Source organism: Peromyscus eremicus, unplaced genomic scaffold (assembly GCF_949786415.1).
Source record: "Peromyscus eremicus unplaced genomic scaffold, PerEre_H2_v1 PerEre#2#unplaced_582, whole genome shotgun sequence".
In the NCBI taxonomy this organism is placed as follows: domain Eukaryota; kingdom Metazoa; phylum Chordata; class Mammalia; order Rodentia; family Cricetidae; genus Peromyscus; species Peromyscus eremicus.
The window spans coordinates 6,134-78,222 of record NW_026734818.1 but is presented as its reverse complement, the minus strand read 5'-3'; the positions used below and the strand labels follow the sequence as shown (position 1 = coordinate 78,222).

Sequence of the window (72,089 nt, the reverse complement as noted above, 5' to 3'; positions counted from 1 at the left end):
ATTCAACTTTCTTGTTTATTTTTGATTCATTGAAAGTTCCACACAGCTATACACATTTTGATCAAATGCATTCACCACTACCTCCCTCAAATTCCTTCTAGTTCCCCATACTCTGTTTCCTCTCCAACTTCATAACGTCTTTTTTATTGTTATTAATAACTCCCTGAGCATGATTAGTGCCACTCATATGTTCATGGTTACGTGCCCATCCACAGGAATATGAGAAAACTATCAAAAGCACTTTTCCCAAGATGAGTGACATGCACTCAGCAGCCACCAACCACCAATTGCTCTGCTGCCATGGGGGAAGCCTTCCGGAGTCCCCCTGTCTATGATAGAATTTTGTCTGGAATGAACTTGTACAGATAATCACAGCTGCCTGGGATTCTGTGTGCAATAGCCATCATGTCCAGAAGTCAGCATTTCATCAATGTCTCTTCCCTACACACTGCCCCTTAGATTCCTTCTTTCCCCTCTTCTATGACGCTCCTTGGACCTTCTATGATGGGAGATTGATACAGGTGATCTATCTACAATAGAACCCTCATTGTTACTTATATTTGGCACTTTGACAAATGTGAGTCTCTGCATTGATACACTGCAAAAAAGAAGCTTCTCAGACACAAGTTGAGAGCAGCAAAAATCTGTGAGTATACACATAAATATACAGACTGTAGTTTGACAGCATGGTTATTTAACAAAACAGCAGTAGGTTTCCCTCTTGGGCACATTATCTTCACTGTGCTGGGTTTTACACCAGGGTTATACAGCAGGCATGAAATCACCCCTATGGAGCAGGCCTCATATTCAATCAGAAAGTGGTTGATTATGTCCATAAATATCATGCCACGATTGTACCACTAGGCCCATTTTGCCATCAAGTTAGTATTATATCATTCAGAGTCCATTGCTGAGTATCAACATCAGTGTTTTTCTTCCTCCAGCAGAATGTATAGCATCTTTTGGTACCATGGAAACTAGCAAGCAGGGAGAGAGTTTCCTGGCCAGTTTAAGGTTGGTTTCTCTGTCTTGCAATCAAAATGAGTGATATCTTCAGCAATAGGATGTTACTGTTGGATGATACTTTGTGTGTGTTCTGACAAATAAAGCTTGCCTGGAGATCAGAGGGTGGAGCTAGCCACTAGTTAACCATAGAGGCCAGACAGTGGTGGCACAAACCTTTAATCTCAGCACTTGGGAAGAGGAAGCAGGGAGATCAGGAGTTCAAGGCTACCCTGGGCTGCTTGAGATTGAACCAGTCTAAAAGAGAAACAAAGCCAGGTATGATAGTGTACTCCTTTAATCCCACCACTTGGGAGGCTTATGTCTTTAATCCCAGCACAATCGGGAGGTGGAAACAGGAATATAAACAGGAATATAAGGCTGGTGGAGACAGGCTCTTGAAGCCCGTTCAGTCTGAGGATTTGTAGAGACAGAATCTCCCCCATTCAGTCTGAGGATTTGTAGAGACAGGATCTGCCCATTCGTTCTGAGATTTTTGTGCAGGTAAGAAGTCTCTAGTGGCTGGCTGCTCTGCTCCTCTGATCGTTCAGCTTTCACCCTCAATATCTGAATCGGGTTTTTATTGTTAAGACTGATTAGGATCACGCTTCATATTACCATTTAGTCATAATAGCCAACCAAGGGCAATGGCAACAGCCTGTTTTGTTTTAGATGTTTCATAGCCAATAACTCATTTGGAGGTATCTCATGCTTGCCACTGAGATCTTCATCAAAATATTCATTATCTTCTCAGATATATATATATGTGTGTGTGTGTGTGTGTGTGTGTGTGTGTGTGTGTGTGTGTGTATTTACCCTACAAACTGATGGATTTTATAAACGATTCTTCATATATCCTAAGTTTTGGCCAATGCACAATCTAACTTCTTCTTCTCCTCCTAGTCCCCATATTCCACTTAAAGCTTTAAGTCCAGAAATATTTGCCAGATATACATCTAACATAGGATTAATGTCTATCATTTAGAACGAACTAAAAGGTACATAAAGAACCCAGTTAAAAATCAGTTATGAAACTAACAAAATAACAAGAAAAAACAGATTTCAAAGCATGAAACACAAAGGCTGGCAAACACTTTAAAAAGTATGCAACATCTTTAGCCACCAGAAAATGCAGAATTAACCTTCGATGAGATTCCATCTCACCCCAGGAAGCATGACCAAGTTTGGAACTACAAATGACTTCAAATGATGCTGTGGAGGTAAGGAAAACAGACCCCTCATGCCAGTTAGTTGGATAATAAACTAGATAAACTAAGGCAACCACTGTGGGTGTCTCTAAACTGAATAAATAAATGAATGAATGAATGAATGAATGAATGAATGAATAAATAAATAAATAAAATAGAATTACCACATTACCTAGCTGTATCACTCCTGGGCATATCACCAAAGTATTGTATATCCTACTGCAAGGATACCTGCACATTCATGCTCGTAGAAGTTCAATTCAAAATAGTTAAGAGCTGGAATGAACCAAGATGTCCATCAACAGACGAATGGATAAAGAAAACATGATACATGTACATAATGGAATACTACTCTCTGTAAAGAAAAATGAAATAACAAAATTTACATGTAAATGGATGGAATTCCAAAAAAAAAAAATGATACTGAGTGAAGTCACCCTGACACAGAAACTCAGATGCTCCCTTCTCTCTTTCATAGGTAGATCCCAGCTTAAAATCCTTTGTTTCCTATGCTTAACCTGGAGTAAATGTGGAAGCCAGAGAACTTGAAATGGGCCACTGGGAGTAGAGATACCTTAAGGGAGAAGAGATAATAAAATATAGACAAAATGAAAGAGAGAGAAAAAAAACCCAGCAGGAGTATAAATGTTAGAGCATGAAGAGGAGTAGGAGATAGGAAATGGGATATTGGCAGAAAGAATGAAGGAAAAAAACTAAATAGAAATCTATATTCTTCCAACTCAAGAAAAATTCAATTATAGAGAATAATAGAGCAACTCCATTGAGAACAATCTGCTGATTTCATTAGCCAATTTGTTGATTGGTAGCACTTTCATTAAGGTTTTTTTTTTTAATATTATGTGTTTGGCAGGGGGTGGGTGTTTTGCTTATCTGTATGTCTGTGGTGGTGAAAATGGATATCCTTATCTCAGTCTATATTTTAGAGGAAATGTTCTCAGTTTTTCTCATGCTAAGATTTATTGTTTGCCTCTATGGGCTTTGCTCTTACTTGGGAGCCTTTTCATACCCTTTCTTTTTGGCTGTGTCTCATTCTTAAGAGTGTAAATGTTTATCCTACACTTGGAAGTACTTAATCTGTTTGCCTTTACAGGATTACAGCTAGAGTAAGTTTGCCCCATGATGGCTCACACCTTGGTTTTCACCCACATCTGAATTAGTTGACGCTGAGGACACATATTTTCTAAGTTAATGCTGGTTGGAATTATTGCGATAGGGTGAATGCAGTTTATATGTGAATCGTAGGTTCAAGGGCAGAACTGAATTGTTTGAATCCTGGTGCCTTCCTGCATTCATGCATTGTAATGGAGGGTGATGGTATTAGGAGGCAGAATGTTTAGGAGATGGGTCAGTCATGGGTCCATTGATGGCCTTATACATGAGGCCTGGAGATCTTCACCGTCTTTTCACTTTGGGAATATACTACAGGATGTCAGTTCACACAGGTTGAAGCTTTTGTCTTCACTTCCCTCTGCCATGTGAGGATACATCATTCCCCTCCTCTTCAGAGGATGAAGAAACAAGGCATCATCTTTGTGCAGACTCTTCCAGTATCTGTCCTAAATTTTTTCTTAGATAACTGAAGCACAAGAACTGTGGGAAGCAAATTTTAATTATTTATAAATAATCAACTCCATTTTTTGTAACTTCCAGAGCTGACTAGGACAATTATCATCTTCTAGATAATTTTTCACTTGCACAGGACATTTTCTCTCTCTCTACTGACTTTTAAGTAGAAGCTAATCAAATATTTTGTGATTTGGGTTAATTTTTTTAATTATACTTATTGTTTCTGAATTATCTTTATTCATAAGGTTTATTCTATTATGTCAATTATTCAAATATGTTAGGAATCACAAGGTAAAACCAAAACATATGGTAATGAAATAGGAAAGAAACAAGCTGGGCATGATGTCATGCACTATAGTCCTAGATGTTGAGATACCTGAAGCAAAAAGATCTCTTAAGAGCATGAATTCAAAGTTAACCTGATAGCATAGCAAGAGCTTGTCAAACATACAAGCAAGCAAGCAAATAAACAAACAAAAAATACTACTGGCTGTATATCTGTGTATTATCTTGTCTTGGTATGAAAAATGAACATGGGGTTTCCACAAACAAATTAATTTGTGGAGACAAATTAATTAGATAATGAAGAAGAAAATTATTCCTTGAAAAATGAATACATTTTTAAATGCTGATTTTAAAGTCTTAATAACCAAGGATCCGAATAAATAAGTCTTCAAATAGAAAATTATATGAAAATATAATCATTGGTCTCAATAGTTAATTTACTTCTAAATTTTCAATATAAAAATTATTCATAGAAAACATGACTGGGATAATCTTATTTTGATTAAAACAAACAAACAAGAAACTCCACCAAGAAAACACAGTCTTGAGGAAACTATAACATGGATAAAAATGTCTACTAAGATTAAATTGAGGCTGTAGAATTACTAAGAAAGTATTTTACTTTTGCTTTTTCACTTCATCATCATACACAATTCATGCTTTCACAACCAAAGTTGCCCCTATTACAACCATTCATGGTCCTGGGGAATCATGCACACTTACTCACACAGACTGAGAACCAGTCCTTTGCGTTTCGTGCTCAAACAAAATATTATGCTTGTATTTTCAATTAAAGAGGTGTTGTTAAAAGCTTATTTTTTTCCACTCTGCCTCTTAGCCTAACAGTTAAACAGTCTTTGCTTATTAAATGAATCTCACTCTTGATTTATGAGACAGGCCTTGTGTATCTATTTCTACTACCTCATGTGCTCTATAACTTGATTATAGTATAATTACAGCACAAAGCAAAGGAAGGAACATTTTTTATTCTGTTTGTGAGACTTGAGCCTATTGACATATGGCTTATAGAATAGTGAGCTATTTAATATGACTTTTTCAATAACCCCCAAACCATATGAGCATACCTGTAATACTCATCTGATTAGATCAAAGGGTTAGCCCAGTTTGGAAAGCCCTAATTATGCATAGCTCCTAAGTACATAATACCTGGTAAGCTACTTGGTTAATGAATTGAAATTATTGATTAACGTTGTGAATGTCCAGAGTGAATCTTAAGCTTTCAAGAAAAGTACTTTATATTTGCCTTTGATCTGTTAGAACCCTGGACTACATGATTAGAATAGTCAATCACAGTGTTTTGAATACATTGCCACGAGGTAATGATTACTCTTTGAGGAGGTGAGAATGTTCCAGAAGAGAAAGGATGATATGCTCTATGCTATTCTCTTCTTACTTCTGTATGGTGGCCACTACTACTTGAACTGACTACATGTTTTGCTCTGTGCCATGCCAGGATGTCTTATATCACTCTTTCAACAGTGTATGCAGGCACTAATTTTAAGGGATGAAATGTTTTTACCAGCTTAGGGTTGAGTATATCCAGTATGGTACAGCATGAATAGTAGATTAACCTGAGTAGACAAATGAAGATAAAACGCTTCCCAGGACTCTTTGCTAGTGAAGAATCTGACTCCATATCTTGAGAATTGACACTGAAGTGGACATTTGACAAACACTAAGCAAGTTGCTTTAATGATCAACTCTTGGTAACTTCTGAAATACTCTCATTGTTCACAAATTTATTTAGTAACTGAAAGTAAAATTTTCTGCTAAGAGAAGATGCCATATACTTTTTAAAAAAACCCTTTGAATGGTCACATTTTTCACATTTACCTCTATTGTCTAACATCTATAGTAAAATCTTAGGGAAAACATTTGCCTCATGAATTTATGAATGACTTTATTCACTTTTATGACATCTGTAGGACTTTCTCTTTTCCTGTAGGTTGGTTTTTCTTCAGAAAGGAAATCAGATAAAAAGTAGACTTTGCCTTTTGTAATACCTGCTTCAAAATACTTTGATGTGTTGGGTGATAAATCATATAGTAGTAGGAGCAAGAGTGGTTAAGATGAAAGTGCCTTTGTTTTGAAAATACAGATTCAGTAGGTACCATTTTAGATGTCTCCATCACCAGCAGGTCAGATGAAGAGTTCAGAAATGCAGGTCAGCTGTAAAAGAGGGTCTCTGTCCACACTGACAGGAACAGCAGGTTAATGTGAGCACAAGGCTTCTCATTTCCCAGAAGTATCTCCTCATCTGTCTTTGTAGCACCCACTCTAAATTGCAGGTGTCTAGTCTAAGACTTTGATCTGAGAGGAAATGGACATAATAATCTATTTAAGTATAGATTAAAATTAAAATTTCTAAATTCATGTACATATTTAGGTACAATTGAAAGCAGATGAGTAAATGACAAGAATGAATGAAACCCTCATTCCATGTCAGATGTTGTACTAGTATCTTATATTTATTACCTAATTAAATACTTAGTGGAAACAAACAATGCAAGTATTGTTTCTATTTTTAAAAGCAGGAAGTAGATTATAATCATTAGATTGAGTTAACACTGGTGAGAGGTTAGAAACAACATCTAAAACTTTAAGAGAGGTTTTTTTTCTAAAGACAACACATGAAAAATGGAAGAAGAATTAAAGTAAAAACACCCCACAAGAAGAAACCTTAATCGTCAATATATTTTTAAAGAGATAGACAAACACTTTAGTAGTCACAGAAATGTTCATTAAAGGTATTTAGAGATGTCTATAAAGCGATAATGCTCATAAAAATTAAAATTCTGATAACATCTGGAGCAAGAAAGAAAGTGGGAAGCTCTTTATTCACTTTGGTTCAGAAAAGCCATCAGTTTGAAATTTAGGGATTTTAAACTTTATTGAAATAAAGTAGGGACATACCGTATGACTAAGCAGTTTCTAGCAGGTACCTGGTGATTCTTGTCCCTTCTGGTCTCTTTCTGTTTCATACCCTCAGGAAGGTGCTGCTGTAGTTCTGCACTATGATGTTCTACCATGAATGGAACCTACCATACCCCAGTCAAAATCAATTCTTCTCTTACCCTGTTCTCTTGGGACTTTTACTGTTCCTAATAAAGGATAAAGGTGACCACATAATAGACCTACCATATTCCACACATTGACTCTAGAGCTCAAAAGAGTGTTTCTTCAAATGGTGAGAATAAAATTTACTCCCACTGCCTACAGAGGACCCCTGCTGCTTATGGTCACTGACAGATGAGGAACCTGATCTACTTGTTAGCTTTATTGCAACAGAGTATCAGCTTTCAGTTACTATCTGAGATATCTGGGATAAACACACGTATAAAGAGAAAGATTTACTTTCTCTGACTTTTTTTTTTTTGAAGTTTTAGATGCCTGGCCCATTGACCTTTTACTCATATGGGGAGTCAATACTTCACACCGAGGGAGCATGGGAGAACGCAATGCTCACCAAGTGATGGTCACTAACAAAGAGGAAGGAGAAGAAACTGGAGATCCTTTGAAGGCAAGCCTCCAATGTTTTAACCCATTCTTAGTAGGTCCCACCTCTTCAATGATCTCTCATATCCCAGTAGTGTCATAGAATGAGGAACCAGCCTTGGCACATAGGCTTTTAGGGTGTGAAAATGTTTAGGAGTCAAGACATAGGTCTAGAGAAATGTTTTAGTGGCTAAGATTGCTTATTGCTCCTGCAGAGGACATAGATTCAGTTTTTTAAAACTTCTTTATTGAATCTTTGGGGGTTTCACATCATGCACCCCAATTTTGTTTACCTCCCGGTAAACAACCCAGTTTACCCAACACTCCAATATCCCTGTTGCAATCCCACCACCATGAAAGAAAGCAAAACAAAGTAAGCAAGCAAGCAAGCAAAGAAAAGCAAGAACAAAAACAAAACAAAACAAACAAAAAACAATAAACTGTAACAGAACAAAAACCACACCAGAAACAGAAAAAACTCTGCTTCTTCTTCTCTCCTGACTTTCCATCACCTCTTCATCCCTCCTGATGGCATTGGAGGCTTTGGTGTGTCATATAGTCTACCCTTTTGTCCCATCAGCTCGACTGGCAACTGTTCATTGCAGTGAGTCATTGATCTGGTTCAAGGCCTCTGGTTTTTGGTACACCATCCTCACTGGATCCTCACCAAAGCTCTTCTGGGGTATCCTATGTCTTAGAGATCATGCAGGTATTGTTCCAGAGGCTCAGTACTTTCATGAGCTCCAGCAGGACCTAGATGGGGTAGATGCTAGGGTGGGTCCACCCAAGACCCAGTTGTTGATCTGGGTGTTAGCCATGCAGGTCAGATCAAGCCACTGGGGCCGCCTGCCTCGGGTGTGGTTGGTAGGATCAGCTGCCCTATATGCATGCCCTCAGGGTAGGACCCTGGACCCCAATAAGGTCCTTAACAAGAGCTTGGTCTGGATGTCGCCACTGTCCCCAGTGGCAGCATGGTCTCGAGGCACTAATAACTTGGCCCGTGATCTTGGGTCTCTGCATGGCCTTCGATAGCAACAGGAGCATCAGACATCAGCACAGTAGGGCCATGGACCCTAGCATGGCTCTCAACCACAGCTCAGGCCCAGACTAGCCATGTCATTGAGTAGCGGCGCAGGCCATTCAAACATGGATACATCCTGATCTTCGGACAGCAATCTGGACTCAAGTGCCTGGTTTGACCCTAGGCTTCTTCATGGTGCTCGGAGAAACAGGGCCACATATGTAAATCCAGACGCTGGCTGCTACAGGACCAGCGACCAAGACATGGCCCTCGGTGGCAGCCTGGACCCAGGTGGTAGAACAGACCACCCATATCTGAGGCGTGCTCCCCATGACTCCACTCAAGCTGTAGGCTCCGGCCTAGATCCTGGGCCTCTGGGTGGGCCCTAGTGGCAACCTGTGTCCCTGAGTTCAACAGAGATCCCAGCTGCAGTAGGATTATGGACTCAGATATGGCCTCATACAGCATCTTGGCTCTATTGACATCCTTGCTCCGAGTGATAGCTCTGGTCACTCAAATCAGGGTGGCTCTGATAGCAGCATGACCCCTGGACACCAATAAGCCCAGACCCCAGGCTTCATGTGGCCTTTGGTGGCAGCATGGGGACATGGGCATCAACATAGACCTTAGCTGTGGTAAGTTCAGGGGCACATACATGGCTCTAAGCAGCAGCCTAGGCCTGGTTGTTACCATGGCCACAGATGACAGCAAAGGCCGCCCAGATCAGTACGGCCCCAGTGGCAGCATGGCTCCTAGACCTGAACTTGGACCCAGGAGGTGGCCCAGCCCACTGGAGTCAGCTTGACATTCGATGGCAACAGGAGCCATGGATATCAACACAGACCCTGTAGACTATTGTAGGACCTGAGACCCACACATGGCCCTTGGTAGCAGCCTGAGCCTGATATCACAATGGTCCCAGGTGGTAAAGAGACCTCCCTCCTCAGTCATAGACCCAGATAGCAAGCTGACCTCCAATGACTGCCCAATCCTCTTCATCTATCTTCTCCTTTATGTATTTTTCCTTGGCATATGACCTGCCCAGAGCCATTCCCTGGCGGTGGATGGGTCCTGAAGAGGGTATAAGGAATTGGCAGAAGAAGAAAGTAAGCCAGGCCATGGTGGTTGGGAGAATCTTGCAGCCTGACTAACTAGCAGCCAGAGCATTTCTTTATTTATGCAGAATTTAGTTAGCAGGGATACATTCATGATGTTCCAAAACATAGATCATATCATTTTTGTTTTTGGACATGTGTTTCACTTCCTTTTGCTCATCTTTTAGTCATCATTAATAAACTATGACAGAACAGAGTTATCATTTCCAATCATTTCCCTCAAGTTTTGACCTCATTAATAAACAGAGTTATCATTCTTACTCATAAACCCATAACCCAATTTTTGAGAATCTAGACGCATATGGCAGCCTGTGCTCAGGCTGGTTGTTTTGGTTGCTTCAAGGACATTAGACCAAAACAAAATCTTCAACCACCCTGGGCATTTTGCCATGTCCCAAGCAGTGTATTATTAACTCTTAGTGGTCAGAGTGCCCAGGAAAAACCCTCAGGCTAAAGCTGCAGTTATTACAATCAATGTTCACATTTATATCCTTATAGAATTTGTCTATATGTCTAATCCTGGCATTCTGTTGTTCCTTGGTCATATGACATTATAGTGGCTCTACATGAGCTAACTTCTAAGAGAGGCAGGTCTTAACATCTCGTACTTTTATCACCTTTCCACTCCATAATTTATTTATCAGTATGTCTCTATGTAGGGCAGAGTTGTATGCCATGTAATTGTCTGAGTGTATAGTGGGAAGAGACTTGTAATCTGAGCTGTGGCCAACTCCTCTAGCCCACCAGATCTTGTTGACCTTTCTGAATTTACTTTGTTTTGAATATCTTGTTCCAGTGTAAGTACAGAGACAGATGTTTCAATAATGTCTCATAGCCTCATGAAGAGACCTGTGGCTACTTTATGTGTCACAACCTGCAAGGCGTAAGGAAGACCTTCAAGTAGATAAGAATATCTCCCTCAAAGTGTGTGTGTGGGGGGGTTAGTATGTTCAGGACTTTCCTGGGTAAGCTTAGAAGCAGAAATCCTGGGAGAAGGCATAAATGATTCATAAGAAATTTTCCATCAATCCAACATCCCCAAATTGCACAAATATTAAAAGTGCCCCAAGTATGTAACAGGTGGAGATGAAAACCGAAGATGGCATGGCAGCCATCATGTGGCTCATCTCTGCTGGATCTTTGTCAAGCAGCTGTGCTGGCTTTATGACTTCTGCCATTCCATTCAGATATGGCTGTGCCAATGAACCATTCCAATTCTCTTACGCACCTAATTCTCCGACCCTTATTTCCTTAAAATGAGGGGGCCCACATGCCTGACCCAAGGACCTGGACTGGCTTTCTTCTCGCCTGCTGGGAAGGTCTGACAAGCTAGGCTCGGTCTCTAGATTCAGTTCTTAGCATCTACATGGAAGCTCACAACTACCTGAAATTCCAGTTCCAGGGAATCTTTTGCCTTCTTCTGGACACCATGTGCTCACACACACACACATGATAATCATATAGGCAAGCAAGCACATACACATACCTATAAACAATTAGAAAATCCAAACTCTCTTTCTCTCTTTCTCCCTCCCTCATCCCCTCATCCCTCTTCCTCCATTCCTCTCTGTCTCTCTCTATTTGTGTGTGTATAACATTAAGTTTTATATATATAATATATACATATATATATATATTCACCTGAAGTTATATGTGCATAATATGCCTTACATAAGCCATAATTCTATATTAACTACAATAGATGTGTTGAAAATATAGCAAACTGAAGTGCTACCCAACATGCCAGGCTTGGATTTCTTTGGTTGAAAAATTGCTAATGTAAATGCTCGTGTATAGACATCTAAGCTATGGTCATGTTGCCTATTTCAAGGGCAGTCTCTTGAACATTCTGTAATTATGATATCCACACCTCGGGGACTGTGATGATTATAGAGAGAGCTATAGAAAACTCATGACTAGTTCACAACCTAAAATGATTCATGCACTTGCTTTATAGCCTGAAGAGTTACCAGATAACTTTGTCTAACATTTAAAACATACGATTTAAGATTTTTTGTCTTAGTAACTCACTTTGTTCACTTTGAAATTTTTATTTTCCCCCTGCATTCAAAGCACATTTAAATGCATCTATAGATAAAATCATAATAAGCCTGCACAAAATGTCACAAAGAACAAAGCTGCATAGAGATAGAGAGAAATCCCTGCTTTAGTTTATGTAAATCTGCTTCTTTAAAAGCCAGATTTGTTACAAACACTGTAATATTTTCTAAAACACCCATTACTGATAGAAAATGAGTTTTACAGCACAAGAAAATGAAACACAAATGCATAACCCCTTTGCATCCATATTCAATATAGTATTTTTTCTTAAAAGGAAACAATTTACATTTAAAATGTATAAGCATTAGATACACATGCAGAGATGTAGCGGTACCTGCTTTGCACCCTGAAGAGTGGCATTGCAGTTTTTTTTCTAATCTGTATTACTATCTATTATCCAGTGCTTGTGTGAAAGCTATTTTAGCAATGTTATTTTAAAAATTAAATGATTATATTATGGCTCAAGCACATGTTGGATCTCAAACTCAATATCAAATATGGCTCTCTACCTCTGAGAGAAGTTTATAAGTTTCAATCCCAGACCAAAAGCACATTCAAGAGATGCGGAGAAGTCTTAATTTTAGTTTAAAGGTGTGGTTTTTCCTCAGATGGCAATTCTGTAGTATTGTGACAGCTACTCCATTCATATGCCAGCAGGCTACGATGAAGAAACATGTTTTTTTAATTTATTAAGAAATTTTATTATTCATTTTACATACCAATCACAGATCACCCTCTTCCCTCCTCCCATCCCTCCAACCCTCCCACACCCAACCACTCACCCCCAATTCCCTCCTGCAAGAAGGTAAGATCTCTGCTGAAGAAACATGTTTTTAAAGACATTTAAACTATAAGTGTTTCTCACTCTTTGCCTTCTGAACTCATCCCCTTTTCTACACAAAGGAATCTCTGTGAATTTCATTGTAGGACATATTATTTCCTGTGTCAGACTGTCTTGATGGAAGCTCTCTTAAGTGAAGTACCACTACATCACATTTGCCTTTCTTCATTTGTTTTGATAGACTTTTCCCTACCTCTTATAATACCTTTCATATTTCATCTGAACTGCTTCATTTTAAATCATACTTCAAAGTTGTATGAGAGAGAAATCCTTCCCTAGCCTTTTAGTTCAAAATATTTCTTATAATATTTGTATTTTACTCTTCTAATGCCAGTATATCTTTTAAAAATTTAATTATTTAATAAAAAGCAGAAGTTAGGTTGTTGGAATAACTATTTGAAAATGTTGCCGGGTGGTGGTGGTGCATGCCTTTAATCCCAGCACTCGGGAGGCAGAGGCAGGCAGATCTATGTGAGTTTGAGGCCGGCCTGGTCTCCAAAGTGAGTTCCAGGAAAGGCACAAAGGTATACAGGGAAACCCTGTCTCAAAAAACCAAAAAAAAAAAAGAAAGAAAGAAAGAAAGAAAGAAAGAAAGAAAGAAAGAAAGAAAGAAAGAAAGAAAGAAAGAAAGAAAGAAAATGATATGTTGGTACTGTGGGAACATGTATGATATCAGCATATCAGACTTCATATAAAGTCTACTCAGCTCCTGAACTGGTCTAGGGTGGACCCCTGTGGAAGCCCATGCATCATTGCTGAGTGATAGCTTCACTGTGTCTCCCTTCTGTTACACTGGTCATCATCCTCACTTGACTCTCTGTGTTAAGGTCCCTATGTTTGTTGAGGCTGTCTACATCTGTATAGTGCTCCACATGGTGACTTGACTGTACCTAGACATATATGAAATTCTTTAGGCACAAACTCTTGTAAAGAGATCAGATTCAGAAATTAAGGACTTAAGCATTTTCATTTTCTTCCAAGGAAATGTTTACTCAAGTCTCTAAGGTTAAGATAATTAAAAGAGTTTTTTTTTCGTGAATTTTTCATTTCTGTTATATTACTCCTTTTCTTTAGATTGACTCCATTCATTCAAATTCTTGTTAAAAGAAATTAAAAAATCTATAATCTCAGGTTATAGGATCAGATCACACACAGAACAGGCAGTTCTAAAGTTCCAAAGAGCCAAATTGAAAGTTCAAGTTGATTAAAGGAAATAATGGGAAACTATTAAGGCATATCTGTTGATTTATAAGAACCACAAAGCGGGGGGGGGGGGGATCCCATCAGATCACTGGATGAACTCTGGCCAGTAGTAATAGGAAAGGGTAATGAGAAGAATTGAATGTGTAACAAAAACCATTGCAGAGATGCTATAGTTCATGGCCCATCTGAAGCCACAGAAACCTGTTATTGGACCTTGTTTTAAATAATTGGTTCAACCAGTTTGTATATTTTCTTAATTTTATATAATATTTGAAAGATGCTTCCAGGATTTTGTTCTGTACTAACCTTGTTCTGATTGGACACTGTCTTTTCAGTGTTTCATAATTTGATATGAAAAACATGAAAAGAGAAAGGTGTGAAAGCCTGGAGGTAATGAGTTCTTCCTTGATGTGATGTCAGTGTTACTGTGCAGACCTGCCAATGTGACAGTGATGTAAAGTTTTGGTATTCAACAATTACAGTGAAACTAACAGTTATAAAATCATCTCCTCCTGATTAATATGAATGTACTGGCTACAATGAGTAACAATTTAATAGTGAGATATTCTTCCCTCCTTTCCCTTCTCTCACTTGTGTTCATGCATACACACACACACACACACACACACACACACACACACACACACACACAGATGCCATACTATCATGCACCTACTGCCCTTTCCGTCTCTGCTTTCCTTGGATGGCTTTTTTCCTCTCAGCCCATCTGAATCCTGACCACCCCTCAGAAGTCACTGTTCAGATGACACTCATTTGTCAATACTGAGACTTCTTCTAATAGCCTTTTATTGTTATCTGTCAATCATAGCCAGTACAGTCAAGCAGATGCACACAGGACACACTTAGTCAAGTTTATGATGATTTATCTATCATTCTACAGATGGAACCATAAAAGCAGAGACCATGTAGATAGGTCATAAGTGTGACCTCTGCTATGCAGAGTTGGTTGGCACTGCACCTGTCAGAATCCTGTCACTAGTATGACACCAAAGGATTGGCATTAGGAGAAATCACCAAACTGGGTAGTGATCTCAGTGGTTAAAAAAGAAATTTAAAATGCTGTTGTTTTTTTTTTTTGAAAACCTTTCTAGAATTGTCATCACACACTAATGTATGATATCTATGATACTATTTTTGTTTCTAATGTAATCAAATGATTTATAAGCAAGGTCAATTGTAATGGAAATCATGGAAAGGGAAATGTGATAGTATTCTTCTTCATTGTATTCAGCTTTCTCCATCTGTATATCAGTGATTACTTACAGTTTGCCTTTCTAGTTCTTTAAGAAAATGGAATAGGTGACATTAATTTCAGATATTTACTTGTTCCAGACATCTTTACATTTTGAAGTATAAGGCATAAATGCCTTATGTGGTTTAACATATTAAAAGTGATAGAGTCTGAATCCTCTGGGATCAGATCCCTGGAAATATATTCAGACCTCTCAAATGTTTCACAATTTAAAATACACACACACACACACACAAAAAAAAGAAAAACACAGACACACAGACTTTTATGAGAGAGAGAGAGAGGTTTCATTCTGTAGACTATGCTGGCCTTGAGCTCTCTACCCTTCTGCCCTAGTCTCCAGAGTCATATCACTGTATTGAGATAAAAATGACTTTTCTAATCTCTATATTCAGTAACTAAGAGCTTGTCAACGAAACCACCAAAGGATAACATAACAGAAAGAAGAAAAATCCAATTTAGTTAATATTTTATATATATAGGAGGTAACAGAAGAGGAAAATCAAGCAAGTGGTGAAAGAAAAATCTTTTAAAACTTTGTTTCTTTTCTCCTTCTTTAATTTTTGTGGTACTGAAATGGAATTGAATCCTATGCACTCATGACAAGTTGACCTTAACCATGATATTTGAGCTGTTTCTCTTGCCTTGAGATTCAGCATATCACATGCTATGCCAAATGATCAGCCCCAAACACATACATGCAAGTAACAGTATGCAGTCTGAATAGGTTATATTTAGGAATATGCGTATACATGTGTACATAGACATCATATATACATCTAAATATATGTATATATATGTGTGCATATGTATAATTTAAGTACACATATACTCATATATCAAATGCATACACACAACATATACATACACATCATATACATAAACATATACACATGCAATAACAATTATTGGAAAAGAGCATGAATTTAAAGGAGAGCAGTAAGAGATATGTGGGAGGGTTTGGAGGGAGGAAAGGCAAGGGAAAATTGTAATTAAATCATAATCATATATATATATATATATATAGAAGAGAGAGAGAGAGAGAGAGAGAGAGAGAGAGAGAGAGAGAGAGAGAGAGAGAGAGAAGGGGGAGGAGGAGGAGGAGAAAAAGAATAAGAACAAGAAGAACAAGAAAAAAGGCAATTAGGTGTCATTTAGAAGAAAAATCCCATGGGGAACCTAGTAGGCATATATTAAAGAAGATAATGTTTATTTCAGAAATGTTTATTTACATAAACTCATACTGAAGTCAACTCTGTTTCAATGATGGGTTTCTTGTCAGGGAGGGAAGGAAACAGACACCTTTATAAAGGTAAGTTTATGACCTGCTTTTAGCTTAGTAAGAGAAGAACAGAAAATGCTTCCTATACCTGTTGAATCTCATTTGCCTTCAGCTCAAAAGAATATTCACTACAAAGTGACATATTTTGAGGTGGCATGTTGTGACTACTTTTAAGTATGTACTGTAATATGCACAAGACTGCATCTTAATTTCCATTTTAAAGGAATGTTTCTCATTTTGAATTATTGAAAATGGAGATGTGTCTTATGTTGGAGAGGAGGATGCAGTATGAAGAGGCTAAAAGCTTCTGAAAAAACAGAATAGCAGAACTCACTTAATAGCTGACAAGTGTGGTGCACAGCAGTGGCAAACGCCGATTGGAAATCTTCATTTTCAAACCATAGCTTCAGCACTTACAGAGAGAAATTACCTCAGTTTAGTATCTCCTTAAGCCAACTTTCTTAATCTATTAAGTACAGCTAACAAGACAAAATTGTAAGTACTAAAGTTCTGTCTAATGCATAAAGCTTTTAGTATTATTTCCTCTGCTAAAATAATTTTGCCATGTATTTGATTTCTTTACTGAATAATAGTGGTGACATTTGAGTTTCCCAGGCCTGTGACCAATTCATAGAATTCCACTCAAACTGCCAAGTTGTGCTGAATAACTGCTTTTGTAATTACAATAATAATAATGAATAATCAAACATGAACAGATAAATCAAAGCAGTAATCTGTCTCATCCTAGCTTCCCAGACATTGACAAAACATGGACACTCAATACTCAGTAAGTACCCTTTCCAAAATATTGTGACATGCCTACTTCCCCCTGCAAAGCTGCTAGGTGGACCAGAAGAGATTACATATGGGTAGGCATTTCTACTAGAGAGGGCACTACACATGAGTTCAAGGCATAGGCATGCTTATACATGCTGACATAAACATGTGGTTCTCTTTTCCATATCCTACATACTATCACCCACTAAAGTGTTCTCTGAACGTAGGAGATGAAATCCTTAGTATAATTAGAAAAATATGTACTTGGAAAAGATTCACTTTCTATGTTAGTATTTTTAATGTTATTTTTTAGTTAGCAGGACATTTGTAAATGTTCCTGGGACTTACTGTGATGTTTTGACATACGTTTCTAATACAGTTTTAAATTAGAAAAACTAACAAAATTGTTAACTGACATTCACATTTTGAGTGTGTATGGTGAAAACATTTAAAAACTATCATTTGTGCAAGTTTGAAATACATCATATAGCCTTCCTTTTCTTTGGTCCCTTTCTATGAATCATACAACCACTGATTACTCTCCCACTGAATATTTGTACCATTTGATCAACATGTGCCTTTTCCCAATAGCCTTTTACTCTAGCCTTTCGTAGGTATCACACTCTCTGTTTCTATAAGATCAGGTGTAGCTAGAGTTTTCCTGCCTTGCCCACAGTCAGGACAAATCTTTGTCACCCGCCAGTCCCACAGCCGCTCAGACCCAGCCAAGTAAACACAGAGACTTATATTGCTTACAAACTGTATGGCCGTGGCAGGCTTCTTACTAACTGTTCTTATAGCTTAAATTAATCCATTTCCACAAATCTATACCCTGCCACGCGGCTCGTGGCATACTGGCATCTTCACATGCTGTTTGTCATCGTGGCGACTGACAGTGTCTCTGACTCAGCCTTCCACTTCCCAGCTTTATTCTCCTCCTTGTCCCGCCTATATTTCCTCCTGCCTGACTACTGGCCAATCAGTGTTTTATTTACTAACCAATCAGAGCAACACATTTGCCATACAGAACATCCCACAGCAATCAGGTTTTTAGATTTTTGTAGAAATGAGAACAAGTGGAATTTTTATTGATGCATCTGATGATTTCTCATAACACATTATCTCCCATGTTCATCCATATTACTATAAATAATAAGATTTAAATTCTACAACCCTAGCTAAATGTTAGTCAACCGTGGACGTATGGATATAAATAATTTTTGACTCTTGCTTTCATTGAGTTGAAACAAAGCACATTGCTGTATTTTAATGATATGCAAATGACCTTGAGACAAGATAGTGCTGATCCAAGGCATGTGATTTTATATGACTGACCACAGGACAATGGACACTACAAAGCCATTTCTCTTTTTCTTTAGAAAGAAGGGAGAATACACTAAAGTAAGGCTCCCTGTTGGAATGAGTCTGCTTCAACAGGGCGATGATCACATGGAGTTACCTTGGGCTTCCACTAGATTTCTGATACCTTTCTGCTCCTAGCACAGCATTTAGACTCTCCCATATCTTTATTACACTTTTAGAGTGAGGAAATAAAGTTGTTATATCCATAAGTTATTCTAAAAGCAAATCTCTACATCTAGAGGTCTCTACAACTGAATAGGGAAAGTGAAGAACCTATCATTTTGCTGATATGTGTGAACTACCTTATCATCACAGTGTTATTCTATAATAAAGATCAATAAGCAAAAATGAGCAAAATGAGCAAAAATTATTCATATAGTTTTATATTTTAATGTTGATGGAATCACAGTCATCACCTTGATTTCAAGCAAAAAAAATTCTCCAAAATTCTCTGAATACTGAAGGTTGAAATATGTATACATACACAAAAGAACACAAATGTATAAACATTAATTTATAAATATGACATTAAACATTGAAACAACTGACAACAAATGCTACTGAGGTTGTGAAGAAACAGGAACCCTTATTTACTGTTGATGAGAATGCAAAGTCATGTAGCCATTCTGTAAATCAATATGAAAATTCTCAAAAACTAAAAATATATCTACCATATGACCATTGGCATATGCCCAAAGTACTTGACCTACTACCCCACAGATACTTGCTCGACAATGTTCATTATCACACTATTCATCATAGCTAGGAAATTGAAACCATAAATGTCCTTCAACAGATGAATGGATAATGAAAATCTTTTTCATATACAAATGGGATACTATTTATCTGTAACAAAATATAAGACTATGAAATTTCCAGTTAAATGAATTGACCAAGAAAAGATTACATTGAGTGAGGTAACTCAGATCTGGAGAGACAAATGTCTCTTATTCTCACTCTTCTGTGGCTCCTACCTCCAAATCCTCAGGTTTGAGTAGACAATATAGAGTAACCACAGAAACCAGGAAAATATAAAACAATCATAGGTGGGGAGATGGCTTGGGAGGGACATAACTGGATACAGACAGGTCTTATGAAGTAGAAATGAAATAATGGGGGAGGGAGTTCCAATTGTGGAGAAGGGACAGAGGTCAATACAAAAGGAGGAAAGGTGAGTGACAAGTGACAATAAGTCTGTTGACAAAGCCTCATACACACACACACACACACACACACACACCTATGTGTGTATGTGTGTTTGCATGTGTGTGTCTGTGTGAAGTTAAGCCACTTGAGTTGAAAATGCTCCCAATTAAAAACCAGAATATTAAAAACCCAGTACCAATCACAAGAAACCTCCATTCAAATAGTTGGTGTAGTCCTATTGACTCTCAAAACAGTACAGGTTATTGATGTAGCTCTTCATTCCCTCTCAGGGATTGAGGACAGGCCCCTATTGATGAAGACACTTACACTTACAACATAGGACTCAGATGATTTGGGCTGGATTTGATGCAGAAGCCCCTTTCCTGTGGTCTAGCTCCCATGATTCTAAAAAATAAATACTATACAAGTTGCCATGAGAGGAAAGTAATCAAATAGCCTGTCCAGCTAAAATACCTGTGAACTATGATCATTACCAACAAGGCAAGAAATGCATAAAAGCAGCAAAACACCCACAGATTTGTGGTAACCACCAGTTATCTAATTGGACTTAAGGCCCATGTAGCACAAAGGAAATCATGCCTGGCACTGGAAACTGAGTCACCTTCCCAAGGCTAGTGAGATTACGGAGTTTAGAAAATAATCTAGCATTGCCACTTTGCTTGATCAGCATAATTCCTTACTATATTCTAAATAATATCTGTATACCTGCAGATAAGCATAACCATGATGCCTCACCCAAAAAAAAGCCTCCTTTTACAGCAAATAGAGAACATCACAGGAAACAACTGAGTGCAATGCAGAGATCATGAGATTGTATGGAGCTTTCTTACAGAACCTAAGACTACCATCCCAGGAATGACACTACCCACAATGGCTTGACTCTCTCCTATCAATCACTAATTAAGAAAAGGCCTCAAAGGCTTGCTTACAGCCCAAACTTATGGAGACATTTTCTTAATTGAAATTTCCCCCTCCCAGATGACTTTAGCTTGTGTCAAGTTAACATAAAACTATCCAACACAGACAGGGATGGATTGGTAGTTTATTGGCAGTGGCAGGTAATATTTATATAAACACACACTTGCACACACACACACACACACACACACACACACACACACACATACACGTGCATACACATACAAACAACCTGTTAAATCTCTTTTTGTTAGTGGTGTGTATATGGTTTCAAGACTGACCACTACATTGGAAAGCCAACAAGAGTCTAACTCCTGGGAAAGGCTAGTTCTCCTAATCCCAGCATTCGATACTAGCCCATAGTTCTTTGTGTAGAGATGGGAATCCATGAAAATTGCCCCTTTTCATGTTAATTGATATTGTCATTCCTTGGGTCAGTCTTGTTTATGCAGCCATTTTGTAGGAGTAACTGTCTCACAGTAGACTTCCTGCTATTCTGGCTTTTACAATATTTCTGCACCCTCTTCCTAGACAAAGATAGATACAGGAACTGTGATGCAAATGTATTAATATTATTATTATTATTATTATTATTCTTAAAAGTCTCTTGAATCCAATTAGTGCTGATCATATGTGAATGGGTATGGGGCACCAAACCAGGTATAGACAACCTATTGTTTGCCACATCCCCAAAGGAAAATGAGTCTCTCTCATTCAGTAGAAATCAGCAGCTAACAGTTCTTTGGCTAGGGTTGAGGCTATAAGGACTCTTCCCCAACCCATGTGAATTTTGACTACCTTGATCTTGTTCAAGTTATCACAGCTGCTAAAAAGTTTACATGTACATTAGAGATATGACATCTGGAAGACAGCATTTTGCAGCTCTCCTCCCCATTTTCTAGCTCTTGCATTCTTTGTTCCCACTCTTCTGAGATGTTCCCTGAGCCTTCATGAGAGGAGGTTGATAGGGATGCCCCCTATGGTTGAACACTCACAGATACTTATTCTCAGCAATTTGAACAGTTATTAGTCTCTGCATTATCTACTGAATAAAAGAAACTCCAAACTCCCTTCCTAAGGTGAAAGAAGCACAGATCTATGGATATAAGCACAAATATTAAGAAGGGGGCTTGGAGACCATCTGTATATTGGCTTATAATCATCTGTAACTGCCATTCCAGGACAATCAATATACCTCTTCTGGCCTATGCAGGTACATTCATTTTATATATACGCGTGTATGTGTGTGTGTGTGTGTGTGTGTGTGTGTGTGTGTGTGTGTGTAAAACATACACATAAACATAACAAAATAAATCTCTTTTTTTAAATAAGTAGGGATGATAATATGATAATTGAGTAAATAATGAAAGAAGGTTCCCTTCAGGCCTATGATTAACTCAAAAAATAAGTAGCCCTCTTATATACAAATGATAAATGATCTGAGAAAGAAATTAGGGAAACAACACCCTTCGTAATAGTCAAAAATAACATAAAATATCTTGGAATAACTCTAACAAAATAAGTGAAAGACCTGTGTGACAAGAGCTTCAAGTCTTTGAAGAAAGAAGTTAAAGAGGATATCAGAAAATGGAAAGATCTCCCATGTTCATGGATAGGTGTGATCAACCTAGTAAAAAATGGCAATCTTACCAAAAGCAATCTACAGATTCAATGCAATCCCCCATCAAAATCCCAGTGCAATTCTTCACAGACCTTGAAGGAATAATACTCAACTTCATATGGAAAAACAAAAATCCCAGGATAGGCAAAACAATCTTATACAACAAAGGAACTTCCAGAGGCATCACCATCCCTGACTTCAAGCTCTACTATAGAGCTATAATAATAAAAACAGCTTGGTATTGGCATAAAAACAGACTCATTGATCAATGGAATCTAATTGAAGACCCTGACGTTAACATACACATCTATGAACACCTGATTTTTGACAAAGAAGACAAAATTATACAATAGGGAAAAAAGCATCTTCAATAGATGGTGCTGGCATAACTGGATTTATAATCCATATCTATCAACATGCACAAATTTCCAGTCCAAATAGATCAAAGATCTTAACATAAATCCAGTTATACTGAATCTCATAGAAGAGAAAGTGGGAAATAGCCTTGAACGCATTGGCACAAGAGACCACTTCTTAAATATAACACCAGTAGCACAGACACTGAGAGAAACAAATAATAAATGGGACGTCTTGAAACTGAGAAGCTTCTGTAAGGCAAAGAACACTGTCAATAAGACAAAAATGCAGCCTATAGAGTGGGAAAAGATCTTTATCAACATCACATCAGATAGAGGGCTGATCTCTGAAATACATAAAGAACTCAAGAAATTAGACAGCAAAATATCAAAAAATTCAATTTAAAAATGGGCTACAGAACTAAACAGGGAATTCTCAACAAAAAGAATCTCAAATGGTTAGAAGACATTTAAAGAAATATTCAACATGCTTAGCTGTCAGGAAAATGCAAAACAAAACAACAATGAGATAGCATCTTATGCCTTTCAGAATGGCTAAGAAAATAAAAACAGAAGACAGCTTATGTGGAGAAAGGGGAACACTCCTCCACTGCTGGGGAGAATGCAATCTTGTACAGCCACTCTGGAAATCAATATGATGGTATCTCAGAAAATTGGGAATCCACATACCTCAACATCCAGCAATACCACTCCTGGGCATATACCCAAAAGTTACTCAACCATGTACAAGGACATTTGCTCAATGATGTTCATCGCAGTATTATTTGCAGTAGCCTGAACCTGGAAACATCCTAGATGTCCTTCAAAAGAATGGATAAAGAAAATGTGGTACATTTACACAACGGAGTATTATGCAGCAGTAAAAAATAATGTCATCATGAAATTTGTTGGCAAATGGATGGAACTAGGAAAACTCATCCTGAGTAACATAACCCAGACCCAGAAAGACAAAAACAGTATGTACTCACTCACAAGTGAGTGTTAGAAGCAAAGCAAATGATAACAGGGCTATAATCCACAACCCCAGAGAAGCAAGGTAAAGAGGGGGACACTAAAAGGGACACACAGGGATCGCCCCAGGAAGGGGAAAGGATTAAGACTCCTGGGCAAACTGAGAGTGTGGAATAGAGGGGAGGGAATAGGAGGGAATGAGAGGTGGGAACATGGGGGTGAGACAAGGAGAGAGAGAGAGCAATGAAAGAGATATCTAGACAGAGTTTACCATTAAGGGGATGGGGAGAAATCTGCAGCTAGAGAAAACCCCGGGAATGCACCAGATTGTCCCCAACTAAAACTCATAGCAATGGTGGAGAGGGTTCTTCAACTAGCCTTCCCCTCCACTCAGATTGGTGTGTACCCTAATTGTCATCATACAACCTACATCTAATGACTGATGGAAACAGATGCAGAGACCAAGAGCCAAGCACTTGGCCAAGATCCTGGAGTTGAGGAGAAGGAGGAAGGATTATAGGAGCAAGGAGAGGGGTCAGAATCATGATGGGAAAAACTACAGAAATAGCTGACCCAATATAGCGGGAGCTAATGGCCTCTGGACTGACAGCTGGAGAGCCTATATAGGACCAAACTAGGACCTCTGAATGTGGGTGAAAGTTGCATCGCTTGATGTGAAGGTGTTTGTTGGTCTCCTGGCAATGTGACCAAGACATACCCCAGGTTCACAAACTGGCTTTTTAGACTCCATTCCCTATGGTATACTGACTTACTTAGCCTTGATGCAGGAGGGAGGGACTAGGTCTAGCCCCAACATGGTATAACAGCCTGTGTTGACTACCTAAAAGAGGCATTACTCTCTATGAGGAGGGCATGGGGGTGAAATGGGAGTAGGTGGGAGGAGGAGGAAAAGGGATGGGGGATCTGGCTGGTATGTAAAACGAAAGAAAATCTTTTTTAAAATAAAAAAATTATAAAAATAAAAAACAAACAAAAAACATCAACAAAAAGATTCTCCAAACAACCAAGGCTCTTGCCAAGACTACAGGTTGCTCTCCACAAACATACGGCAAGGCCACATTGGTGAAGATACCACCTACACAACTCACTGACCATGGAGTCGTTGACATACATAGAACCTCAACACCTATCTGCAGGAGTCTTGATACAGAAAGATACTCGCCACAATACTAAGGAGAAATGAAACAATTAACACAACCACAAAACCTTTGACTTACTAATGTCCTACCTGCAAGATATGCTAGGGCAATGGTGGGAAACAGCTTGTCAAGTAACCAACCAATATCTGATTTGACTTAAGGCCTCCTCCACTAGATGGAAACTGTACCCAACACTGCTTGGATGACTGAGAACCTTAGACAAGATTGCCCAAGAACCTAGAGTAAATCCAAATAATACTTCACTAAATAATAAAAATGTAACAATAGATTGATTCCTAAAGACATTCTGCTATACTTATATATCAGCGCCTTGCTCAGTCATCATTAGAGAAGCTTCCTTCTGTAGCTGATGAGAACAAATACAGAGACCCACAACCAAGCATTATGTAGAGAAAGGAGGTCCTGAAACTCTCATCCCTAAAAGGGAAGCCTCCATCAGATCCCTCTCCTCAGATCTCAGGGAACTCCTCTGAAGAAGAGCCAGAAAGAGTGTAAAATGCATTGGATACAGAGGGCACCAAGAAAACAAAATAATTAAAGCAAATATGAACTCATGGAGACCAAGACAGCATCCACAGTTCCTGCACAGATCTGTACTAGATGGGGTCCTAGAGTAGAAAAGAGTAGTGGACACAAGTCCTCATCACTAACCCAGAAGGTGTCACCAATTGATAACCTCTTTCAAATGAAAATTTAGTTTTCTCCAAGGGAGTTTCAGTGGAGAAACAAAGTACTCTTAAGGGTAGGCTGCACCCCAGAAGTAGATGGCCAACAGAAAACAAACTCAGTGGCGTTTTTGAAGTTCCGTTTGTCATTATGTCATGTCATGGATTTTTTTTTCATTATCTTATTTTTTAATTTTAGTTTATTTATGTATTTTCCTCTCTTTTTATGCTATAGGTCTTTTGTGTATATATCTTGGCTTCCTGCTTATTGTTTTTATGGGGTTCCTGAATATGCCATAGATTGGGTCTCTGATTCTTATTCATTCCCTTATGCAATTTTCTTTCTGTTTGTTTTGTTTTATCCTATTTTGATGTGTTACATTTTATCTTATTTTATTTTGTTTTTTAAAAAAAGATGGAATTCCACAAAGGACTAAGGATATAGTTCAGTGGTAGGGTTTTTACCTACTGATGCAGAATGTTCTGTGTGAGGCAGTCTGGCCAAGTGAAAGAGAGGATTAAGGACTTCCATGAGCTGACTCACAAACTACATCCTCCAGGGGCTGACTTCTTTGCAGTGCTCTCCTTTGGGTCTCTCTTAGGCCCCTGACTCCTCCCACCCCTCCCTTTGCCTGTCTCCTGAAGTCTCCTTCCTCCTTGGACTCAGAGACTCCACTAAAGCCTTAGGACCTGACCTACCTTGACAAGGCAGAGAGGGGTAGTCGACCCTCCAGTGTTGTTTGTTCACAGTTTGAGAAGGGCCTGGCATCAGGTGAAGTGTGGGGCAGTTTTCTGCCAAGGTGTAAGTGTTGCCACATTTGAAGTTGGTTCCAGGTGTAGTCTCTTTGTGCCACATAATCATGATTGCTGTCTATCTCTGCAGGATTTTTCCAGAAAAAAAAAATTGGCAACATTACACAGTGGCCCATAAACCAGACACTTGTGACAAAATTTCCCTGGGTCACCTACTATTACCTACCTGCCTGTCTCTTCACACTCAACTTTTGACTAACCTACTTCCCAGCCTTCCTGGAACCCCTACAACATCCCAATTCAGCTTAAAGTTGTCAGATGATAATTACAATCAGCCCCTATCATCAGCAAAATGTTGGAATGTTAAGTCCTAACCCGCCTCCAATTGCAGTGCCACTGACAATGTCCTAAATGACAGTCTGGGCTTAGCTCTGCCTAGACTCTTGACAGGTTCAACAGAGGATTACTGAGGTATACACTCAACACTCCTTGGAAACCTGTGAAATGGGTATCTGTCTGGTAGGAAGAGCTATCTCTCCCTACCTCAGCAAATGAGGAATCTAGGTCCCTATTAGCACATACCAATGACATACCAAAGTTCCATGCTGGCTGCTGGTCTCTTGTGGCTCTCAAACCTCCTCACCAGGCTCTTTTGGGCTGCATACTTCCCCCACTTCTTTAAAATTGGCATGACTTTCCTTACCATTCTGCTGTCCTCGGCCTCCCAAGGGGTAGTCATGTCAGCTTTGGACTCCTCCAAATGATTTTTGCTTCTTTTTGTCCCCAAGAAGTACCCATGGCAGCTTTGAAGTCCCGAAAGAACCACCTTTCCACCTGGGAAGTGGCCTTGTTCAGGGTTTTACTGTTCCCTCCCTTACACTTACATGTGTGTCTAGTGGGTGTGTACATGTGAATGAAGGCACCTATGGAGACCAGAGGTGTTGAACACATGGAGCTGAAATTACACCAGTTGTCTGTGAGTCACCTTGTGTGGGTGCCGGGAATTGGACATCCATCCTTACTAAAACTATGAGAGGACAGAAAAAGAAGGGACAGAGAGTTCAGGACAGAACTGAAGCTGTATAGACAGAATTTTGTCTTAGATAAATAAAGTGAATGGACAAAAGAGCATGTTGTAAATAGATTCTTTTCCTTCAGATAACTCCATGGTGGACATAGTGTCTTCCCCTTGACTCTGGAAGGAATCATCTCTGAGCAGGCACCTGGGAAAATTCCTGTATCTACCTTTTGCATTTTCTTTCACTTGTCTGTCTGTCTGTATATCTATCTATCTATCTTTCTATCTATCTATCTATCTATCTATCTATCTATCTATCTATCTATCTGTCTGTCTGTCTGTCTGTCTGTCTATCTATCTATCTATCTATCTATCTATCTATCTATCTATCTATCCATCTATCTATCTATCTAACTATCTAATTATTTATAGATATAGTCTCCCTACTTATCACAGATTGGCCTGCAGCTTTCTATGTAGACCTCTAATGGTGCTATAAATAACTGGGCATTTGATGTGGAAGAGTGAACTAGATCTTTATCTCTCTGCCTGCATAAAAATCAACTCCAAATGGATCAGCTACCTTCATGTAAGACCTGATACTCTGGAATTACTATTGGAAAAGTAGGGAAAACTCTCCAAGGAAGAGACATAGGTTAGAACTTTGTGAATTAAACTCCATTCATCCAGGAGATATGGCCAACCATTGATAAATGAGTTGTCATAAATGTCACCATATGAACTAGTCTGGATATTATCAAATGACAAAAAAAAAATTTGCCTTTGTGTGAATTAAACACCCTTGGACATTGTTGGCAGAGCAAACATTGATTCAATCATCCTGAGACACAGTGTGGAGATTTCTCAAAGTCTGAAATCATGTCTGCCCTGTGATCCAGTCATCTCAACATTCTGGACATAACAAAGGAAAGGAGGTCAGGATGCCAAAGAGTCCTCTGTACTGCCCCATGTACCCAAGACCTGTTCCTGACAACCAGGCTATGGAGTTAACCAGCGTGCAGCAAGGAGTGAACTGATACAGCACAGTACAGGACCCCTCATGAAACCAAAACCAGACCTGCCAGATGGCCCATGCTGTCTGTGTCTCCACAGGAAGAGAAGTGAGCTGCTTTTTGAGTTTCTTCTGACAGTGATTTGGTTGCAGCGGGCCAGGACTTCTGTCATTTTGGAAACCTCTCAGTCTCTAGTTCACAGGCCCTTGTCCCTTGAAGAAAACTCTGCCCCCTCAACAGGATGTGAATGGCAGGGCAGAAACATAAGTTGAGGAGGGAACCAGGTTACAGGCTACACAAAGGCAGTGCCTTGTGATTAGGAGTCAGGGCCCTTGTGAGCATTTCCACACCCAAATATAAGGATTTTTTGATGATGCTGAGATAGGACAACTGCAGAGAAAGATGGAAGTATTTCAAAATGAATCAAAACCTAATCCTTTAACAATGTGTCTAGCCTACATCCACATGTCTGTCTAAGAAGAATGTGATTAGGCCTTATAATTCAGGAGGTACAAACCTGTCACCCCAGTACCCAGGATTCTGAACGGGAGTATCAGGAATTGTGGGTCAACCTAGGCTACATAGCCAGACCTTGTCTCAGAAAAAGAAAGGGGAGATGGATACTGAGACTTGTGGTCAACTTGAGTCCACCTGAAAAACATTATGGTAAGAAAAATTATCCTTAAAAGAGAGAAATACTTCATATATGGAGCCTAAAACAAAATTCTCCATTAGTGATAATAGCGGGATGGAGAGATGTTTCCAGGATGCAGACGAGGCAGTATGTAGGAGGAAGAGGGCAGAGATCTAATGCACAGAATGAAGACCAAAGTACATCATGGAGAATGAGGGTTGCTCTCACCACAGGGAGAAAGGGTGCATTCAGAAGACAGACATGCTGACCAATTCACTATCAGAATGTTTATATAGATATAAATCAGGACACCAGAGCATGTGGTTCAAATATACAAAGGAATTTATTGTAGCAAGAAAACAGTCTCTTTATTCAGATATTTGTGCCATATATCTTTTTGTCTGGTGCCTGTCTTTCTTGGTAACACTTCTGCAGAGCAATCTTATGCCCAGCTCTCTGAGCATATCCTCGATGGCTGATCTTCACCTGGATACACAAGGCATAAAGTCATCAGTCCCTCAGCTCTCACTATCTAGGACCTTTCCTTAGAGACTGTCTTCATGGTTCAGTTCTCTAGGTATTGGTTGATGTCACTCTCTAAAAGGGGACCCACTCTAAAAAGCCCTCAAATTACTGTCAGTGTTCTCTATGTCTGTCCCTTGCAGCTGGCAGTACTTCTGATGGAGAAGTGGTGTCCCTGCCTAGGTGACCAAGAAAACAGTAACAACAGCTGACTCCATAGAGTAGATGGAGGGGACTTGAGCAGCACCTCACCCTCACATGGCTCCTGCCAGGACAGAGAGGCATTACCCTCAGTGAGGTAAGTCTCCAAGCTGCCTCAGACACTGTTCCACCAAAACAAGGAGTTAGTACAAGGGCCTGGGTGTTACCTGGATCAGTAGACATTTTCTTTTGTTGCTCTTAGTCCATCTGCTTGTAAGCCTCTGGCCCAAATTCTCTGTCAATCAGAAGCCTCTTCCATCAAGGAGACCTGATAACAAGGCATTTTGTGAAGATGACCAAATGTTCACTTGTCCATCACCCTGTAACCAATCATAACTTCCCCATGGCCTGAGCAGAGAAGTATCACCTGTGTGTTCCCCCTTCCATCCAGTGTGTTAGGGCTTGAGTGGCATCTCCTGCTCTAAGCACCATCCAGTTGAAAATGTCCCTTGCTGAGTGTAGTCCCAGGAGTCTCCTTGGTAGCCCCAGCATAGGGTCATACAGGCAGCCAAAGTCTTTCCCAGCCTGCTGCCTGGAGACACAAAGCTTCAGCAACAGCCATGTCCCTACAGGATGTCAGAAAGAAAACAGCTGGGATCTTTGTGTGAGATACTGTTGAAAGTAGTATCTTGGGGTGTAGTAGAGTGTGGTCTTGGGGTGTACTAAAGTGTGGTTTGGGGTGTACTACAGTGTGGGCCTAAGGAGGGGTGTGAATCTGACCCCTTAAATCCCTTTAAGTGTCTCTGAGTTATCTTAGGAGGTGGAAATATGGCAGGAGACCATGAGCCACCCAGAGGAACACCCACACTGTCAGGCCGGGGGTTGCCATTGTTTTTCCATCAACAGATTCTATCCACGATCACGCTTGGAACCAGCTCCATCTCTGAATCCAACTGTCAAACACTCCAGACTTCACCTTGCTTCCACTCAAAGCACAGCTGGTGGGCCTTCCCTTGCACAGGACCGGATGCCCTGGGGGAAAATGTGCACCATGCCATGTGTTGGCTTCACGTGGCTCCTGCGAAGCAGTAGAGCAGGGTGGTAAGTGATTGCATTAGGGGTGGAGACAGGAACAAGCTGAGTTAGAGGAATTTTGAGACATTTCCAGAAGGGAAATCACATGGAATATGAAATTACCTTTCTTGGAATGGGAGTCCTCTCCAGTTCAAGCAAACTTCACTAGTGTCAACTGTGCACGAGGTACATTGGGAGAAACGTGTGTGTGTGTGTGTGTGTGTGTGTGTGTGTGTGTGTGTGTGTGTGTGTCTGTCTGTCTGTCCAGATACAGAGTACAGAAGAGTGCATCCATATGACTCAGGTTGCAAAGCAACAAGCAGTTCAGCAGTAATAGTGCTGGGGTGAGTTATGAAGGTGTCTGGATCTGGTTGGGATGGGAAGCAAGCTGTCTAGTAGTTCAGGATGGTGCTGAGAGCTGCACCATAACTAATGGACTCACCTGTTCCCACACACTCTACCTTCCCAAATGAGCACAAGATGGACACTCCCTGCAAACTCGTTCCTCCTCTGTGTCTGGCTCCAACCTGGTCAGCAATACTCATCTTGAACACATACAAACTGGGCAGGCCCTCTGGGGTCCTCCTCTGCTTCCGGTGCCGCTCTCTCTTCTAATGGCTCATGGTACACCTGGCGACAGGTAGCTGGAATGACAATCACACTGTGCGTGGAAGGTCCTCTGAGGCCTGTTTACCTAATGATCACAGCACTCCGTGGATCCTTGTTTAAAGGATCTCGGGTCCCACAGAGTGCTTCACTTTACTGGCACAATTGTGGCACCACCAGCCATCATGAACCTACCTACAAGGGAGAGTCAGGAGGATCATGAGTCTGTCAGACCTGCCTCCCAGAATCCTTTCTCAGTCCTCAGGGTCCAGGTGATGTGAGAAGGGTGTGCCATGCCCCCTCCTCCCCAGTCATCATCTGCAGACACAGGAACACTTTGCTCTTAGTTTCAGCCTGTGATATGAACACAGCTTCCCATGGTACACAGCCATCTGAACTTCCTACCTGGCTCTCTCCAGCGGCCCTGTGCATCCTCAGCATGCTGCACTTCACTCTCTGGTTTCAGCTTAGGGGGAGCACAGTGCCTCCAACAGCACTTGAAACAGACACAAAAAAAAGGGCCCTCTTAGGAGAACATGCAGGTCTTCTGCTTGGCTGTGCTGGCCCTGCGCAGTGCTGGGCCCTCAGTCTGATTCCTCCTGAGTGCCTGTCCCATTGCTCTTTACCCACCCTTCTCCTCACCCTTGCCCAGCCTCGGGCCACTATCCTCTGCTATCTATCTGCATCTAGGTCAAGTTTCTCAGGAAGGATACTGTGGGATTTGCTTTCTGGTGTGAACTCCCAAAATGGGCATGTCTATAATCTGTTTATTTAAAAGCATATCATTTAGTCCAGGAAACAGCTTAGTGAGTAAAGGCACTTGACCCCAAGCCTGGGGACCTCAATTCATTCCCTAGGACCCACATGGTATAAAGACAGAACTGATTCCTGCAAGTTAACTTCCACACACACATATAGTAAATAAATAGTTTTTTTTTTTCTTTAAAGAAATGAACCAGATTTTAAAAAAGGCCTAGATAGAAAAGTGCATTGGAGCCTCTCCACCTACCTGTTACCTTGGCTCCCTCCATGGTCCTCTAAGGTCACAGGCAGGATTTTGTTGCAGCCTAGGCGCTCCCTCTTTTCTGTTGGTATGCAGCAACATAAACTTCTCAGGCCTTTTATAATCCTGCTCTGTAGGCTCTTCCAAATCCGCTTTCTAAAGGGGGCTCTGGGTACAGTCTGTCTCCGACCACTTAGGTGTCCCTGAGGTATTTCTGGGGAGGATGGGCTGAGGTCTTTTTCTTGTACAATCGGACCCTCATCCTGGGCCTCCTTGCTGGAGAATGGAGTTGATCTATCTTGTGAGGTCATGTTGTTCTTTGAAGCAGCTGTAGCAACACTGAGGGGCTGTCCTCTGAGGTCCTCCTGAGGTGCAGTTTGTAGGAGAGATGAGCTGCTCCTTTCACCTCTCCGACCAGCAGTAGACATGCTGTGGGGCTGTCCTCTGAGGTCCTCCTGAGGTGCAGTTTGTAGGAGAGATGAACTGCTCCTTTCACCTCTCCGACCAGCAGTAGACATGCTGTGGGGCTGTCCTCTGAGGTCCTCCTGAGGTGCTAGTTGTGAGAGAGATGAGCTGGTCCTTTCATCTCTCTGACCAGCAGTAGACATGCTGTGGGGCTGTCCTCTGAGGTCCTCCTGAGGTGAGGTTTGTGGGAGAGATGAACCGATAATTTCACCTTGTATGTTGACGTCTCTGCACTGAACTTCCTCCATAGTGGTGTGATGAGATAAAACATCCTGTGAGGACGCCTTGCTCTTTGATTTGTTAGGGCCAGCTTCGGACACATTCCAGGATAACTTACTGGAATAAGTTTCCAGTGCTGAAGACACTGTGGTACATATTTCATCGGAGGTGTTAATAGTGCTCTCTGAATCCCACCAGGGGTTGTTCATGAAATTAGCCAAATGTACACACTGGGGGCAGATTCTGTGAATGGGGGCTGTTTTCTTGTCAGGGCAGTTCAGGGTGGGAGGCCTACTGTACCTCGTTCTCCCCTTTTTGTCATTCTCGGGACTCTCAGTTAGAGTGTGCAAAATGGAAGAAGTGGAAAGGATAGAGACACTAGATCCCCTCTTGATAGTCACTTTAGGTATTGTGGGAAGGCCTGTAAGGTTCAAGGTTCCAGCAGACTGCTTGGGCTGAAGATCTTTTGTAATGTCTTCCCAGGGTGACTGCTGCCTAAGAATCAAGTAGGTGGCCATCACTTGATCAAACTTCTTCTCGTGTAAAGCTTCCAGGATCTGTCCTTGCTTATAACCCATGACACCCATGATGGCCATCACAGTGGGGTCTGGGTAGCTGTCCTCATCGTTCTCTCTAAAGGGATTGGGAGAACCTTCATTGCCATGCTTCAGCCATTGAAAGCCCACAACATCATCTATTCTTGGTCTTTCTCCAGGATTTATAGTTAACAACTTAGCAATAAGATCCCAAAGCTCTGGCGACAGCTTGAATTCAACAGAGTACTTTCCCACCAAGATCTGCTCCTTTATTCCTACAAAGGCAGTTCCCTTGAAAGGGAGGCACCCTGTAGACATAAAGTAGAGTACAACCCCCAAACTCCAGATGTCGGTTGCTCGGCCATCGTAGCCTCCACCTTTAAAGACTTCTGGGGCACAATAAGGAACGGTCCCACAGAAATGTGCTAGCTTCTGCCCCAGGGTAAGCTTGGTGCCCAGCCCAAAATCACTGAGTTTTATGTTTCCTTTGCCGTCCACTAAAATATTTTCAGGCTTTAGATCCCTGTGAACAATCCCTTTCATGTGACAATACTGAAGGGCACATACCATCTGTTTAAATACCTTACGGGACTCCTCCTCCTGTAGGTAGCCAAACTCCACAATCCTGTCCATCAGCTCTCCGCCTATGGCATAGTCCATAACTAAGTAAGTGGTATTTGTGGTGTCGATTATGTGCAGAAGTTTAATGATATTGGGATGGTCTAGAGATTTCATTATTTCAATTTCTGATTTGATGAAGCTATTCTTTGTGCCTTTTGGAAGAACTTTTACTGCTACCCTTGTCTGGGTGAGTAGATGGCTAGCCAATTTTACTTCTCCAAATGCTCCCCGACCAAGGGTCTTTAGGATTTCATAGTGCTCTGTTAGAGCCTCTTCGTCAGAGGAGTTGTACTGTAGGGTGTTGCCTTGAGCCATTTCCCACTTCTTCCTCTTTGTTGATATAAAGGCTCGTACCAACACCAACTAGTGATGCAAGATAAAAATTAATTAAAAGCAGATCTAGGAAAAACATTTATAGCTATAAATTCCTGCGGTTAAAAAAAAGATGGATGTCCAAAATAACCTAATGATGCATGTCATGGTCATAGGACAACAAGAACAAGCCAAACCCAAAAGAAATAGAAGAAATGCTCAAGTCCAGAGCAGAAATTGGTGAAATGGAAACTAAATTACAAATACCAATGTAACAAAGACTTGATTATTTTAAGAATAAATATAATTGATGTGATCTTAACCAAAATAGCTAATAGAAAATTGAAGATACAATTTAACAATATTAGAGACAAAATAAGAAACTAATAGAAAACTTTAAGATACAAGTTAATAATATGGGAGACAAAATAACATTCGATTACCAGAGATACAACTGAAATCCAGACATCTAGACAATCACTAGGGAATGTTTTTAAAATGTTCCAGTGAATTGGAATAATCTAGAATAAACTTCTAGACACACATTAGCTACCAAAACTCAACTGAGAAGATATAAAACACCTAAACTGAAAGACTGTCAGAGTCAGAGGCAGTGGATGACAATACAAACTGTTTTCTGGACAAAGCAGGGCAGTTGCCCATCTGAATTTACAGCACTGTGACCTGCTTAAGCTCACTCCAGACAAAAGTCTCAGCATGAAGAGGGGAGGTTGGACAAGAAGTCACACTCCTGATGAGCTATTGACAACTGATAGATTCCGGGAGAGGGAGAAAACTTTTTAAGGGTGTGGCCCCTGGTAGGTGGAACCTACCACACTTCAGTGGAAGGCCATATATCCAAGAGTATAAGGACAACAGAGACTGTACTTGATGGTGAAAAACAAAACAAAAAGACACAAATATGGGTGGTAGGAAAGAGAGTATGGAAGATTTGAGAGAAATTGGAGGAAGGGATAAACATGACCAAAATATATTGTATGAAATTCTCAAAGAACTAATTTAAAACAGAAAGAAAAGCAACAAAATTGAAATAGTAACTTAAAATAATCTCTTGACAAAACAAAAACAAAAAAAAAACAAAAAAGAACAACAACAGAAAAACCTTCAGGACTAGACAAACTCATTGGTGATTTCTATCAGACCTCTGAAGATCAGAGTGCAGAGCTAAGCCACTAGTTAGTCATAGAGGCCAGGTGTTGATGGCTCACACCTTCAATCCCAGCACTCAGGAGGCAGAGGCAGATGGATTTCTCTAAGTTCAAGACCACCCTGGACAACATGAGATTAATCCAGTCTAAAAGAAAAACAGAGCCAGCTGGTGATGGCTCATACCTTTAACCTCAGCACTAGGAAGGTGGAGACCTATAGGGATATGGCTGGGCAGAGAAAGGAATATAGGGTGGGAGGAGACAGGAGCTCATTGTATTCAGTCTGAGGATTCCTGGAGACAGACTCTTGTACACTTTCATTCTGAGGATGGCTAGAGGTAAGAAGTCTCTCTAGTGGCTAGGTTTTTTGTCTTAATGATCTTCAGGAAAGCTTTGTTAGAGCATACATAAAATATCACCAAGATACCAATGCTTCTCAGACGATTGCATGAAATGAAAAGGGTTAGGATGCTTCCAGACTCATCCTAGGAGCGTGTATTACTCAGGTACCAAAACCAGGTGGATAAGGTAACAAGAAAAAGGTATAATCAACATCCTTGGTGAACACGGATGCAACAGTCCTTAGGAAGAGTACTTAATAGTTCACACGAAGTTCAACAGCACTTAAAAGGACCATACTTGATGATGAAGATGGGTTCACCCAGTCATGTAAGGGCTGTAACATATGCCAACTGAATAGCAATGTTGTGCAGAAACAGAAGGGCAAGAATCAAATACTCAGCTGAAAAGAGTGAAATTGTCATTTTTCAGGGACAACGCATAGACCTGGAAACCATGTTGTGTATAACAAGCCAGTCCCACAAAGACATTTTTTTCAAATCTTGGATGTCAGGTTGGGGAGTGGACCTGATAGTAAAAGGGAATGATTAGGGATGTGAAGGGGAAAGAGGAGGGGGTAAGTATATAGAGTAGGTGAATATTACCAAAGTACATTATGTACAGATACAGAAATGTTACACTGAAGTTTTTTACTTTATATGCTTAATAGTTACTAAAACAAAAATCTTTAAAAAGTAACAAGAAACAAAGAAAATGAGTAGTTAGAGAAAGAAAAATGGAGGATAGTTAACACAGAAAATTTTAAAAATGTAAAAATTAACATCTAAAACCAGAAACATAAATTACATAAAATAAAACGAAAAATGAAAACCAATACCCCCAAAGCACAACCAGCAAAGTGAGAGAAAAACTCACTCTGTCAAGTAAAACAAGTCACCAGCATCCGAGTCCAAAACTTCACCGATATCCAGGTCCAAAACTGTCACCACCATCCAAGTCCCACAGATCACTCACTACCCAACAGCTCTCTGTACTAGAAGGACAAAACCCAGGCCTAGGCAGTGTGTTATATGCACAGGTGTCAGTCATTCCTCACAATGACTCCTTGTGAGGTCAGAGCAAGACATGGACCAATGAGGGATGGGCACACTCCTGTCTAAAGGACTGTGTTAGCTACTCTGCTGTCACTGCTACCAAGTGCCCCACAAAAAGTAACCTAAGGAAGGTTTGCTTCGGCTCACACTTTGTGAGAACAGGGAAAGCATGGTAGCAAGAGTAGTTGGTGTTAGCATGTGGCTGCTTACACTGTACTGGTCACCCCACCTCCAACACAGGCTTACAAACTGCTTCCTGGAGCTAGGCCCCCCTCCCCAAAGCTAGACCACCGACTTCCCAAGAGAGCATCACCTGCTAGAGACCACAAGTTCAAACACAGAAGTGTCTACATGGGACATTTCACAAGCAAACCCTAGGAAGGACTGGCTCCACTTTAACAGTAGTAACAACAGAAATGTTAACAATGAAAACATAGGCCCCTAAAGCTCTATGTTTTATTGGGTATAGACTCATATCTATCAGTAAGAAAGTGAATCCAGAGGATGTTCCAGTGACATTTGCAAGTAAGATCAAAAATGCTATGAAAGCAGCTGGCTGTTGTAGACCATTATTACACAGTGTGGTAATTTCTGATACCTTCCAATAAGGGCTTTTCCTGCTAAATACATCTAAATGAAATTTCTGTTTTCTGTGAACCTTGCATTAATGTTATCCTGAGTATTGTTTTTTAATTTAAGGATAAGTTTGTATAATATTAAAGTTTTGATAATTTAATGCACTTACTATGATTCTAATAATAATCTTTATCATTTTTTATAAATGACTTGCTATGGTACTCTGAAGTAACAAATATTTATTGGACTGATAAGAAATTCCAAAATTTAATAAAATATGTAAAACTGTACAGTGGTCCAGAGTAAAAATTTAATGCATAACTTTATTGTTTCTTTATAAGAACATAGATTTAAATTTTGTGAGAAACTGACTGCTTATTTCAATTCCATCCCCTTTGAAAATGAAGAATTTAAACAACTTTCATCTATCATTCCTTAAGGTCCTACAGTAAGATTCACCAATGTGGTGGCTGCTTTATAAAGCAGCAGATACTTGGCCAGCAGTTTGAGAAGGAATGCTAAATTTTATTAATTGAATTATTTAAAAAGTAAACCCATTATGAAAAAAATAAGTTATACTTCAGGCTACCATTCAACTGTATTTGCTTAAGCAGATCTACTGAGAATAGTAGTAGTTTGATAATGAGAATTAATAATTAGGACTGTCTGCAACTACATTAGGAATGTGTTAGTCTATGCTTTTGTATTTGTGTTTCCCTTTGTGGAATATTTGGCAACTACTACTAGATTAAAAATGAAATTAAATGAAAACTATGCTCTATGTTTGATATACCAAATCCTTAATCTTTATTTCTGAATTAAGTAAAATCATCTCTACTGTTGACAATCCCTATATGAAGTGATTGATGCATTCTTTTTTGTTGAAAGTTTTCAAAATGCTCTATTTTTGTTGAAATACAATAATTACACATGTTATAAGACATAAAATACAATGATATGGCATCACCGTAGCACAAGGGGTCTGTCAGTTAATACAGTTTTTAATCATTTCTCTGTGTTGAGAGCATGCAAATTCCTTTCATCTAAGTATTTTGAAATACTAGTTCAAATCTGTTTTCAGCCACAGTTACCCTGCCATGCTGTGGTACATTACAAATGATTTATTCTACCTAACTGGTCTTCTATATATGTCAAACATTCTCTTCCTGTCTTCCTTTTCACCTACTATTCCCAGGCTTTGATGACTATTCAGTTTTATAGTTCTTTAATATCATCTTTTTAGAATCTGCAAATAAATTAGCTGTGGCATTTATTATTCTTCATGCAACTTATATCCTTCAGGTAAATCCATAGTGCTGCAAATGACAGAATTGAATTCTTGTTTGGGGAGGACTAATAGGACTAATATTTCTTAACACACATACCAGTTTCATTATCTACTCATCTGTCATGGATATCCACGTTGATTCTGTAACAGGTTTACTCTAAATAGTGAGACAATAAATGTGAAAGTTGAGTCTCTTCAACATATTGATCTTCATTTCCTATGGATATTCCCCTTTAGTAGGATACTAGATCACATAGATGTTTGCTTTCTAGGTTTTTTTTTTTTTTTAAATAGAATCTAGTGTACTGTTTTCCTGAGAGTTTTACTACTTTTTACTACTGGGAGTAGTAAAGGGAAAAAAATACTCTCCACCAGTATTTGTTGTTACTTGTTTCTATTTTTGTAATGGTCATTCTGATTGGATATGCTGATTGCTTGGTACAGTGCTGAACCTGTTGCCGGGTTGCTTCCAAGGTTGAACTTTTTTTTTTTCATTTTTTGTTAGTGGATTATGACTGTTGTGTGGTTGTTGCTCAGTTCTTTTGCCAGTTTTAAAGTTAAGATGGTTTAATGTTTTGACTGCTGCCATGTTTGAGTTTCTTATAACTTATATTGATTACTAGCTACTGGATGAATGCTTGAAAAACATGTTCATCCATTCTGTGAGTTATGTGTATACTCCTGACTGGTTCCTTTGTTACATAGGTAGTGTTAGCTTATTTTATAATTTTTTTGTTGTGTGCATGTGTGGGTGCCTTCATGTGTGTGTGTAACACATATATGCTGTGTTTATTTTTAACTTCATCATAGTTTTGCCTTTGTTGCTGATACTTTCAAGTTCACATCCTAAAGCTACTCACCTCAACACTTGTCCTGAAGAATCTTCTCTGTATCCTTTTATTTTAGGTTTTTATTTTCTTTCATCTTTCAGATACTACATTTTGGCCTTTTAACTATTTTCACTTGAGCTTTTAATGTGGTGAGAGATAGGAATAAAGTTTCATTCCTTTACCCTTAGATGTCTAATTTTCTCAGCACAGATTGAGAGAATTTCCATTCTTTATGGTGTATTTTTGTTGTTTTTCCAAAAAGTAAACAAGCAAAACCCCAAAACCTGTTGTCTATAATACATAAGTGATTTTTTTTTTTGGGTTTTTCAAGACAGGGTTTCTCTGTGTAGTTTTGTGCCTTTCCTGGAACTTGCTTTGTAGACCAGGCTGGCCTCAAGCTCACATAGATCCACCTGCCTCTCTGCCTCCAAAGTGCTGGGATTAAAGGCGTGCGCCACCATTGCCCAGCTATAATACATAAGTTTACTTTGCAGTATCTTGTCGAAGAATGTACTTCATGACATGCTATGTAAGATATTCTAAATTTACAGTGTGATTTAAAGTCAAATATTCGAATGACTCCCGATTGGTTCTTTTACTCTAAGTTCCATTGACTATTTAGGGTCTAGAACACTTATGGAAGTGTTCTAATATTTCTGTGGAAATATACACTGTGTTGGGTGTGGCTGCACATGCTTGAACCTCCCAGAATCTGTAGAAAAGGAAGGGTACAAGTTTGGAGCAAGTCTAGACTATATAACAATTTTGTGTTTCATAAAGCAACAAAAAGAAAAGAAAAAAGAAAGAAAATGGAGGAGTAGAGAAAGAATGAAGGAAAGAAAAGAGTGGGGAGGAATAGAAAGAGGGATAGGGAAAGAGCGAGAGATGGGGGAAAGGAGGAGGAAGAGAGACTGCAGAAAGGGAAAGACTGCCATTGATGGGTATTGCTATAGGAGTTGCTTCGAATTTGTAACTCACTTCTTGTAACAGGGACATTAGAATAGTGGTATTTATACTAATCAATGAATATAAGGTATCTTTCAATTTGATTGACAGGGGAAGGTGTTTCTTCCTCTCTACTGTATTTCTTGACCCATGTATAGTTTTCATTTTGGACAGTCTTCACTCTCTTAGTTAAATCCATTCCTGTTTTTATAGCCATTGAAAAGGAGATTTTGGTCTTGAAAATTCAGATTTGCCACTTTCAGGATCATGTCTGTGGCATATGTGGTCTCTTCCAGAGATCTTTTGATTCTTGGCTTTTGTCCATTTTCTGTTTCCTAGTACCCCTACAAATGTGTTTTTGCTGATAGCATTTCTCTGTCCTGGATTTGGAGAATGGCTTTACATGCCCTTTAGTAAATACCAAAGTCTTTGCAATAACCAGATTTGTTATGTAAAATACTCATCATTTGTCTATCTCAAGTCACATCCTAGCTCTCACCTACTCTTGTGCTGTGGAGATGAAGTCCATACCTGATCTGAGCTCTTCTCTTGACCAAGTACCTAATCCTCGTGATGACATGGCATGTTGCTTCTTAAAGAAGTGTGCCCTGAGTGCCCAGTTTGATGGAATTGTCCTCTCCATGCATCTCAGCACATTTGGTGCTTTATTTTTCTCCAGAGCACTCTCAGCCTATATGATATGTTTGTTGGTTATATTGTCTGCTTCCACCCAACTAAAATTTGTATTATGAAATGGTGGCACTTGTTTTGTTTTTATTGCTGTTCTCTTTATATGCCAATCTCCTCATGCATTACTTGGCATATAATAGGTCATCGCAACGAAGGTTTTGGGAACAGTAAAATGGTTCAGTGTAAGGAACGGATACGGTTTCATCAACAGGAATGACACCAAGGAAGACGTATTTGTACACCAGACTGCCATAAAGAAGAATAACCCCAGGAAGCACCTTCGCAGTGTAGGAGATGGAGAGACTGTGGAGTTTGATGTTGTTGAAGGAGAAAAGGGTGCGGAGGCAGCAAATGTTACAGGCTCTGGTGGAGTTCCAGTTCAAGGCAGTAAATACGCAGCAGACCGTAACCATTATAGACGCTATCCACGTCGTAGGGGTCCTCCACGCAATTACCAGCAAAATTACCAGAACAGTGAGAGTGGGGAAAAGAACGAGGGATCGGAAAGCGCTCCTGAAGGCCAAGCCCAACAACGCCGGCCCTATCGCAGGCGAAGGTTCCCACCTTACTACTTGAGGAGACCCTATGGGCGTCGACCACAGTACTCCAACCCTCCTGTGCAAGGAGAAGTGATGGAGGGTGCTGACAACCAAGGTGCAGGAGAGCAAGGTAGACCAGTGAGACAGAATATGTATCGGGGTTACAGACCACGATTCCGCAGGGGCCCTCCTCGCCAAAGACAGCCTAGAGAGGATGGCAATGAAGAGGACAAGGAAAATCAAGGAGACGAGACCCAAGGTCAGCAGCCACCTCAACGTCGGTACCGCCGCAACTTCAATTACCGACGCAGACGCCCAGAGCACCCTAAACCACAAGATGGCAAAGAGACAAAAGCAGCCTATCCACCAGCTGAGAATTCGTCCGCTCCCGAGGCTGAGCAGGGCGGGGCTGAGTAAATGCCGGCTTACCATCCCTACCATCATCCGGTTTGATCACCCAACAAGAAGAAATGATATGAAATTCCAGCAGTAAGAAATGAACAAAGATTGGAGCTGAAGACCTTAAGCGCTTGCTTTTTGCCCGTTGACCAGATACACTAGAACTATCTGCATTATCTATGCAGCATGGGGTTTTTATTATTTTTACCTAAAGATGTCTCTTTTTGGTAATGACAAATGTGTTTTGTTTTTGTTTTTTTTTTTTTAAAAAAAGGTCTGGTTTTTCTCAATACACCTTTAATAGTTTTTAAATTGTTTCATATCTGGTCAAGTTGAGATTTTTAAGAACTTCATTTTTAATTTGTAATAAAAGTTTACAACTTGATTTTTTCAAAAAATAAAGTCAACAAACTGCAAGCACCTGTTAATAAAGGTCTTAAATAATAAAAAAAAGATATTAAATTTTTAAAATGCATAGTGAACATAATATTTTGTATCCTTTCTACTAAGATTTAAGAAATTATTTTATTTTATGTGTATGCATGTTTTGCCTGCACAGATGTCTGTATACTATGTTCATACCTGGTGCCTGAGCAGACCAGAAGAGGGTGTTAGATCTCCTGGGACTGGAGTTACAGGTGTTTGTAAGCTGTCATGGGGGTGCTGGAAATTAAACCTGACTCTTTTGCAAGAGCAGCCTATAGTCTTAACTGCTGATCAATCTCTTCAGCTCCATGTTAGCCTTTATCTAAAGGATACAATACAGGAGCTGAGTAGAGAACCAAGTCTCTTGAAAGTAGGTACTATCATTTGCTCTTACAGTGAAAAAAAATGTTACAAAGCTCTCATCCATGTGTGTCTCCATCTGTCCCTGGCTTTCTTGCTTTCTTCTCTTTCTTCTCTCTCTCTAGCAATCTAAGAATATAGGCTAGATTTTGATACATGTATGTATATATGAACTGTATTTTTAATGTAGTATTTATACACATTATGTAAATACAAATAAGTAAAACATAACAGCAATTAGTGTGTGTTTGTGTATGTATGTATGTGTGTGTCATATATATATGCACAGGTGTGCTCACTGATTCCTTAGCATGTGGAAACTAGAGGTGGATGTCTGGATGTATCCCCTCACTGTTCTTTACCTTATTTTTTGAGGTAGAGTCTGTAGTTGTAATTCTGAATGGTTTTATTAAATAAGAAACACAGAGCCAAATGCTGAGTTAAAAGCCCCAGAGGTCAGAGAACAGTAGCTAAGAGCTGAGACCAAGACCGCCTTCTTACCACCCGCTGCCACTGCCGTCCTTCCTCTGAGAAGGAGACCTACTTTCTGTGTGTCTGTCTTTTTATTGACTTTCTGTTCTGCCTTCTCATTGGTTGTAAACCCAACCACATGACCTCCTCGTCACTGCCTGTCTATACAGACCTCCAGGTCTCTATGGTTGATATTGCGATTAAAGGCATGTGTCTCCATTCTGGCTGTGTCCTTGAACACACAGAGATCTGCCTGTCATGTGACTGGGATTAAGGGCATGTGCTACCACTGCCAGACTTCTGCTAAATGGCTTGTTATTAGCTCTGACCCCCCCCCCAGGCACTTTTATTTATTAACATACAAATAAAATCACATTTCAGTACAAATAAAATATCACCGTAAGAGTCTCTTACTGAGACTTTGTAATTAATTACGTTGTGTTGATCTCCAGTTCCAATTCCTAGGTTGGTAACTAGGGAAGCCCCAGGATCCCCATGTCCCTGTGCCTTTCCCTTAGTGATGTGATAACAGGCCACCGGGACTGGCTTTTTATGTGTTTACTGGGAGTTCAAACTCAGGTTTTGTGCTTGTGCAACCAACACTTTAGTCTCTGGGTCTTTTGTTTGTTTTTTTCAGTATGTAGCTGGGCTGTCCCTGAACTTGAGATCCTCCAGCCTAAGTCTGTGATTAAAAACATGAATTATTACACTGGGCTAGAGCATATGTTTTATTTCTTGCCTAAAAAGTAGTTGTTGTGATTTTGTTTGTTTAATTATGAGTGTCATGTTTGTTTATTTTGAGATAGGATCTCTTGTAACTCAGGTTGGCCTTAAACTCATTCTGTAGATGAGGTTGAGTTTAAACACTTAATCTTTCTGCCTGTACCTGGAAAGTGCTGGATTAAGATGTATACCACTAAGTTTAGATGGAACACCTGTTTTCATTGTAGTTATATCAACAGTAAATTTCTCATTCACATTGTTTTAATATAAAGCTCTACTTGACTCCCTATGTAGATTTCAGCAGCCAGAGACCTGAAGTCCTATCTCCAGCATTCCAGACATATCAGTGTTTTTGTTGTGTGTAAGTGTGGATTTAGTAAGTCTGAGGTTTGTAACAGGATCAGATTCACATTTATCTCTCCCCATATTTCCTAATTTTGAGATAATTATCACAGAAATTATTCAGAAAAACTGTCTAGATTCTTCTATTTTATTTTTTACCTTAATATCATCACATACACATACAGTACTATAAAGTAATTCCAAATGAAACTAAATATAAGAATAATATAAAGAAAATAAAATTCTTAAAGGAAATGAAAGGTATGGATCATTTTATCTTTCTACAGACCAACTGTTTATTCACCTTTCTGAAATTATCAAATATTAAATGCAAGATAAATCTGACACCAGGGCCTCAGGCAGTTGTTTCTTATCTGATGTTTGGAGTAAAAACAATGTCCAGGATATCTTTTAACTTATAAATTAGAATAACACCCCACTACATATATAAACAAAATCCAAATATCAGACTTTTTCCATATGTGGTACAGGTACTTGAAAATTCATATATGATAGAATACTGAAAAATGAACAGCCCTGGAAGATTATAGAAGGCAAGATTTATGTTTTCTATTATTTTGAAAAAAAAAATCAGACCCAGAGAAAAATAAAGCAGACAGATTGTTTTGTACTGGAAACATATTCTACCTCCTCCTGGAAATAAACATTTGTCAGGGACTAAATTACTGAGGTTTATGACATTCAGGTATTAATACAGGGCTGTCAAATGTTTTGTGTATCATATGTGTCTTAATTATTGTCTGATGGAGGCTGTAATATACCTTTAAGTTTTCTTCCCTAAATAGACAGTATATTCACTGAGCACAGCTGTGTCAGTAAATTAAAATGAGGATGAGGAGGCCTTTCATCATGATAAAATTGTTTTGTATCTGTCTGCATATTCACATTTTTCCATCTATGTATTCACATCTTTATCATCATCATTCCATTCACTTACTCCCAAATCTACACCTATGTATGCTCTCAAACCTGTGTCTACATGTGTCTCGGAACTGACATATATCTAGATATATCCATGCCTGACACTCGATTCTACACCTGTCTATGCACTCAGACATAAAAAGATATGTTTATCATATACTTTTAACTCATACCCGTAACTGCAGCATCTATCCATGCCTCATACCTATATCTGCATTCTGTGCACTCATACTTGTGTTTATATCTATCTCTGTACCACACCTGCATCTATAATGTCTTTGAAGTCACACCTGTACTGCATCTGTCCCCATGCTCACGCATGTCCCCACATCTACTCCTGTGATCACACTTGTATTTACACTGCTGAAAACAGTTGCTCTGTAATCCACATTGCTAACTCAAAGTACCATTCATTCAATTATTTATCAAAAACTCTCTGCGACACACGTAATTCATGGTACTTCTAATTCTGGAGGAACCATGAGTGGGAAGAAAAGACAGAGTTTGGGGCTTCAAAGAAACTCACTTGGACTTGACACTTAAAATTTTTATTAATGCATTTGTATTTCATATTTGAATATTTAAATATATTTGCTTCCAAAGTAAGTTAGTTTAGAAGTACATGTTGTAGTAGTGTTTGGTAAGTTATTTTTCTTTTCTTTGTTGATTGGATTTTATTTTAACTGATAGAAGTAAATTAAATAAAATCATGGATTTAAATACAAAATTCTTAAATTTTTATTAGTAATGAGAAAGATTATTAGGCAAAATAATTTTAATAATGATTGATTATTTCTCATTGTTAGATATAAAAAACATCATTTGGACACTTAAGTATTGACTGATCCTTCCTGCAACTGTTATAAAATCAAATCAAATCATTATTGTAACTATAATTAGATTAAATTGAATGTAAATATGAGGTAACCAGCTATGAGAAGAATGCAGTATGGATTTTATGTACTGTGACTATTAAGATGTTACTGACCTAATCCGTGAAATTTATAGGAGATTATTGATGCTGTGTTTGAAAAATAGTCAGTAACATCCTGCAGATAATTTTATGAAATATATTTAAAAGATATAACTTCAAAGAAACACTATCACATGAGCTCTGATGGGAATATATTCTTAAAATGAAATTGAAAAATGTATGGAGTCATTAAAATATAAAAAAATTTCTGGGCTCTTCCAATAAGATGTGTGGAATTATTCATGTTAATTTAGTTTAAAGATTTCTGTTATGGCAGTACAAATACTAATTCTTCCTTTTCAGAATGTTGTATTCAAATAAGGAAGTATATTTTAAACTTTAAATAATGCTAATTTATTTCAGAATATGGAAATTTTTATTCCATAGGAATAAATGTCATGCCATTGATTTATATATTTAGCATATATCTTAAAAACATTATGTAACCTGATGCATTATCGTCAACAGTTTCTTATTTCTTACTGTTTCAGTTATATATGCCCCCAAATATTGTGAAATATTTCCAATTTTCCAAAATCTGGATACTACTAAAAGTTGAATATACAATTTTATGCTGCACATATTGTGAACACAGACAGGGTACCTGAGTATCCTCCAAAGTTTTACATATTATCCCATAATCATGGAATACATATGTTGGCATCTGTGAGCTACATAAACATTTCCACATTCCCTATTAGAAAAAAAATGAGGTAATTTTTCATTACCCTCTGAGTTTAGAAATTGAGATCATTCCTTGTATTATTTGCTATCTTAGTTTTGAAGCGTATTTTAGATTATTATGCTTATAATGAATTAAATGTACAGTTCAGAAAATGAAAAGAATTGATAATAAACTCTAGATTATTTCTTCTGATCTGAGACATACAAAATAATATGTAGGAATTTATAGTATTAAGAACCATTGTGGAGGAATTATCTCCCCTGTAATGCTCCAATCCCTCTGGCCTACAGTGTATAAAAATAACCCCATCCATGGTTTCAGTTTTCAGTATTGACATCTGTGTAGTAACCATCAATTTACTCATAGCAGTTTATTAGTTATGGCCCAAGTAAATAAAGGATCCTCATTTTAGTGTTTTACTTCTAAAATAATAAAACATTTCATTAATTGATAACACTGAAATTAGCATGCTATGAAGTGACCTGATAATCGCATTATCAGAGTGCTTCTGGAGTTTTGTAGTTCTGTCTGTAAAGATAGATGTAAAGCTAAGCAAGCTCTCACTTTCTTTTCTTGTTCCTTTCCTCCCCCTTACAACTCTCTCTGTCTCTGTCTCTCCGTCTCTCTCTCTCTCTCTCTCTCTCTCTCTCTCTCTCTCTCTCTCTCTCTCTCTCTCTGTCTATCTGTTTCTGTCTTTCTTTCTGGACTGCCACTCTTTAGTCTCTGCTCTCCTTGGACTTGTTCTGTTACCCAGACTGGCCTGGAATTCACAGCAACCCTCTTATCTCAACCCCCTGAGAGTCACGTTTAGAGGCAAAAGCCATGACACCTGGGTTAATACATTTTCTCAATGGACAGCTTGCAAGAATAAATGTCAAATTTGTGATTATCTAAACTTGCATTGTTTTAGCTACATGTCTATAAAAAATGTTATCTCCAAGCTCTTCAAATATGTCTTTGGTTTCATCTATGATTCAACATGGACTCCTCACATATATTTATGAATTTCTTCCATCAGTGTCTCTGCTCCCTAAGTCTCTAGTCCAGAACTTCGGCATTTCTGTGCTGTGAGTTTTCCCAGTATCCCACCTTTCTTGGGGTCCTCAGCATAATGATATGCCAGTGTACTCACCCCACTGGAGAACAAGTTCCACATGCTTGCTTGTTCAATGGTAGTCTACATCTACATTCTCAGACACATGCTCTGCTTTCCAAACACCATGCCACACTGCTATGAACATAATCTGGAGAACTGTTGATGACAGACAAAAGGCTACCTTCCTCCTTGCTCCTGGTACCTAGAAAATGGTTACCTGGCCCAAAGTCCTTCTCCAACCAGCTCACATATTCCTCTTACCTATCAAAGTAATATATATTTTCAAATGTTTCTGAAAACAGTTTCTATTAAGGAGGAGTGTTGACGATATCAACAAAGGTGAACGATATATAACTTATCTGTACACACAATATTCCCACATATATCTCATTGAAAGAAAGTATTCTTGAAAGCTAAATTTGGTAGTATATGCCCATAATTCTTGCAGTTGGGTGGTAGATAAACAAGGACAGAGAGTTAAAAGGTAGCTTGTGTCACACAGCCTTAAAAGTAAACTGTATTTTGTAAGTTCCATGGCCTTCAGCTTTGTTAAAATCAAAGTTCTGTGATAATTTCCTTTCTTTTTTTTTTCTGCAGGTGACAATATGTGTCACATAAACAATGGGGGCTGTGGTACACTCTGCCTGGCTATTCCAGCAGGCCGTGTATGTGCTTGTGCTGATAATCAACTTTTGGATGAAAATGGTACAACTTGCACATGTAAGCTCCTTTTCTTCTGACACTCATTGTGTATATGGCTTTTTGTGAAGATCAGGATTAGGTAACATCAACAGAACTGAAATCACAACTGGAATAAGAGATCTGTGTAACTTCTTAGGTATAATCGTAGTCTGTATTAGGTAACTCAATCTCTAGCATGCATACATTAATGATAATGGCAATGTGCTATATAACATCCTGTCCTGCTGTGCAGGTAAATAGACAATTTCAATGTCCATGCCACGGGAGAAAATACTTCTTGTCACACAAAACTCCATGGTAGCAGTTTCAGCTGACAAAAACATTGTCTTTGGTGCACAGGTTAGCCCTGACATGATTTCAAATGAATTGGCAGCACAGATATCTGTATTTGGAGGTAAAGAACAAGGAATAATGCCCCAAAGGGGCTTCTAAGGAATCTATAGGCCATAAAAGCAGTGAATTAACTGGATTGATTGACTTGTACTGAAGACACCTTTATTAGTTTCGTCATATTCTTCAATTTACAGTGCTTATTATTCCAGAGTGAATCTTGTAAGTTTCATGCCTCAAGTTCTGTCCCCTAAGCACAGTAGCAGCCACAATCATATGCATGTATTGAGAGCTAAATAGAAATTTCTGGAAAGACTTGAATTTCAAATTGTGGCTCAAGGCTTTCCTGAGAAAGAAATACAATAGGATTTATGGATTTATGTATGCATGCATATATATATATGTGTGTGTGTGTGTGTGTGTGTGTGTGTGTGTGTGTGTGTGTGTGCAGAAAGATGACAGGATTATAATAAAGAGTTCACTGATAACCTCCGAAGTTGATAAGCCTTAGGATCTGCAGTCTGCAAACTGAAAATCCAGAATGGGTGAAGTGTCTGTCTAGTGAGTCTACAGATTGATGAGGGAGGAACTCTGGATCTACAGGAGGCAGACCCAGGATCGTTCCATTTTGAGGCTGGATTCTCTATTACATTGTATCTCTATTTTTCAGCCCTGGCTCACACTTCTATATCTATTACTTTAGGTTTATTTTTGCTTACCATGAACATAAACATCTTCTCATTTAATTAAATGCTCACTGTAAACATGACCCTTAAGAACTGAATTTTAAGTCATCTCATGCTTGATGACTGGAGACATTTATGATATATTGTTAAAGATATTTGTGTCTTTTTGACTGTTTTCAATTCCTTCTGTACTTTCCCATATGGCCCACATTCAATTTGTGTTACATCTTGAGGCATTTGGCATAAAACTACCAGTCCCAAAATGAGGAATTCAAGTCAGTACATTGAATGCCAGTATTATAAATTCCAATTATTTGAAATGAGGACTTTAGCTTCTTGCTATTATTCTCTTTATCATTCTCATTTTCATGCCTTTCTATTACAGTATAATATTTCTAACCAACAACATTATTTTGAATTATCAACATTGAAGGGGGCACTGGGATACAGCTCAGTAGCAAAGTGGTAACCAGTGTATGAAGTCCTTGGCTTGATTTCTAGCATTGCAATATATACTTCCCCTACAAATGTAGCTAGTTCGTTAATTAAATTTAATATGTTTTATAGTATTTTAGTAGTAGAGCAGAGTTCTGCTGGTTGTGTATCTTAGTATTCAAGACTAGTAGTCCATTATTTATTTACTAATAATTAACAATTACTAATACTGGGAAATATATTAAAGTAACATCTTCAAAGATAAAATATAGATATGAATATATATGTTCTCTCCTTACATATTCTACACACATATGTATTCTATATAGAATTGATTACTAATGTGTTACAAATGTCCCACCTTTGCCTTTTCATGGGAGAAACAATTCCTTAGTATATTAAGTCTTGGCTAAGCAAAATTTCCCTTCAAAAATATTGACTTCAAAAAATACCATTAAATTCTTTCTAGAATTACACATGCCTCCCTTTCAAGATTGTGTGGAGGACAAATCCCGTTGTATTCTTGAGTCCTTAGATGAAGGCTTCTCTTTCTTTGTTCTGGGTAATATGTTTGGCTCTTATTGTGTTGCTAGTTATGAGCACACTACCAACAGACAGGTAACAGGCATAGCTTTGAACAGCTGGAATTCTCTCACATGGTTTGCTAATCTTAATTTTATCAGTATTTTGGGGAGACAAAGTGTGCCTAATTGGTACATTTGACAGTGTAATTTTTTACAAGAATTAATTAAGCATTTTTTCTATTATATTGTTGAGATTTCTGCTGGCCTAAATTAATAATTCTGAGATATCAAAAAGATAGACTATAACACACACACACACAAACACAAACACAAACACACACCATTTAAAGTACCATCAAGGATGCTTTTCCCTGTGATCCATTAATAGACTTTCTCTCAAAGATGGTAAGTAGCACTGAATACACCTGTGTTTTGATTTTGCTCGATATAGATTTAAGGTCCACCTTCTTACCCCAGTATGGACAGACTTTTTCAGTTTCTCATTAAATCTTTGAGTATGTCCTGGATGAATCTTTAAAACTCAACTTCTGTGTATCAAACACAACTAACGTTCTCTTAGGACACTATCTATGGAATGATCAGGAGCTTAGAATGTCAGAGATATTGGTGATCTTGTGAGCCTTTCGGAAATCATGGGGAGGTGTATTTATCAGATGCTAACATCAAAATGGCACTTAAGCTTGAAACTTTCTAATGAGCTCCTAAATTTGCATTAGGGAAGCATAATTATGCAATTATGATTATATTTCCTGTTTTATTCATTCCTATGCTCAATTTAGACTCTATGGATAACTTTTGAGTTATATCTATATTACTATGAATATGGAAAAGATTGATAGTTTAAAATATAATATTATTGTAGAATATAGTAAATATGAAGGAATAGAGAGGAGAAAAATATAGATTCATATGGCAAAAGATTGATGAGCAAAATGAAGATATGAACTGGGATAAGAAAAAGACAAAAGCTAAGAACTATCTATGAACACAAGAAGCAAATCCTTGTCAGGATCTTCATTTCCACTTTAGTAAATTATACCTATACATATAAATTGTTTAATGTATGTTTCATCTTCTTCTAGGCCTATTTTCTTTGATGTAAGCCTATACACAAGAAGAAACACATTTCCTTATTATTACTTGTGTTAGGTATACATGAAGCAAGCTTACTCATGCCTTGTGTATCACCCAGTAAATGACAAATGTCACTCTTCCCCATCCTACAAACACATCAGTTTACCTTTATTTACTCACACACTTCCCTAGTTATTCTACTTCATAGGTAGATGTTACACACTTCATCGCTTGCCCTTTTCACTTATATCACCAAGACGAACTGTATTTAAATATCATAGTAAAATAAGAAAGAGGCTTCTGTTGGATGATAAACTATATTAGAAATGGCTCTGCCACTGTTTCTAAAACTATAAATAGTTCTGAATACTATTTATTTCTCCAATAGTGACTGGAAGACTGTCTTTGTTGTGACTCTGGACTTTGATCCGACACTCTCTTATACGGTTTTCTCTTGCCACAACTGCCAAACTAACCAATCACATAATCACATAACATGCTCAGTAGATTTTTGAAAGCTAGAGATACAACTATCTTAAAATGAACTCTAGCTGAGAATGTACTCCAGCAGCACTTAGAATTTCCCAGACTACAAGCTTAACTACGAGGATCAACACAATAGAAAGATACACAAGATTATTTCTAATACCCCCAAACATTGTCTCCTAGCTCTATAAAAATAAAAGTTTATTTTGGCTTGTAAGGAAAATATATTATACACAATGTTCATTTCAAACCTGATGCTAGGAGAACCATTTTCAAGTATTGCCAGTATAATCATGTGATCATACACAGGAGAACTAGAAGTAACATTTTCTGGAGTATTGATCTCTTTCTAGTACCTGTAATTCATAGATGAGGCAACACAAATGCAGTAAAGGGAAAAGAGAGGATTTTGCCTGTTCTGTTCACACTGAAACCTGTCAAATCAGTAAATATGCCCTTATTTCAGAATTATTTATTGCACTTGCCTACTAAAATTCTACTCTTTATAAACACTGCATGCAAACTGCCTGAGCTTCTTTGAAGCACAGCACAGTCACTCATTTTTTAAAGAATACAATGAGTCTTCATATATATTATTTCAACTCTTACCTACCTAATAATATTAATAATAATATTCCTACTTATTTGGGAATGATAAACAAATATTCCTAAATTATCATTCCTAAATAATACTTGTGAGGGATAATAACTGATATTGAAGTCTATGTTAGTCAGAAAGTGCCAATAGAGAAAGATGCTACATGAAACCATAGCTTTTAGAGAGTACAGCGCAAGGTAGAAATCAGCATCATTCCATTAACCATTCCTTGGTGCTGATTGCTTTGGGATTCTGATTAGTTCAGGCTAGCTTACAGATGTGATGGGTCAACTGAGTTATGCAAGCAATTTGAGTTTGACAAACACAATGGGGGATATTGCAACAAATGCATCTTGAACATCCTGGTTTCAGTCATTCTCACTGAATTGACACCAAATGGATGAAAAGCAGCTGGGAGATAGTTAAACTAGACTTAACACCAAGGATATTTTTTCCTCAATGAACTTGCAATTTAAAGCAGTGGCACACAAAAAGCATACTCCCAACAGAAAACATTGGCATGTTACACAATTGGTTAGAAATGAATTCTAATGTTGTTTGGAAGAATGAAAGAAGATCCCATACTTTATTCTTGAGACTCTTTGTCCATTGTGGTCAAATCCTCTAATTACTAGAATTGGTGTCTGTGGTGGCATAACAAATTGGTACTTGCTACCTCTGAGAACCACAGAAAAATAGGTTGAACAGTTACAGGTTGCATTTGTTTTTCTCATGAAAATTATAAGGAAAAGCATGAAATTAAAAATTGAAAATTAGATTATAAATGAGCCCCTAAAACAAATTAGTCTTTAAAATGGTGAATTTTGTTGTAGAAGTTACCTGGTTGTTTCAGTTGGAGTGAAGAAGGCAATTCTTTAACTGTTCTGCAGATGTTTGAAAGAATAGGACAATTTCTCCACTGTGTGTCACTTCCAGAAAAGCAACTTACAGTTCACAAAATAACGGTAATCCAGAGGCTAGCAATGCACCGTCATGTGCTTATGGTCCTCTGTAATCCTTGCTACCTTCTGGAATACCAGATATAGTCCTGTGTGACAAATAGTGCTCCTCTGTGGGGAGCCATTTGAATGTTCCACTGTGACAAGCCTCATGCCTAGTATATATGCACATAATATGTAGTAAAAATTTTAAGGCAATAGAAAAGTTTAGAAGCCCCATTCAAGTGATTATTTATGTCCTCTTGTGAGAACCTCACAGAAGGTTATATACAACTTAGGCTGGCTGCTCAGAAGACCATTCTATCTAACAAAAGGTCATCTCTCTATGATATAAAGAAAAAAACCATAGCTGAATATTCCACTTTCTCTTCTCATGTAACTCTGTGATAGGACAATATCCAATCAGCTACAGTTTCCAGTTTTCCTTTTGGTCCACATCCCTGGGTTAAGGATGTGTGGTACATTTTTTTTGTTTTTTTTTTTTGTTTTTTTTTTTGTTTGTTTGTTTTTTTGTTTAGCTGAGATCAAAATACAAGATAAAGAGTTTGAGGAAGAGTTCTTCAACAAAGAATGCTTGCTGCTCTTCCAGAGCTTATGACTGTCTGCAACTCTAGCTCTAGGGTATCTGATACCTTCTTCTGGACTTTTTGGCAGATGCTAGTATACACACACACACACACACACACACACACACACACACACACACAGAGAGAGAGAAGAGAGAGAGAGAGAGAGAGAGAGAGAGAGAGAGAGAGAGAGAGAGAGAGAGAGAGAGAGAGAGACACACATTAAAATGAATAAAAAATATATGGAAAGATACAAAACTAAATTAAAATAAAATAATATAGCTTAGAGAGCTGCTTATTTTATTTCACGGGGTTCTGGATATTATTTCTGGCAATCATCTTTCTAGTTTTAAGAAAACAACTCCAGAATAAATCCTTGATGTTCTTCTGTTCTGGGGAGTCAGACATGGGCTTTCTGATTTTTTTCTCTAACATCAATTTTCACAAGAAGCATGAAAAATGACATTTTACACCAGGCAAGTCATAATTCATGCTGTGCCATTTCTGAACGTGATTAAAATAAATGATTATTTATTATTTTGTCAGTTTCTTATTGCTCAGACCATGTTGTCCTGATGACAGAATTATACATTTTGTGAATGTTCTCCAATTCATGGTTTAAAACATAGCTCTTCAGCAAAGTATAGAATTCTAGCACTTGCTAACGTCCAGGAATCAATTCATTGCTGTGCTCAGACAAACCAAGTACTCTCCATATCCACATTAATCACTGGATCAAAATGATATACATGGAGCTTTAAGTAAATGTTCATTTTTCTCTCTTGGTACACATCTATATTGTTTGCTGAAATTTGACTATGCATACTCATGCTCATGAACAGTAAGAGAAGAGAATCAGCTGCTGATCCAGTTAAAGTGAAGCTGCCTTTCTGAAGGATTTCTACAGCCCCTGGAGACAGTCTCTTAGTGTAGTAACAGCAATCTCATTAAATTCCAAAAAGTCAGGCAACAAATTATTTTATGCATTAACTCTAAGCCCGGATTCTTTTAAGCATTGTTCTTTTGTACATATGACACTGTTCTTACATTTATGAATCTTAAGTGGAAATTCACGTTTAAAAATCCTTCATAGAGATTTTAGCCAGCCATAGAAAGAATGCTACATGAGCCTATTGAATGAGATATTTTTCGTCTTTTATGTTATGCTCAGTATATTTGCTTCGTCTCATTGTTCTCTCAAAAGTGGCTACATCTAGAGACAATAAACTTGGACACTGTTGTAAATGATCCTGTCCCCTGATTCCACATTGCTTAGTTAGTTCTGGCAAACAAATCACATACTCCAAGCTTCTATCTTGTCCATATTATCACATGGATCTGAGTTTCCTTGATAATGAGCATTGGTTGTAGAATAGTAACTTTTCTTCCATTGACATGGATCCTGTATAAATGTGGTAGTTCACATTGAACATTGTGGTTCCTTTATGATATAATTACTGGTCACATCTGAAAATTTTGGATTAGTCATAAAATGGACTAATGAAACCATAGGCCATGGAGACATTGCAAATCAAAGCTCAGTAGCTAAGAGGTTAGGGGAAAGGCTCAGTGTAAAGCACTTGGTACCAATTGTAAGGATCAGAGTTCAGATCTCACATAAAGGTCAGACAGGTGTGCTCCCCAGTGTATATCCCAATACTTAGGAGGCACAGACATGATAGTCCTGGACCAACCTGGCATGTCAAAAATGAAAATAAAAAAATAGAAATTCAATATCTAAAAACACCCATTATCATTATGCAAAGAGTAGCAAAGATTCTGGGATTTCATTTTGGTTACCATATAACATTATTGCCTGAAAGAGATTCCTGGATTCTAATAGAAGATACATGAGTCATGCATCAAACACAAAGGACACAGCAGATAGCATAGCCTCCCTGCTTATGGTTTTTTTTTTTTTTTTTTTTTTTTACTTCACCTCAAGTCAAGCTGGGGCCATGTGTAGGGGAATTTAAGTAGAATCTGCAAATACAGTGATTCTGGGTGCTAAATGATGAGCTCTTGAAAGGTCATATCCTAAAAGATGTTGGCTGAAATTCTTCCTAACATTTCATTTTAAGAATACTGTTTATTAAAAAACAATAGTGAATAAACTAACTAACTCACTAACTCACTAACTCACTAACTCACTAACTCACTAAATAAATAAATAAATAAATAAATAAATAAATAAATAAATAAATAAATAAATAAATAAATAAATGCTCTATAGCCAAACATACACCATTTCTATCTTTACTACACAAACATCCTCAGATAACAAAACCAGAACAAAAGCAAATATATGATATACAGGGATACCATTGAGAAATAGTCCAGGGCTTAGAAAAATGCAGAACAAATTTCAAAAGTCAAAACCATGAGTATTGTGTGTGTGTGTGTGTGTGTGTGTGTGTATAAATAACACACGCATATTGTATGTATGTCATTCTCTATCTCTCTGTCTCTCCCTCTATAGTGATATACATATTTAATATTAGTAATACTTTAAAAGATCAGTATCTGAAATAGGAAATATAAAGGGATAAAATTCTATCAGGTGGTTAGATTGATGCATTGTGTTTTTGTTTTGTTTTTTTCTATTTGGATTTCATACCCCCACCTGCTCGCCCCACACAGCACCTTACTTTGAAAAGACCATAGAGAAATGGCATCAGGGAGAAATTGCTTCTTTGTTGTTTTGTCCCTGAGACAGACTAGGAAATACATGCTCTCATCTGTCCATGTGCCCACAGTTACCATAACTGAGAGAGACAGAGAGCACAGGGATACTTTTGTTCAGGTTGAATATTTCATTCACTAGAGCAATTCTGTTTGGCTTGAAATGAAGTCTGGACCCATTGTGGTAGCTTTTGTTTCTATTGCTACAGACCTCCAAGGTTTGTGCCTTACTGTGCCACTCCAAAGTGGTTTCCTGCAGGCATGGTTCAAAAGTCATGTCCCCCTCTCAATTCTTTGCTGCAAGGGAGAAACAAGAGAGACCAAGGCATGGCCCTGTTCAGGGCTGTGGAAGTTCCACCTATGTTCTCTTGATATCACTTGTGAGTGAGGTGTGTATAAGTTTCCTATCAGTTCAGCAGCCCACAGGACTTATGAGAAATGAAGTTTAAAGCCAATAGAACAGAAATTAAAGATTTCCCCAGCTAGAAGCCAGCTTGAGTTAATTAAGCCCAATTTCAGACCGCAAGACACTAACCATATACTGCAGCTCTTCCTTGCCTTCGATCCCTTCCTGTTGTGTTTCTATCTCATGTATACAAAGAAAACAGAAGAATAGGAATGCTTTCAGTTTATGTTAATTAACAACGGAAATTCAAATGTTCAGAGCCCACATATGCAACAGACACTTCTGGTTAGTATAATGCAGTTTAGCAAAGGAAGTAGAGCTGCCCACCTTGTCTTGTTTCTGTGTCTTTTTACTGTGAATAACTCTTTGTTGACTTGTTTAGCCTAAAGTGATTTAATGTAGTGAAGGCTCCCATACAGACAACCAGATGAGCAATGAAGAAGCTACATGCACAACAGAAAGCAAAACTGTGTCGTTTTCTTTAGTGATTTTAAGATTTTTTAACAGAATAATTACTGTCAGCAAAACTAAATGTTTCATTCCCCAAATGGCCATCAGTACAATACTATTTAAGTATTTTTTGTAGAGAAATAAGAATTTTGTCATTAGAACAGCTATCTTATTTAAATTATTTTGTGTTATTAGAGCATAATAACCTTTATTTAATGTCAGGAAAATGACTTTATAAATTTTCTATGGTTGTGGTTTATCTTCAGATGTATTTTTTAAATTTGTAGGTTCCATTTTTATTGTACACACTTAATGTATGCAATATGCTACTCTGATATACTTGTGGACTGATTTCTGTCAGCAAACAAATGAACAAACCAGACATTTCTCTTTGGGACCTTTTTATGACTACCTATGATAAGACCACCTGCAACTGATTGTCAATTCCCAGCATGAGATACTACAACATTATTATGTTCTTAATGTTGTATCTGAGACATGTAGATAATTCATCTTACATTTATTCAAGTGTGCCCCTTTCACCGATCCCTCCCTCATTCTCTCTCCCTCAGAACCATGCACTGAGATCAGAAAATGTGTGTTTCTGTGCATAAGTGTATAATGACTATTATTCACCTTTTAATAAGATTGAAACCTTACTACTTAGATGAATATGAAATAAACTAGAGGAAGAAAGACAAGCACTGTACAACCTTTTTTTTTTTTTTTTTTTTTTTTTTTGGTTTTTCGAGACAGAGTTTCTCTGTGTAGCTTTGTGCCTTTCCTTTGTGCCTTTCCTGGAACTCTCTTGGTAGTCCAGGCTGGCCTCGAACTCACAGAGATCCGCCTGGCTCTGCCTCCCAAGTGCTGGGATTAAAGGCGTGCGCCACCACCGCTCGGCACAACCTCATTTCTGTGGGGTTCTAAGGCAACTGAAACCCCCAGCCACTGATAGCTCAATTAACTTATGCAGCTAATACTGTGCATACATACATCTTGTATTTTTATTTTTATCTCTAGTTAATCCTGAAGAAACAGTGCTTCATATATGTAAACCTGAAGAATTTCGCTGCAAAAACAAACACTGTATCCAAGCTCGGTGGAAATGTGATGGGGGGACGATGACTGCCTAGACGGGAGTGATGAGGACTCTGTCACTTGCTGTATGTTCTCCCTCAAATAATCTGAAACTATATTTTCCTGAGTGAATGTGTGGATTACTGAAAGCAGCCTATGACATATCTGAAAATAGCTTTCATGTAAATTGACTTAACTTCCTTCCCCAGTGGCCCATGGCTTAGAATTAAGCTATGGATTACATCCTTTGTAAGATGTCAAGGTCTGCTCTTCTCCTCTGTGCCCATCCTTTCCTATCTGTTAGAACACTGACAAACCTGTCTGATGTTGTTCTGATGGACAAGTTGGGATCTTCGCTTGTGAAGACATGGGAGCTTAGCTCCCTTTGAGATGGACTTTTGGGCATAGAAGGTCACTTTCCAGTCCATTCCTCTATGGCAACAGAGCCTTGATGGAAATTCAAGAAGATTGGCATGGATTTGGAATGCATTCTAGCTTCACTGGCTCAAACCATGGCTGAAAATACATATGAGTAACTCAAACAGGAACAAAAGGTTCTATATCCCTACCTATGGCTTCCACTCAACTTTTGTTGTTTGCTGGAAGAGGAACTGTTCATGTTTCTGGTGAAAGTAGTGACATTTCTCACATGTATGGATAAAATAAACTTTTGAAAAGCATGTGAAGCCGGTCAGGTGGTGGTGCACACCTTTAATCCCAGCACTGGAGAGGCAGAGGCAGGCGGATCTCTGTGAGTTCGAGGCCAGCCTGGTCTACAGAGCGTGTTCCAGGATAAGTTCTAAAAGTTACAGAGAAACCCTGTCTTGAAAAACCAGGAACAAAAATACACCATTTCATTGGGACTGGAGAGATGGCTCAGAGGTTAAGAACATTGACTGCTCTTCCAGAGGTCCTAAATTCAATTCCCAGTGACCACATGGTGGCTCACAACCATCTATAATGAGATCTGGTGCCCTCTCCTGGTATGAAGGCATACATGCAGGCAGAACACTGTATACATAATAGTAAATAAATCTTTTTTTTTTTTTTTAAAAAAAGGAAAGCATGTGAAGTAATATTCTGAGATTATATTTGATGAGCTAAATGGATTTAAAGAAGTAAAACAGGTTATGTTTAGAAAGAGAAGCTTGTGTTGAACCTTTAATTATCAAATTTGACTTCAGTACATTGTTTTTGAGAAAATTTTTTCTCTATAGCCACATTTTTTTTTTTTTTTGGTTTTTTGAGACAGGGTTTCTCTGTGTAGCTTTGCGCCTTTCCTGGAGCTCACTTGGTAGCCCAGGCTGGCCTCGAACTCACAGAGATCCGCCTGGCTCTGCCTCCCGAGTGCTGGGATTAAAGGCGTGCGCCACCACCGCCCGGCCATATAGCCACATTTTTGCAGGCTAAAGTGACTGAAGTAATTCAGAGTTAACACTTTTTTATCATTTATTTGAAATTAAAACATAAGAATTTGAAATAGTTTTTAAAGAATACACAAGATTGGTCTACTCAATCATATGATGTAATCATTATGATTAGGATAAAAAGGCCTCAAGAATATATATCTAAAAGTTTTCTAACTGCTGCTTCATATATTTATATATACTTCATCTGTATATTTAAGTCATGTTAGCAGTTCCATATGTATATAAACTATAATTAATTCATGGACACATTGCTGCTTTCTTTGGAATTCCAATCATGGGCTTTCAGTTCATTTTCATTTGTACAAATATCTGCATGGACTCTAAATGTTCAACATTAAATTGATACACTTGTCAACAATTTTGGAGTGATAAGAGCATTTCCGCTGAGGAGGAATCCTATGTTTCTTAATATTGTGCACACATAGCATGTGAAGTAGTATCTTATTTAACTGCCCCACTCCTCTTGAATCACAGGGTCACATGTAGCAATAATTGATGCTACATTTGGCTCCTGTTAGTCATGGGAACCATGTACCTGTTCAGAACACAAATACCTCATCTGTATATTTCAGTCATGTTAGCAGTTTCATGCTTTTATCTGCATCCCTATTCTTTTTGTTAATTAAATGAAATTCAGCTCTTTTATAGGCATAGTAGCATTGTATTTGTAACATTAATAGTAGTTATGAAATTTTCAGTCAGTATTCTGGAGTAATAGTATTTTCTGTTCCATCACAGAATCTATAGGCTTTGCTTGACTTCCTACATTTCACTTACTATCCATATTTAAGTCTATAAATAAAGGTGTTTCTCTGAAGTCTCCTAACTAAATTTAAACATGCCCTCTTCTCCTTAACCTGATTGAATTAAACTTCCATCTTAAATTAACTCAACAAGCATTCCTCTGTAACCCCCCATTGTTCTTCCATTAAGTAAGCCCACTTTCCACATTGCTCCCTGAATAGTTCTTATAGGATCAAGTCCTTCTTATTGAAAAAGTTGCAGGACCTGTTAGCTGACATGTGAGGTGCCTCAAGTTATACACTGACTGTATAACTTGTAGTCCATCATCTGTCTACTTACCTTTGTTCTTATTGAGTTGAATACTAGGTTGCCCTTCAGAAAGATGTTTCTTGCTTTTCTTGTCTGTATGTGTACTGAACTGAGAGCAGTCTATGAAATTTAATATAGTTTCCCACTACCTTCTTTTGGAATTATTTGTAACCACCAGTAAACTTCAGTACAGCCTGTTAGAGTTGAGCATTCGTCTTCTATAAGTCCTATATTACAGTAGTTCTTAATCTATACTGCAACCATATGTCTCTTCATCTGATTCATCTAATAAAAAATTAATATCCTCCTTGGAAGATATGATTGGCTATAGTATGTCTGGAGCCCCAACTCCAAAAATAGATCTTGGGCCTGAAAGAATGTATGACTGTATAAAACAGGAAGTGTACAGGAAGTGTCTCTGGCCACCTGCTTGTAGGGAACCCTTTTTGAGCATTGTAGTCATTCTGAATAAAATTTTATTTCTGCTGTTTTGGGGTCAATAATACAATGCAAACACAATCTATTGTAAAGGATTTTTCTAGATTTTAATCCCATAACCTCCTACCTAGAATTTCTTTTACTTTTTTACTGCCTATATTTCAGTAGCTCACCACTAATTAAAAAAATTGTGGTTGACTTTGCATTTCCTTCATTAATGGAAATGGACCAGAGTCTTGAACTCACTCAATGGACTATGTAGGACTAACACTTACAATCCTCCTGATTCTTCCTAGCTAGTGTCCTTGAGAAGCTTCACTACAAAGTGCAATAAAGAATCTTGCTCCTTTAAAATGTTGACCTCTTATTTGTGTATAACTTTTATTTTTCATGGGCATCTATACTTATTAAAGTCCCTGAAATGCATAGAACATTTTGATCATGCACAAATCCTAAGGAATATCTTTTCTCTTTAAAAAAAAAATGTGTTTTTAATTAAATTCATTCAATTTCTTTTAATCATACTCTTTGCCTCTCTCTCCTCTTCCCAGATCCTCCTCATCTCCTTGACCACCCAACTACATGTGTAGGCTTTCTATTTTTTAAAATAAATTTTACTTTGTTCAAGCGAAAACCTTCCATAAAGTATGGAAATCACTCTATTATCACAAATACTTAAAGAACGTGTGTTTTGTGGGTACATATTGTAAGTACATCCATTTGATATGAAGCAAATTGAGAAAATATTAACTTTCTCTTTATAAATAAAACTAATACAAAATGTATTTTTATCTTAGAAAATATACAGCTCTTGTATTCAATAAAAGAATAAAATATCATTGAAACTGAGACAAATATGGAAGAGCACACATTAGCAACCCGAAAAATACATTTAGAAGGTTAAGATAAAGAGCCTCCCCATTATGATTAGATATTGGAGGGTTATGGCTCAGTGGTATACCACTTTCTTTATGATAGTTTCTCTCATTTTCAATATTGTTTTTAGTTGCATGTTTATTCATTTACATTGGGAAGGCATATGATAATACTTTGTTATTAAAATTATATAGAATCTCATTTTTAGTATCAATTTTATGTAACAAGTGATCCATTTTTATTTCTGTCATTTCTTTTCAGATCCCCAAATTGGGTGGCCAAATTAAAACACACTTAAGATTATTTAGTATTTTAAAAATATGTGACTGAATGTGATATATATATTATATATGTGTATATATATATATATATATGAAAACAGTATCTTAATAAGTGTGAGTAATTATTTTGAGATTTAATTTCCCTGTTTAACATTCAACCTTGAGATTGATTTCAAATACATAAGATTCTGGAGTTGAGTGACCAGGTTCTGGTTAAGTGATGAAAAAACAAACTCAGAGATAGAGTTGGTTTGAGTAGAAGATGGAGAATGGATATATCCCCTTTTGTTTCTTATTTAATATATTTATCTCTTCTATAAAGATTATATTTTAACAAAGTCTAAAATATTAATATTTCCTACAAAATTTGAGACAATTAGTGACAGATGCTGAGGTATTTATTAGAACATAACATTACAGTTACTGAAATAGTTTTGTAACCATAATTAAAATACACATAACTTGAACTGAACTTGCTTCCCTCCCTCTTACAGTCAATCATAGCTGCCCTGATGATCAGTTTAAATGCCAGAATAATCGTTGTATCCCCAAGAGATGGATTTGTGATGGAGCAAATGATTGTGGGAGCAATGAAGACGAGTCCAACCAAACCTGCGCAGGTAAAGGTCTGCACAGACACATGATAAATCACTTCCACATCCGCGTCTGTAACACACAGGTCAGGCTGATAAACTAGCTGAACTCTGTTAGCATTGCCAGTCTGATTACTGCCACGGTCAGGGAATTCAGTGCTTAGTGCCACAAAGGCCAGATTACAAATGGTGTTTTACTAATCCTTGAACATGACTCTGCTTTCCAAATTAATCTGGCACTCCATCTCTCCATGTGGGCTGCCCTGTTGATCAGAATCTCCTTCAAGACTTGTCTATGCTAAACCTTCCTAGGCAACGGAAGCTTTTTATTAGCATCCTGGGATCCTGGCCACCTCACAAGGAAAACTATTTATTTTATCCTGAGAAAATACTTAAAATTTTTATTTCTTCTACTACAGAATACCTTTGTGAATAGTTTTCTGTTCATGGAACATTATTTATGGGAGGCAGAATTTTTTTTCTCCTGAATTAAGTCCCAATACGACTAGGCATATTTATATTTCCATATAATCCATGACTTTGTAATAAATCATTGATTCCCTAGCCAGCCTCTCATTGAATAGAAATATACAGCTGGTGGTACAGCTCACAAAAGAGTGCCAGAAAGGTCATGATTACTACGTAAATGTTGAAAAAGGACACTGGCTAGCAGCAGCCTGGTGCATGGTAAATGATGAAGAAAAGCTAGTGTGTGGTGATACAAGTTGCTATAATTGGTGAAAACTAATTGTTGAAGAATGCTGCAATGCTACACCCTACCAGCCACACAAACCCTCTTTCTCCTTTAGCCATTATACACCTTACTAAATAAATACAAACTATTGTAACAATGTAGACTCATGGACTGAGAGATTTGTTCCTACCCTTGTTTTTGGTATTGACTTTCCCGTGCAGAGGCTTGTCCCTCTGTGCCTTACTTTTTGAATACATTTCTTTTAGCTCAGTTAGACACCGAATTGGCTACAAATTGTTTCCAAAGAGCTTCTTGCTATGTATAAAACAGTAATTATAAAAGCAAAAGCAAAACCATTTTCTACCATGATGTCATGATGTGAGACATCCTATGAACAGACTTTTTCATGGTGAAGCACTTGCTCGCCATCTGTGGATGAGTAATTCTCTTGGGCCTTGATTAAAACCTCTACTCTTTGGAGGAAATGGATTTCTTAAATCCTGTGTGTGTGTGTGTGTGTGTGTGTGTGTGTGTGTGTGTGTGTGTGTGTGTGTGTGTGTGTGATCTTACAAGACTTTCTAAAACAAAAAGACATCACAAGACCATGGGGGCCCACTTTGAAGATCTTTCATTTTGTAGATGAAATGTAGCAAACAGAGCTTGCCTAAACCTTTATGAATTCTGTCTGAAAGGCCTTTACTTTTTGGAATAAACTTCACTGCACATCAGATTATCTTGAATTTTATGTGCAGCCTACTTGACTTTGAGAAGGTTACCCTGAATATGACTCTAATTTACAATGAAGAATTTCTGCACGCCAATGCACATACTAATCTTTTAAGATTAAGGTTTAATTTAAAGATTGTGCTTCATTACATCCTGAATGTAAACACAGAAGATTTTTGCCTTAAAATAGAAAGACACTCATTTTATAGTATCATACCTGCCCTGTTTATACTAATTACAAATTTTGCTTGTTTCCACATGACTTATAAAAGAGCATTTGCATTTGGTTAGCTAGTAGTAGTAGTAAAATGGAAATACATCTGTGTAAGAGCAAACAAAGCAATCAGTCCTGATTAGTGTGATTTCTGTGGTTCTGGATCCCTATAGTACACTCAGAAATAAAACCCAACATATTGAATGCCACTTCGAGTTGTGCCCCTCACTACTAGGTTCAATACACTCGTGTTAGTATACTCATGGCAGCTGGTGTCACTGCAGGATACCCTGAAATGCAAATCAAAAGAATAAGGAGAAAATATAAATGTGTCCTTTATCATTACAAAGTTTGAAAGGTGTGGATTAGCTATGATGTGCTTGCATTTTGTTTTACCCAGAGAAATAAACAAGTCACATGGTGTAACACACCTAGACAAAGTAGCACATTCCTCTAAGCACTTTCTGGGACCTGAAATCTAAGTGCATATGTGGAGATGTATCCTAGGTGAAAAGACTCAAAACAGGGATATTTTATCATGATGTCTTCTTCCTCATCTTTATACACAGGGCTGCCTATATACAAATGGGAATCTTCTCCCACCAGAAACTGATTTTCTGTTTTGTTGCTTTAGGATTTTTCCACACCAACCAGTAGGTATTTATGGTGACATTGATTGAATGATCAAAAGTACATAGTACTTTCATTTGTAGACAAAGAACAAGTGGACACAAAAATAAATGTCAGGCAGCCATTGTCATGCAGGATACAAAGCCCAAAGTTGAGCCATATTGTGCTTATGCTGCCTAGTTTTATGTTGACTGGACATATATCATGTTGGAAGCAAGAACTTCAATTGGCAAAATGCCTGCACTAGATTGGCCCGTGGGCAATCCTGTTTTGCAAGCTCTTGGGAGATGACTGATATGTCATGGCCCAGTTCACTGTGGGTGATGCCACCCCTAGGCATATGCTGGGTATTATAAGAAATTAAGCTAAATGAGACATGGAAAGCAATGTAAGCATTGTTCCTCATTATGCATGGCCTCTGCTTCAGTTACTTCTTCCAGGTTTCTTCCCTGAGTACTTCCTCTTCTTCTTCTTTTTCTCAGTGATGGAGCATGATCTGAGAGCTGTAAGATGAAATAAACTCCTTCCTTCTCATGTGGTTTTTGATCATGGTGTTTCCTCACAGCAATGGAAAATCAGGGCTCAGTAGAAGAGCAAAGTATTGGGAAGAATTCCTGAAGGAGGCAATGTTAAACCCTTGAAAATATCAAAGTCCCCAAGTAATAATAAGATCCATTTACAAAAGAAAATAAATAATCTGATTAAAAACAAGTTTTGGCAACATTATGAGGAGAAGGAACTGCCATATGTTCTTATTGGTTGCATAAGTTAACTTTTTATATTATAAAGTGTATTAGTTAGGGTTTCTATTGCTGCGATGAAACACCATAAACAAAAAGCAAGTTGAGGAGGAAAGGGTTTCTTGGCTTACACTTCCAGATCATAGTCTATCATTGGAGCAGGCCAGAACTAGATCTTGAGCAGGAATGGAATGAAGGGAGGACTTGATGCAGAGGCCATAGAGGAGTGCTGCTTACTGATTTGTTCCACACGGCTTGCTCAGCCTGCTTTCTTATAGAACCTTGACCACCATCCTAGGGATGGCACTATGCACAATGGGCTAGGCCCTCCCCATTGATCACTAATTTTAAAAATGCCTTAGAGCTGGATCTCATGGAGGCATTTCCTCAACTAAGGTTTCTTCCTCTCTAATGTCTCTAGCTTATATCATGTTGACACACAAAACCAGCCAGTACTGAAAGGAATTTGTTAAACTCAATAAGATCCAAAATGTATGCATGTTTAACTCTGCAATATCTATTTTCCCACTCTAGTTAATACCTGTGCATAGGAAAACCTGGGGAAAAAGCTCTTCACCTGAGAGCTAGGAATAAAAAAAGGCTCCCAAACAACTCAATTTAAAATGAGTAGGATACTCGATAGATTTGTATATTTTACATCCATAGTTAAAATGATTGAGCTCATACTCAAGTGTCAAAAGGAATGACTTTCAAAATATCTCCTACAAAAAAATTGAAAATATAAACATTATCATTTATAAGAAATATAACCTGAAAAGTAATTCTAAATATCACTTAAAAATTCATATGTAGTTTTTGAAATATTCCTGTAGGTAAAAAGAAATAAGGAATTAAGTCTGTAAGGGGAAGGTCAACATGTGGGAGAGACAAATGGTCCATAAGATGAGTCTATAATACAGTTTTTAAATAATAGAAAGCAAATTTCTGTACCAAGTATAGAGAAATAAATGGATGTAGCTGTACAACAGAGACAAGCATATATTTGGTAGACCTCTTTGTGTTAGAAATATTTCCATAGGAGCAAAGTGCCAACTGGCAGCTTATAGGGCTGGAGCAGGGGTGGTGTAAATACTAGGAGCCAGTTAGAGCAGGCACCCAGAAGAGTAATAGCATATGCATGTTCACAAAGGAGCAAACACAGCCACATAGAGCAGCTGTTAACCCTCAAAAACCCAGATTCGTTTTATCTAATTCTAAGATAATTTCAGAGGCCAAGGTGAATGGTGCTTAGATTTGAAATTCACTTTCCTGTAAGTAATAATAATAATACTATAGTTATACCTAGTCAGTCTTAAGCCAACATTTACCCCCAGCAGTGAACTCTAATTGCATTGGAGAATGCTCTTCTCACATCTTCCAACAATTTTGATTAAATCCACATAAGCAGGTATAATTACATTAAAATAACCAATGTGTTAAAATCAGACTTTTTACAAGATAAACTAAAAAGGGCTTTCCCCCTCTCTTATAGTGCTAAAAATAAGACCCAAAGGCTTGCACATGGTGTCCAAATGCTGTACCACTAAGGTACATGCCCAGGCCTTGGGTTTTTTTTAATGTAACCGAGGCTAGCCTTGAACTCACCATCTTCCAGCTTCCTCCTCCCAATACTGCAGTTTACAAGGATGTGTTGTCTAAATGGAATGCTTTGATTCAGATGAAACAAAGGGGATGTTCATGACTATTTGGTTTGAACGGTCTCCTCATACACTGCTCATGCTTTTTGTGTTTCATTCTGCTATATAGTAAAAATGATGAGCAGGAACACTTACACTATGAGGGGGAATCTCTGATTCAACTACTAGAAAAATCATTCTGCAAAAGGCACTGATAAGTTCCTCTTTAGGGCACTACTTACCATAAAATTCGAGTCCTTTGGGGCCATTCATCTAACATCACCTGCAAGCTAATTACACCTGATGCAGAGGAGGACTGAAAAAGAAAACATTGTGTTGTCTTTCAGTGAGTCCCTTGATTTGAAGTGCTAATTCTGTCAGTTTGGTTATGTCCAGAAGCCTGAACTTAGAGACTTATGGAACAAAATATCTTTCTCATCAGAAATCAGTTAAATTTCCCTGGACGAAAAAGAAAATACTTTCACCCATGATTAGAAGGGATAGTGAATTTAAGCATGTTCTAGTCTTAATATCTTTCAATAATTATGTAGAAAATTCTTGAGTCAATGACTACAGCAGTTCCTGCAACTTCACTGCTATAATGAGAGGCACATGCAGGTGCCCCTGCCGTCACAATGGTATGTCACCCACCATTTGAATTAGTCTGAGCAATTTATTCTATTTATTTTCTCTCTAATCAGACCAACCCATTAAGAAAGCTTTACTAGACTCAAGGGAGTGCCTGATAGGAGAGACTGTAATAACAAGAACATAAAGTTAAAGAACAATGGTTTGCATGAATTTAATATATTATGATCATAGCTAAATTGGAATTAAATGGAGATAAATCATCTAATGATGTTTTCATTTAAAAACATGAGAGAATGGAATACAATCGGGAGAGAGGGAAGCAGGGAGGGAAAGGTAAAAAGACTCCAAGGAGAAAAAAGGGAAGAAAGCTAAAGACAATAAGGAAAGGAAAATGGTAGGGAGAAAGAAAAGGAAAACAAGAGCCCTTGTTAAATTCCTCCTAAAACACACAGGGAAAACACTTGGCTGTAACCACTGAAGCAATATGGACAATTACAAGGGGAAATTATTTATCTCCTTCACATCCCAGGCTTCTTCATCAAATAAACCAAAGCCCACACCTTGGCATATGCTTCTTTATCCGTATCTTAAAAAAAAGACACAATTATATAAAATTGACTAAAGCCTTCACTGAGTTTATTTAGCATGTTAGAATTATTGAAAAGGAGGCTGGTAATTGATTCTTTCTTATATAAATTGATCTTTACAGCCAGAACCTGCCAGGCTGACCAGTTTTCTTGTGGAAATGGGCGCTGCATTCCCAGAGCCTGGTTGTGTGACAGAGAGGATGATTGTGGTGACCAGACAGATGAAGTGGCATCCTGTGGTAAGTTGAGAATGGTTGGGCTTCAGCAGACATCGTGCTGGATACAGTGGACTGGTGTGACGTTTCCCTTACACGCTAGCTCTATGTGAGGAGACAAATATGTTACTTTCATTGCAGTTTTTGAACATGTCTTTCAGTGAGTGCTCCTGAATAGATCTTATTCATGAAGTAGTTACAATATTCTCTGCTGAAATAAATAGAATCAGACATCAAAGATAGGTAGCTATTAGAAGGCTAGGTCGACGCTCTTTTGTTCACTGTTAATCTTGGAGCTATTATGAATAAACTTAACAAAACAAAATTGTGTTTTGATTGACATTTGGAGTAAACTACAAGGCTATGTTTCTTGTTAATATGTATAGGACACATTCTGGGAGAAATAAATAATCTAGACTGAGGCCGGGTGGTGGTGGCGCATGCCTTTAGTCCCAGCACTCGGGAGGCAGAGGCAGGCGGATCTCTGTGAGTTCGAGGCCTGCCTGGTCTCCAGGAAAGGCGCAAAGCTACACAGAGAAACCCTGTCTCAAAAAACAAAACAAAAAAACAAACAAACAAAAATCTAGACTGAGATTAAGTAGTAAATATCAATTGTGAATTTCTGTAGAATCATAGAAGTCTGACTGCCAAAAAAATTTTATTGATGGTATCCCTCTCAGTCACATATCACTAGATTTCCAGTTTTTAAAAAGGTTTGTTTTTGAGAAAGGATTTGTTGTTGACAAAGTTGCAAATGTAATTACTTTGTTTTGTACTCGTGGATCTGTGTGAATTACCGTCCTGGAGGTGAGGAGCACAGAGACTGTAAGTACTAGTAGATGCATACCTTCTCTTTTTAGTTTAAGGAATTTTTTATTCATTTTACATACCAATCACAGATCCCCTTCTCTTCCCTCCTCCAGCCCCTCCTGACTTCCCCCGCAGCCCATCCCCCATTCCCTCCTCCAACAAGACAAGATCTCCAGTGGGGAGTCCACAGTGTCTGGTACATTTAGTAGAGACAGGTCCAAGTCCCTCCCCCTCCATCAAGGCTGTGCAAGATGTCCAACCATAGGTAGTGGGCTCCAAAAAGCCAGCTCAAAATGCATAGTTTCTTAATGAATCTTCATGCCAACCTGTAGATGTCCAATTCTTTCTTTACTTCACACCTAGAAGAACTGTGGCAGACCCTTTGGCCACATACTTGAGAACATGAGGCCAATACATACTGGGCTAGCTCTTGAATCCAGGTGTGTTTTAAATTAAAACTGACATTCTAGTTTAGCATTGATTTGGGTCCCAGGCATGAGGTACAAAGAAGCACCGGGTAAAGTCATACTCCCATGGATACCTTGATTAAGGGCACAATCCCTATTATAGACTTTAAACAATGATGTGCTACTATTTTGACATTCCATGCTGTAAGAAGCTCTGTATTTGCTTCTTTGGAGCTATTTCTATCCCCATAATAGTGACTGTTGACATGCCAATCTCACTCTCTGAATGGTAAAATCAGGGAGAGATATGAAGAGCTATCATAATATGTAGGATTTCTGCTTTAACAGTGCAATAGACTAAAGTTCATTCACGATCAAGACAGTAAATTTGCTATAAAATTATGAATCTCAAGTTTATTGCCTTCATTTAAATATGTTTACATTTAAATTTAAAAAGTTTTGTTTTCAAATTGGCGTCTAAGTAATAACTGGCCCATAGAATTTCTGAACATATAAAGATCTCTCAGGGGCTTCCTTCTGTTGTCATTTTTAATTCCCGTTGCCATGCCTTGAGTGCCTTTATGGACTGTATCTGCTTTGCAACTGTAAGCCAAAATAAACCTTTTCTTCCATAAAAAAAAAAAAAATCTGCTCTTACAAGTTGGCATAAGACGTATAATAATAAAAGCACACTGCGACAATTTAGATGATGAATAAACTTGGTTCTAAGTGTGCAAAAACAATGCAGATTGTCAGGTATATACCTATATGTTAATTGGGTTCCATTTTTCCCTTAGAAGGTATTAAGTGTTCAAACAGTCTTCTCTTTAGAAATGTCTTCTTGTATGTTAATTTCTACACAGTTCCAAATGCATCCTATTTGTTTCTCTGTCATACTATTTTAATTAAAATATAATTGCTTCACTTTCCCTCTTCCCATTCCTCCCTCCAGCACCCCAAGGCCCTTCTCTCCAACTCCTTCAACTCCACATC

At 38.2% G+C, this 72,089-nt stretch overlaps 2 protein-coding genes across 6 annotated transcripts; one reads left to right on the top strand and one right to left on the bottom strand.

Annotated features, from left to right (window-relative positions):
- Positions 1–29,155: 29,155 nt before the first annotated feature.
- On the bottom strand, positions 29,156–36,933 carry LOC131901876 (sperm motility kinase X-like). Of its 5 annotated transcripts, XR_009376924.1 has the most exons (8): positions 36,715–36,933; positions 32,184–34,381; positions 31,580–31,670; positions 31,011–31,212; positions 30,361–30,572; positions 29,922–30,120; positions 29,722–29,822; positions 29,156–29,317 (listed from the first exon to the last, which is right to left on the bottom strand). XR_009376924.1 is itself a non-coding variant. In XM_059252937.1 (3 exons), the coding sequence occupies exons 2-3, from the start codon at positions 34,331–34,333 to the stop codon at positions 31,637–31,639; spliced, it is 2,184 nt and encodes a 727-aa protein (XP_059108920.1). In that variant the 5' UTR covers positions 34,334–34,381; positions 36,715–36,933; the 3' UTR covers positions 31,579–31,636. The 5 variants fall into 5 exon arrangements, 1 of the variants encoding a protein (XP_059108920.1); XR_009376925.1 differs by lacking the exon at positions 29,922–30,120; XR_009376926.1 differs by lacking the exons at positions 29,156–29,317; positions 29,722–29,822; positions 29,922–30,120; positions 30,361–30,572; positions 31,011–31,212 and adding an exon at positions 31,237–31,492.
- A 3,162-nt stretch (positions 36,934–40,095) lies between these two features.
- On the top strand, positions 40,096–42,193 carry LOC131901874 (Y-box-binding protein 1-like). The gene is made up of 2 exons (XM_059252936.1): positions 40,096–40,116; positions 41,363–42,193. The coding sequence occupies exons 1-2, from the start codon at positions 40,096–40,098 to the stop codon at positions 42,176–42,178; spliced, it is 837 nt and encodes a 278-aa protein (XP_059108919.1). The 3' UTR covers positions 42,179–42,193.
- Positions 42,194–72,089: the final 29,896 nt, after the last annotated feature.

Coding starts and splice junctions, on each gene's coding strand:
- LOC131901874 (XM_059252936.1), top strand. CDS start 40,096: ATGTACTTCATGACATGCTAT. Junction 40,117..41,362: donor TGTACTTCATGACATGCTAT/GTAAGATATTCT, acceptor GGCATATAATAG/GTCATCGCAACGAAGGTTTT.
- LOC131901876 (XM_059252937.1), bottom strand. CDS start 34,333: ATGGCTCAAGGCAACACCCTACAGTACAACTCCTCTGACGAAGAGGCT. Junction 31,671..32,183: donor GGAGGGAGCCAAGGTAACAG/GTAGGTGGAGAG, acceptor GTCTGTTTCAAG/TGCTGTTGGAGGCACTGTGC.